The 72,089-nt window shown below is 36.8% G+C and overlaps 3 protein-coding genes and 1 non-coding gene across 11 annotated transcripts; 3 read left to right on the forward strand and 1 right to left on the reverse strand.

Moving 5' to 3' along the window:
- Positions 1–27,220: 27,220 nt before the first annotated feature.
- On the forward strand, positions 27,221–30,297 carry LOC109000319. Its single transcript, XM_018977152.1, has 2 exons — positions 27,221–27,756; positions 29,931–30,297. Exons 1-2 carry the CDS (start codon positions 27,221–27,223, stop codon positions 30,295–30,297), a joined length of 903 nt encoding a protein of 300 aa, XP_018832697.1.
- Positions 30,298–33,663: 3,366 nt separating this feature from the next.
- On the forward strand, positions 33,664–41,481 carry LOC109000362 (myosin-binding protein 1-like). Of its 3 annotated transcripts, none has more exons than XM_018977199.2 (4): positions 33,664–33,966; positions 34,515–35,784; positions 36,169–37,959; positions 41,003–41,481. In XM_018977199.2, the coding sequence occupies exons 2-3, from the start codon at positions 34,623–34,625 to the stop codon at positions 37,932–37,934; spliced, it is 2,928 nt and encodes a 975-aa protein (XP_018832744.1). In that variant the 5' UTR covers positions 33,664–33,966; positions 34,515–34,622; the 3' UTR covers positions 37,935–37,959; positions 41,003–41,481. The 3 variants fall into 3 exon arrangements, with proteins under 3 accessions (XP_018832744.1, XP_018832745.1, XP_018832746.1); XM_018977200.2 differs by having other exon boundaries at positions 33,664–33,962; XM_018977201.2 differs by having other exon boundaries at positions 33,664–33,945.
- A 2,632-nt stretch (positions 41,482–44,113) lies between these two features.
- LOC109000363 (putative pentatricopeptide repeat-containing protein At1g12700, mitochondrial) lies at positions 44,114–49,493 on the forward strand. 6 transcript variants are annotated; one of them, XM_018977204.2, is made up of 3 exons: positions 44,114–47,703; positions 47,843–48,723; positions 49,050–49,493. In XM_018977204.2, exon 1 carries the CDS (start codon positions 44,209–44,211, stop codon positions 46,099–46,101), a length of 1,893 nt encoding a protein of 630 aa, XP_018832749.1. In that variant the 5' UTR covers positions 44,114–44,208; the 3' UTR covers positions 46,102–47,703; positions 47,843–48,723; positions 49,050–49,493. The 6 variants fall into 6 exon arrangements, with proteins under 6 accessions (XP_018832749.1, XP_035538928.1, XP_018832750.1 ...); XM_035683035.1 differs by having other exon boundaries at positions 44,114–47,566; positions 47,662–48,723; XM_018977205.2 differs by having other exon boundaries at positions 44,114–47,411.
- A 19,890-nt stretch (positions 49,494–69,383) lies between these two features.
- Positions 69,384–69,455, reverse strand: TRNAP-UGG. Its single transcript has one exon. It is a non-coding gene; the product is annotated as a tRNA-Pro (tRNA).
- Between the last annotated feature and the right edge of the window lie 2,634 nt (positions 69,456–72,089).

Genomic DNA, 72,089 nt, shown 5'->3' on the forward strand with positions numbered 1-72,089 from the left:
GGGAGATTTCACAACATTATCTATCTTGAAGTAATTTGAAAAAATGAAATCTTTTGGGATAATTAGTTTTTGGTACCATGATATTCTACAAATTGCTCTAAATCTTACTTGTTTTACATGAATTTTCGCTGCAATTTATTGCATACTGCTAGAATATCATAGGTGCATTGCATCTTAATGTGGAGTTTGATGGGAGATGCAACTGACAAGGACTATGGCAGTAATCGGTCTGCATTGTTGTTCCAACTCATGGAATGGGTTACAATTGAGGCTGTAAAAATCACTCAATAGATCAGAAGGAGAGAAAGAGTCATTCCCGTCCCATTTGGGTGATTTAGGCCTTGATCGGTTTTGTTAGGAGCCCCAATTGGGTGCCAGTGCGGCTGTACGGTATCGGTGCGTACATCTATAGTAATAAATAGAAAATATAAGTGCAGAGAAGATAAAGAGAGGAACACAAGGATTTACGTGGTTCTGCATAATGCCTACGTCCACGGGTGTTTGGGGAGGATAAATCCACTATAATATTCTCGTTTACTATCTCTTGTAGTTTCTCATATCTCACTGTACAAGTGTAATTCTGAATGTAAACCCATAGGAGTGAAAACCTTTGCTGGAGTTCCATGTTCCGAGGTTGAGGGAGGAAGAAGAAAGAACGAAAAAGCCTCTCTTGAAGAAGAAGAATTCTCTCCCTTTTATGGAGAGACCGGACCCCATTTTCTACATAGAATCTGCTACACATGCCCTCGCCCTCTTTTTCCCATGTTTCCTGGCAGTTGTCCCAGACTTTGGCCCCTTGCTCCTACTTTGGCCCCTTACCTGGGCCCACATGCTTCTTTGTTCCTAGCTTTTTACCCCTAACAGAACCCTACAATTCTTAAGGGCGATTTGCTTTTTAAAATAAGACCTTGAGAATCTTAAAAGATAAAAATGCAACCGAACTAATATGTCCAAATTTATTCGTCCCACTGGTGCGAGTAGTGAATATTTCTGTACTTAGGATTGACTGCATAGAGATGTGCAAATACATGCGAGTCTAGGGCGAGAGATGGACTCGACCGCATATGGGGTGAGTGCGGAGCTCGGATAAGGCGGGAGATAGACTCGACCACGTATGGTGCGAGCGTAGAGCTCAGATAAGGCGGGAGATGGACTCAACCCCATATGGCACGAGTACAAAGCTTGGATAAGGTAGGAGATGGACTCGACCGCGTAGAGTGTTACCGTGATGCTCACCTAAGGTGGGAAATGGACTCAACCGCATAAAGTGGGAGCGCGAAGCTTCTCTAAGACTGGAGATGGACTCGACCGCATAGAGTGCGAGCACGATGCTCGCCTAAGGTAGGAGATGGATTCGACCGCATAGAGTGCGAGGGCGATGCTCACCTAAGGCGGGAGATGGACTCGACTACGTAGAGTGCGAGCGCAAAGCTCGTCTAAGACGAGAGATGGACTCAACTGCGTATGGTGCGAGGGCAAATCTTGGATAAGGTGGGAGATGGACTCAATCACGTATGATGCGAGCGCAGAGCTCGAATAAGGTAGGGGATGGACTCGATTGCGTATGGTGGGAGCGCATAGCTCGTTTAAGATAGGAGATGGACTCGACCGCATAGAGTGCGAGCACAAAGCTAGTCTAAGGGGGGAGATGGACTCAACCACGTAAAGTGCGGCACGGAGCTTGGATGAGGTGGGAGGTTGGCTCAACTGCGTATAGAGTGAGCGTAAAGCCCATCTAAGGTAGTAGATGGACTCGACCGCATAGAGTGCGAGTGTGAGTTGGAAGCTCATCTAAGGTGGGAGATGGACTCGACCGCATAGAGTTCGAGCGCAGAGCTCAGATGAGGCGGGAGGGTTTCTCGACTGTGTATGGTGGGAGTCCGAAACTCGGATGTTTGTTTTTATTTGTAATGTGTATGTTTATTTGATGCCTTTGTTTTGTTGTTGGTGTTGGAGTTTGTGTGAAGTAACCCACGCAAAGGGTCGGGGAGCCCGTCGACATCCTGGGTCCACCTTAAGCAGTTGCTGAGCTCGTCGACTCTTTCTCGAAGGTAACCCACGCATGGCAATTATGGAGCTAGGAGGCCCGTTAACTCCGTAGGCTCGTTCCTGAAGGTAACCCACCGGCAGTGGTTTGTGGAGCATGAAGGCTCGTTAACTCCGAAGGCTCATTTCGAAAGATTGCACCGCGAGTGTGTGACTCGCCCATGGTGTCTAACTTGGAGACGTCGGGCGGTCCTTGACCTTTCCCACCTGTTGAATGCACCGTGAGTGTGTAACTCTCCCATGGTGGCTAACTTGGAGAGGCCAGGCAGTCCTTGACCTTTCCTACCTTTTGGATTGCACCGCGAGTGTGTGACTCGCCCATGGTGGCTAACTTGGAGAGGTCGGGCGGTCCTTGACCTTTCTCGCTTGTTGATTTGCACTGCACTGTACTCTGTGGAGGGAGATAGAGCTCTCCTTGTACCAAAATAAAAACCAAACATGTTAGATTAAATCACAAGTCGGAGGCTTGCAAACCTTGGTTATCTCGCTTGAGTGTGGCAGAGGCTAGTGACACACGGGTGATGCCCTCGGGTAGCCATGCTCCGGCATTGATCAAGGTGTGAGATGCTTGTGATACCAAAGGATCTAAGTAATTTGGCTGTGGCATCCAACTATTCCTTGATTAAAGTTGTTCACTGTTGAGTGGTTGATTTATTTTTATTATTATTATTAGGCGGAAAATACTGCATATGGCGAGAGCTCACCTTGTGTATGCGCCAGCTTGGCGATGAAGGCTCTGGCTCAATGAATACATGGCGAGGAGTATCCCGTGAGTGGGCAATTGGCGAGCAGCATTTTGTGGCGAGGAATCACATATGGATCATCTCTTAGTGGCGAGAACTAATGGCAAGAAGTTTCCATGGTGGGCACTGACAAACTTTGTGGCGAGGAAACTTAGTGGGCGACTACTTTGTTCTGCGCCTCCTTGATTACTGTAACTTGCAAGTTGCCTGAGTGGTTAGGCAACTAATTCTTCGTCCTCTTGTCTTCTCTTCTTGTACTTTGGCCAGAGTGAGCAGCTCCCGTGGGGAAGGAACTACCCTGTTGGCAGTAGGGGAAAAAAACCCTCCGGGGAACAATCCTTAGGTGCTTCCCGAGCCGTTGGATTCCAAGAAGAAGCAGAGGAACCCTAGACAAAGGAGGTGGTGAGTAGATCATGAGGTACTAAGCCGGTAACTTTTGAGCAAAGTGAGGTGCTATCCTAAGCTAATGGGGGATCTCCGAGCAGGTGACTCCTGGGCAAGTGGCTCCTAATTAGATGTTTTCAAGTTGATGACTCCTAAGCGGAAGGCTCTCGATCAAGCGTTTCTCGAGTTGAAGACTCTCAAGAGGGAGGCTCCCGATCAGATGTTTCCCGAGTTGAGGGAGGCTATGATGGAGATTCCCGAGCTGGTGATGATTGGTCCCAAGTGAGCTGGTCCCGAAGGGGCTGATCACAAGTATTTTGCATGCACGGTGGTAGTGCAACAACGTGCATAACACTATGCACTTAAGTGCACAGTGCCAACATGTGCACTACACCCTGCCCCATGGCCACTGTACACTTTTAATTATTTGTCCAACTCGGAAGTGTAAGTGCCCGAGTAGTGTGCTTTTATGCAATAGTGACTCAGGTGCAGTGGCTAAGAGTTCAGTTAGTCCCTTGCCTGGGCGAGAAAGATTCTATCTTTCCTCGCCCACTCTCCGCCCATTTTTCATAAATGTAAAAGTCAATAAAATTGATAATACTCATCTGGAAGGGGTGTTATCCGTTCATCCAATGATTTATCCAATTTGCCGATAAATCATCTTTGTCCCACATCTGGCTTAGAAAGTGATCATGTCCCACAAACGGCACCAACTGTTGAGGCCGTAAAAATTGCTCAACAGATCGAAATGGGAGAAAGAGTCATTCCCGACCCACTTGGGTGATTAGGACTTGATTGGTTTTGTTACGAGCCCCCGACTAGGTGCCGGTGTAGCTATACGGTATCGGTGCGTACATCCATGATGATAAATAGAAAATATAAGTGCAGAGAAGATAAAGAAAGGAACACAAGGATTTAAGTGGTTCGGCATAATATTTATGTCCACGGGTGTTTGAGGAGGATAAATCCACTATAATGTTCTCGTTTACAGTTTCTCGTAGTTTCTAATGTCTCATTGTGCAAGTGTAATTCTAAATGTAAATCCACTGGAGAGAAAATCTTTGCTAGAGTTCCCTGTTCCGAGGTTGAGGGAGGAAGAAGAAAGAAGGAAAAAGCCTTTCTCGAAGAAGAAGAACTCTCTCCCTTTTATGGAGCGCCCAGACCCCCTTTTCTCTATAGAATCTGCTGCACATGCCCTCTTTTTCCCATGTTTCCTGGCAGTTGTCCCTGACTTTGGCCATCATTTTCTGAAATCACGGCCTCACCTACTTTGGCCCCTAGCTCCTGCTTTGGCCCCTTACCTGGGCCCACATGCTTCTCTGTGCCCTGCTTTTTACCCCTTAACAGTTATCGTGGTTGGAGAGGGCGTACCTCTATACGGTGAGTGGCGATTTACATGACTATTGGGTTGTTGTTGGAGGAGAAATTATGCATGGCGGCAACCCTAAGGTGGGGAGAAGAAGACTACATGCATGAGATCAAGCAATGCGAGTCTAAGGTATTTTTATACTGCTGGGGGGTGGGTCTTAAAACCAGAGTTGGTCCATTTAATGAACTTAACCAAAACCTAAGATTTTTCTATTAAGTTCATGAGCCATATATTTAAAAAGTGGTACGTCCTCAATTCAACTCAACTTATCTAACTCATAATTATAACTTTTTCAAATTCTAAAACAAAATATAATAAAAAATTTTGCCTTTTCAAATTCTAAAATAACAATAATATTAAAAAATAATATTCTAACAATATTTTATCATCTCAACTCAACCCTGTTCAACATTCAAACGCAACCTATTGGGCCAGGTTTGAGTTCAAAGTAAGCTCAAGTTGCTAAATAAATACTTTTGGTTTTAAAATACTTTAACTCCATAGATATTAAATAGATTTTAAGCTGGTTATTAGGCCTAATAAGACCATTAATCCAACATAATAAATTATAGGGTTCATGTCCTATTAAAAATGATACAATAAATTTCAATTGGAATTTTCAGAATATGGGCCCATTAATACCACCCAAACAAAACTCAAGGGCCTATGGACCTAATTAAAAATTGCTAGTCAGCCTTAATAAATAATAGTTCATATGCTTATCCAATACGGTCCATTAAACCTAATTTAGATACAATAAAATAATTATGGTTCTCACTTTAAAAATATTGGACGAAGTTGTCACACAGAAAGCATAAATTGAGAATTGTTTAGTAAAGGAAGAAAATTAATGATAAAAAGGTGGAGTTTGAATCTGCAATATATACAAAAGTCGGTATATACAATAAGTTATTTTGTTTTCTCAGCATCTTACACAAAATTAGCACTTTTTTCTCCTTAATTTTCTCGGCATGTTGTCTGATTTAGCTAATTGAACTTCAAGTGTTGGTTATTGTATAATCAATCTACAAAATATATTTAACATTATTAATATCTCAATACATTGTATAATCAATTGAGCAGCCCCGCCTGGTATTATGAATTTTATCAGCTGGAACTGCCGAGGAAGGCCTTCCTCGAGCTCTTCTTTTTCAACTACTTTTCTTTCCTTCCCAATGACTTTTTTGATGAATCTAAGATTTCTTTATAATCACCTCTAAGCTATCACCTCCCATAGATGGATTAAGTTCATACTCATTAACCACCTCCACTGGTATCAATTGAATTTCCCTTTTGGTCCTTTGGATCTGAGACTGAAATTAAGTTGATCCACACCAACCTCAATTGTAACTGGTTCAACTAAAAGTTCCATCCCCTCCTCTATCTTTGCTACCACTCCTCCCTTCCCCCCTTCCACACTGCTCTCCTCTACCACCTTCTCCCTTTCCCCACCATCAGATGCTTCATCTCTATCCTTTGATCTTGTGAATGAAGCTTGTGAATCCTCATTCCCAGTTTCAGTGCTCTTCTACTCTCCCATTTTCTCAAACCATCTATGATTCATTGGAGCAAATCTTAGCCAAGAACCATACTGGAATTCCCCACCATTTATCCTCTATTTCTCAGTCTCCCCTTCCCTACATCCCTCATTGAAATAAACAATTTTGCCACATCAAAAACACAACTTTGCTAGTTTCTCGTGTTGAAATGGAACCCACATTCTCTTCCCTTCCACCTAAATGGTTCTCCCCCTAGTCAATGGTTTCTTCAAGTCACATTATATCCTCACCCTTAGACATCAACTCCAAGCCAGCCCATTCTCCTGAACATCAACCCCCTTAACTCTCCCAATAGAACCTCCAATCTGTTCACCTATCTCTTGTGCCATACAACTTAGTGGTAGATTTAGCATCTGGACCCAAAAGTTGTCATGATCAAAGTCCATCAAATGCGGTTGTATTTCACCATCGTACTCCTTCAACACAAACAGATAATTGTCAAATAGCCATGGACAACCTCTCATTACTTTCTCCTTATCGCGCTCTGTTGCAAATGTGATGGTAAAACAGTTAGCTCTGATTTCCTGAAACTCCATTGGCCACCCCACCTTCCAGATATTCTTCATTGTTGATCTAACTACTTACTTCCCCATCTTCCTCTCTAAACAGACTTTCCCCACTACACTCTTCTTCCTTTTTCTTTTTAACTTCTCTGATTGACTACAATTAACTTCAATTGGTATATTTTCTTCCTCACTTAATTACAAAAAAATGTTTATTTGTTACCACTTATTTTATGTCAAAATGACTATTTCTTATTAAAATGAGTCTATTCTCCTTACAAATAGTTATTTTCATTGCAAATAACTAGTCACAAATACTACATTTATTTTGTAATGTAGAGTCTCTATGCATGTGCACAAGATATATATCATAAAGGAAAATACTAAACACACTGAAACTTTGTCCGATCAGTGGGTCTCGATAGGTGTGCTTTTTTTTATTTTATGATTAAGAAAATATTTTTTAATAATGTTGTCAATTTTTTTAAAATATTTAACAACATAAAAAAATATATGAAAAACAAAAAACCAAATGGCCTTCTCAGAAGAATTTCTAGGGCTACAACTTCGATGAGTGTAGCAAGATCCATATCATAAATACTATACGATGAACTACTATTATTGCTAAGCACTTTCTATGACCAAATTTCAACTGCAGGATGTTTCATTTTAATCTAAGCCCTCTTTGACCAAATTTTTACTTGTGTTGTTGCATTTAGGTTTGGATACAAAAATCGTTTCGTTTCATCTCGTCTCGTCTCATCTTATCTAATTATTACAATCTTCTCAAATTCCTACATAAAATACAATAAATAATTCAATTTTTTCAAATCCAAAAATAATATTATTATTGAAAAATAATATTTTATTCAACTTTCATCTCAACTCACTATCCAAACCTCTTTAATAACCCATTTAGATTTATCTTTATTTATTTATTGACAAGTTGATATTCACAGCTTTAATAGTCGGTTTTGTTCTCCTTTTTTTTATAAGAAATGATAGTTGCAGTCACGAGTTTACAATTTCTGCGCAATCACTTTGAAAAAAGTGAATAAATAGAGACCCACATGAAAAAATTAATTAATTTTTTAATCATGGATCCAACTTTTTTTCAAAGCGACTACACGGCTTTTGTGTACTCTACAACTGTATGTAGCATTACTTTAAATCTCGATAAATTATGGCATTAAAGGGACAAAGGAGGGTAACATATATAATAAAGTGGAAAGTTAATTTATGAATCAAATACAAGTGATTAATGCCAAAGTTTGTAAAGTATTTAATGGAATTAGAGAAATTAGATTTGGTTTGGTTACATAGATGAGATAAGATAAGATGAAAAATCTGTAAATAATAGTAAGATAATTTGTGAATAGTAGTGAAATTGTTTGAGTTAAAATTTTATAAGATTTTGGGAAATGAGAGAAAAAATTGAATAAAAGATTATAAAATTGAAAAAATGTTAGAATATAATTTTTGTTTGAAATTTGAAAACATTAAATTATTTTTTGTATTTTGCTTGGAATGTTGTAATGATTAAATGAAAAAGTTGAAAATTTAAAATTATTGAAAAATATTTATAGTTAAATGGTGTTTGAATATTGAGATGAAATTAGATGAGATGATTTTAGAAGGGTTTATAAAATCAAACCAAGCCTAAGAGCACTCACAATAGATTCTTCATTCCATCATTTAAAATATATCACCAAAACTCACTTTTTCTATTTTACATACTGACTTTTACAATATATCATACATCAGTTTATCTATTTTTTCTTTATATCATTTAAATATTATACTTTTTAAACTTTTTTATTCATTTCAAATATTTTCTCTAACTATCAATGATTTCTTCATATCTTTTTATATTTGCAATATTGTTCCATATATAATATCATATAATTATATTCTATTTTAAATTAATCTAAATTTATAAATTAAATAAAAATAAATAATTCAAAAAGTTTTAAAAAAAAAGATTATATAATAAAAATATTCTCAAATCATTTTTAGGTCCCTTCCGCAACAAAACATTTATGAGAATGATCCATAAGCAAAACCCTTATATATAAATATAAATAAAATCACTATAAAATATTAAATATAAATAAAAAATAAAATCATTATAATATTTATCTCTATTATATATAAATAAAAATAAAATCACTAAAATATATAAATAAAAAATAAAATACTATAATATTTATCACTATTATATATAAATTAAAAATAAAATTACTATAATATATAAATAAAAAATAACATTACTATAATATTTATCACTATTATATATATATATATAAATAAAATCATTATAATATTTATCACTATTATATATAAATTAAAAATAAAATCATTATAATATTTATCATTATTATATATAAAGTAAAATAAAATCACTACAATATTTATTAATATTAAAAAATCACTATAATAAAATCATTATAATATTTATTACTAAAAATAAAATCACTATAATATTTATGGGACCCACATATTTTTCAACTACCTACTCAAAAGTCAACAACTCAACGTACTTCACACATCCAAACAACTCAAAATACTCTCAGTGGGACCTACAAACTCACTCCAATCTCTACTCATAACTATTCACAAACATTTTCAACACTTCTCACTATCCAAACGTACCCTTAGGCACACATTGCGGTATGAGAAGGAAGTGGGAACAAACATTTGGAATGGTAGTTTGGTTTATTTGCATAAGGAAGCGTGTAGTGGACCTGCGTGCGGATAGTGGGTACGCATTTGAAGTTGGTCTTACTTCTCCATCAAGGAGGCTCTGGTTCGGTCTTTGGCACCAAGCAAAGAAGAGAGCGTATAAATGTGAGAGAGAGGATCTGAATTGAGAATAAAGAGAAATGGAGAAAATTAGCACGAGGAATGAAAGAGAAATGAATTAAAAACATTTACAATGATGATCTGCAGGTTCCTTTACATGTAGCGTGTTCTCTGTAACTAAATGTAAAATGACTTTAAAATAAAAATAAAAAAAATTTTAAAAAAAAAAATCCAATGGAATGTACTTTTAAGAACATTTATTTATATTTTTAAAAAGATGTATTGCAGAGGATTCAATGGGAGTGCTCTAAGTACGTACAGACCATATGGAGATAAAAATCATGTTTTTAAACTAGTAATAAATTGGGTGAATTCTACAAGCTAGTACTGTTAAGAAAGAAAAAAAAAAAAAAAAACTTTTTCCGTTAAAAAAAATATATATGAAAAAAAAAACCAAATGGCCTTCTTAGAAGAATTCCTAGGGCTACAACTTCGATGAGTGTAGCAAGATCCATATCATAAACACTATACGATGAGCTACTATTATTGCTAAGCACTTTCTCTGACCAAATTTGAACTGCAGGATGTTTCATTTTAATCTAAGCCCTCTTTGACCAAATTTTTACTTGTGTTGTTGCATTTAGGTTTGGATACAAAAATCGTTTCGTTTCATCTCGTTTCGTCTCATCTTATTTAATTATTACAATCTTTTTAAATTCTTACATAAAATACAATAAATAATTCAATTTTCTCAAATCTAAAAATAATATTATTATTGAAAAATAATATTTTATTCAACTTTCATCTCAACTCACTATCCAAATCTCTTTAATAACCCATCTAGATTTGTCTTTATTTATTTATTGACAAGTTGATATTCACAGCTTTAATAGTCGGTTTTGTTCTCCTTTTTTTTTATGAAAAATGATAGTTGCAGTCGTGAGTTTGCAATTTATGCGCAATCACTTTGAAAAAAGTGAATAAATAGGATTCATATGAAAAAAAAAAAAATTAATTTTTTAATCGTGGACCCTACTCTTTTTCAAAGCGACTGCACGAATTTTGTGCACTCCACAACTGTATGTAGCATTACTCTAAATCTCGATAAATTATGGCATTACAGGGACAAAGGAGGGTAACATATATAATAAAGTGGAAAGTTAATTTATGAATCAAATACAAGTGATTAATGCCAAAGTTTGTAAAGTATTTAATGGAATTAGAGAAATTAGATTTGGTTTGGTTATACAGATGAGATAAGATAAAATGAAAAATCTGTAAATAGTAGTAAGATAATTTGTAAATAGTAGTGAAATTGTTTGAGTTAAAATTTTTATAAGATTTTGGGAAATGAGAGAAAAAAATGAATAAAAGATTATAAAATTGAAAAAATGTTAGAATATAATTTTTGTTTGAAATTTGAAAACGTTGAATTATTTTTTGTATTTTGCTTAGAATGTTGTAATGATTAAATGAAAAAGTTGAAAATTTAAAATTTTGAAATTGAAATATATTTATATTTAAATGGTGTTTGAATATTGAGATGAAATTAGATGAGATGATTTTAGAAGGATTTATAAAATCAAACCAAGCCTAAGAGCACTCCCAATAGATTCTTCATTCCATCATTTAAAATATATCACCAAAACTTACTTTTTCTATTTTACATACTGACTTTTACAATATATCATACATCAGCTTATCTATTTTTTCTTTATATCATTTAAATATTATACTTTTTAAACTTTTTTATTCATTTCAAATATTTTCTCTAACTATCAATGATATCCTCATATCTTTTGATATTTGCAATATTGTTCCATATATAATATCATATAATTATGTTCTATTTTAAATTAATTCAAATTTATAAATTAAATAAAAATAAATAATTCAAAAAGTTAAAAAAAAAAAAAAGATTATATAGCAAAAATATTCTCAAATCATTTTTGGGTCCCTTCCGCAACAAAACATTTATGAGAAGGATCCATAAGCAAAACCCTTCCGCAACAAAACATTGAGGAAAGGTCCACATCTCCTTTCCTATCAAACCCACAAAAAGTTCAAAAATTGAACCCCTCCGAAATTCTGGGTTTTCAACTTTAGGTCCCTCTCCTTCTTCTAACTTCCAAACCCTTCAACTTCTTGTCTTGTGCTGCTATCTGGTTGCAGAGTGGAGGACAGAGAAAAGCAGAAGCTGAAGAAGACAATCAAATGAGAAATGTAACGCTCTGGAAGAAGGTGTAGACATATCTTTCCTCGACTGTTTGTTCAACTTTTTGTCTTTTTTTTTTTGAACTGTTCGGATAAAAAACTAAAGATTTAGGCACACATTGCGGTATGAAAAGGAAGTGGGAACAAACATTTGGAATGGTAGTTTGGTTTATTTGCATAAGGAAGCGTGTAGTGGACCTGCGTGCGGATAGTGGGTACGCACTTGAAGTTGGTCTTGCTTCTCCATCAAGAAATGCTCTGGTTCGGTCTTTGGCGCCAAGTAAAGAAGAAAGCTTAGAAATGAGAGCGAGAGAGAGTCTGAATTGAGAATAAAGAGAAATGGAGAAAATTAGCACGAGAAATGAAAGAGAAATGAATTAAAAATGTTTACAATGATAATCTGCAGGTTCCTTTACATGTAGCGGGTTCTCTGTAGCTAAATGTAAAATGACTTTAAAATAAAAATTAAAAAAAAAATCCAATGGAATGTACTTTTAAGAACATTTATCCGAAATTGGCTTGGTCAGCTGGTTGCTACTCTTAGGTCTCGTAGAGATCTTTTTCCTGATCCAGTGATGGCTGAAGCAGTGGGTGCACTTGCTGCAGTTATTCTGTGTCAACAGTTTTGCTTGACTAGGATTATACTTGAAGGAGATGCCAAGATCGTAGTTGATGAGATTAATAGTGACACTGGAAAGTGGACTTCCTTTGGAATGATTACTCAAGACATTAGAAACAAACTTGACTTGATGTTGCAGTGGTCGGTTAAGCATGTTCCTAGGAATCTCAATAATTTGGCTCATTTATTAGCTAAGGATGCACTAAAACTCTCTGAGGAGAGCATTGTAATGGAAGGTATTCCTCCTTGTATCCAAGCTGCCTTTATTCAAGATGAATAAGAATTGTTATTTCTTCAAAAAAAAAAAAAGAACATTTATTTATATTTAAAAATATATATATATTATAGAGCATTCAATGAGAGTGCTCTAAGTATGTACAGAGCATATGGAGATAGAAATCATGTTTTTAAACTAATAATAAATTGGGTGAATTCCACAAGCTAGTACTATTAAGAAAAAAAAAAAAACTTTTTCCGTTAAAATCGAAAGCTAATTTGATATTAGGGAGTATTTTTTGTGTAAGGAAATTCAGTCCAATGATTGATAAATATGAACTTAATTATGGCTATTACCTAAAATAGTCATTCAGTTTATTAAAATCACACTTGTTTCTAATTAACAGATCCGAACCAAAACCTAAAATTTAGTAACAAATTCGTGGATTTCTGGGCATATCAAATGAGTTATTATCACACGTCCCGACAATGCTACTCAACCTATCGTTTGACCACTTTACTTCTCAAATTTCTTATGAATAAAAATTTCATGAACAACTTTAAAAAGTAATTTATATATAAATATAGAAAAAATTTATTCATCATCCTAACTTCTATCACCCTCTCATCATCCCATGATGTGACATTAAATGATTGATTTATAAGTAAAATATAATAAAGAATCTCCAATCATCTAATGACACATCATAAGATGATGGGAGGATGATAGAAGTTGGGATGATGAGTAGCATTGCTCTATATAATATATATAAATATATATATATATATATATATTTGAAAGAATTGCAGCCCACATGAAAAGTAGGGGTGTAAATTTAAACCGGAAAACCGGTCCGGACCGGACCGAACCGGACCGGTTGGTCCGGTTTTGAATCGGTCCGGTCCGGAACCGGTTCCTATTTTATGAAAACCGGCCGGTTCCGGTCCGGTTCCGGTTCCGTAGTTTTTGGGACCGGACCGGACCGGTTGGAAAAAAAATATATAAAAATTAATTTATATATTATACAAAATATTTATATATATAATATATAATTATATGTTAAATTTTTATATATAATATATATAATTATATATCATATATGAAAAAATTTTATATTATAATTTATAAATAATAACATAAAATGTTAATCTTAAATATGAACATTTGTAATTTATTTGATCATATGTTATTAATATAATTATATATAAGATAATGTTGTTATAATTTATAAAATAAAAGTTTAATCTTAAAGATAAAAATTTAATTGATCATATGCTTTAAGCATAATATATATATTAAATTTTTAATAATATTTTATAATAAGAATTAACACTTTATTATATGTTTTTTACATTTAAAAAAAACCAAAAAACCGGACCGGACCGGACCGGAAACCGGTAAAACCGGAAGTACCGGTTTAGGAGGGTAATCGGGACGTAATCGGTTTTGAAAAATACAAAACCGGTACATACCGGTTCGGTCCTAGATTTTGTCCAAAACCAGACCGGACCGAACCGGTTACACCCCTAATGAAAAGTACAGAAGATATTAACTTTCTTAAACAAGGCAAAATCCTGATATAAATAAATATATCAATCAAGTCCTTACATATTTACTATCTTGTAGGGGAAAAAAAAAAAAAAACTTGCGAAAAATAACTCTTTCCCAATTCATAATATATAAAGGACCTTAATAACATGACTTTTGAGATGTCATCGGGGAGATTTTCGTCAATAAAGTTGCTGTAGTTTTCGTTGCTAATTTGCTTTTGGTTTTCTTTTCTCTCATTTATTTATTCACAAATGCTAAATGATTTTTAAAAAATTAAAAAAAAAAAAAAAAAAAAAAAAACAGAAATTGCGTTGTCGGTTTTTTTATTTTTTATTTTTTTCATTCATTTTTACACTTCAAAATATTATTTTTAAAAAAATTTACTACATCACAAAAAAAATATATACTTAATTATTAAGTAAAAAAAATAAAAAAATTCGGAACCCAATCAGGATCCATTTTTCGACGACAATAGCATTTCTGATTTATTTATGATCAGCTTTCTTCCTTTTCTTTTTCTTTTTCTCCCAATTGAAAAAGTAGAAAGTAGTTGGTTCCAAAGTTATACAAGGACGTCACTAAAATCTTCAACATGTTTTGTTTATCCATCCAATAATAAATTTAATGTGAATACATCTTTCAAAATTTATTAATAATGTTGTTTGGAATATGAGTTTTGTTTTAAATCAACAACTATTCACATCACATATCCTACACTTATAGTTTTTTCATAAAGTGGGAATGATAAATAATGGTTGATGAGAAAATTTTTCTTGAAATATTTATATGCCAAATTATATTAGTATTCACTTCATACTAGGGGAAGTATAAACTTTGTTGGCAATAACTTTGACTCTGATATCATGAAAAGATTTAGACGAATAACCACTATTACTTACATGTGGTGTAAGAGTCTTTATATATGTAGAATTCTTTACAAGTATAGAGTAGGTGCAATAACTAGCTATGATTGTACAATCTATATTTAGAACAAATCCTACATCGTAATACTAGCAGGACAACGCCTATCATGATTGATGTTTCCATATATCACTCATTCGTGATTGTCTCCAAGAATTGAGTTTTTTTTTTATTTGAAAGGAGAATTACATTCATAGAGAATCAACAAACGTCATGAATACATTGGGGAATAATTCCCATATCAAAAGAGGAGTTCGAGTGTAAAAGTGCATCCCTCGCAAGCTTATGTGCAGCTTGATTTCCTTCCCTACTAACATGCAAAACTGACCACTTTTCATAGCTTTTTAGTTGATTTTTGACATCTTCTATGAACATACCCGTAGCTGACATTTCCTCCTTGCTGTTGTTGATTGCTGTGATGACTATCTTAGAGTCACCCTCTAGTATGATCCTCTTAATTCCCAATTGTAGACCAAAGCACGTTGCTTCCATGGCTCCAATAGCCTCTGCCAATAGAGGGTCAGGGAAGAGAGGTCTGTATTTTCTTGAAGTTGCCACAACCCTGCCATTCCAATCCCTGATGATTAGACCTATCCCAATTTTGCACTGAATTTTGTCAACCGCAGCATCCCAGTTGAGTTTAAATGTGTTTATAGGGGGTGGACTCCAATTAGGACTGTTCTGTGCTGTGAGTTGGCCAACTGGATCATTTAGAGTGATTGATTTGAATTCATGCAGAGTTTCCTTGGCCAGCTTTGCTACTGAGTTAGGGCCTCTAAACTCTTGTTGGAATATGAATTGGTTTCTCCTCATCCATATTCTTCTAGCTACCACTGCAAACTCCTCAATCACTTCCTTGCCTCCTGAATCCTCTAGCTCTTTGATGAGGTTCTTGATTGAATGCTTTGGGGAGTTGCATTTTTGGAGTTTAGTTGAGCATTGGTGCCATACGTCTTGAGCAGCAGGGCAGTTCCAAATGGCATGGATAATATTTTCCTCCTCCCTTAGGCATAAAGGGCAAGAAGGCTTGTCAATAACCTTCTTCTTGAATAGATTCTGGTTGGTTGGTAGTCCTTCATGACTGGCTCTCCAAATGAATTGTTTGTCAGCTGGAGTGATCTGAAGTTTCCACAGGTTCAACCAAAACCTCTTGTCATTTGAACTACTAGATGCGTGGCCCTTCATAGATTCCATCAAGTCCATTTGCAAGTGATAGGCACTCCTTACAGAAAAAGACCCCTTTGATGTGCCTGTCCAGATCAGTTTGTCAGGGCTGTTGTTGTAGCTAATGGGAATTTGCTTGATCAAAGTAGCTTCATCTTGAGAAAACACCTCATCCACCAGCCTGTCCTTCCATTGGTTAGTACCAGGTTCAATTAGATCACTAACCACAGCCGTCAGGTTTAGTAGCCTAACAGGACTCATGATTTTAGCATATGGAAGGTTTGGAACCCTTGCGACTTGCGTGAGGTGTAGGAGTCTTTATTATATAGAATTCTTTACAAGTACAAAGTAGGTGCAATAACTAGTTATTAATGTGATTTTATGGAATCCGTTAGATCTACTTTATAATAAAATTAACTTTACGATCTGACGTTTTATATCAAGTCACATCAGTTTGTAGGTTTATTTTTGTGTAATCACTTTGTGGCTAAAATATTTTTCATTTATATTTAGAACAAATCATACACAGTAATACTAGCTGTACAACGTCTCTCATGATTGGTGTTTCCATATATCACTCCTTTGTGATTGTCTCCAAGAATTGAGCCACAGGAAAGCAAGAGCACTGAAAACAGGAAAGCAAGAGCTTGCGCACACAGACGTGTGGGGACCTTCTTCAATGTCATCTTTTGGAGGTTCTCGGTACTATGTCACGTTCATTGTCGACCACAGTAGGAATGTATGAGTTTATTTTTTGAAGCATAAATCTGATATATTTGATATGTTCAAAAAGTGGAAAGCCTTGGTTGAGACAAAGACAGACTTAAAACTGAAATGCTTGAACTCTGACAATGGTGGCGAATATATTGATGGAAGGTTCAAGAAGTACTGTACAGCTCACGGTATCAGAATGTAGAAGACCATTCCTGGGACACCACAGTAAAATGGTGTTGTTAAACGAATGCACAGAACCATTAATAAGTGTGCTAGAAGCATGGCGCTACATGCTGGACTACCACATACATTCTAGGCAGACGCAGTCAACACTACTGTCTACCTGTTAAATCAAGGACCATTAGTTCCGTTAGATTGTGTACTGCCTGAGAAGGTTTGGAGTGGAAAAGAGGTCAAATTTTCTCATTTTAAAACTTTTGATTGTCTTTCTAATCTTCATATTGATTATGATGCTCGTAGTAAACTTGAGGCAAAATCAAAAAAATATTATTTCATTAGCTATGAAGACGAGACATTTGGCTATCGTTTCTGGGATGAACAGGGTCAGAAGATCATAAGAAGGAGAAATGTGATATTCAATGAGAAAGCTATATACAGGGACAAGTCCTGTACAGTTGCTGATATAGTTCCTCATGAGTCCGAGTTTGTGAGCTTGGAGGACTTACCACAGGTCACAGTGCAATGCAGGGACGTGAGTGAATGAGATAGTGGGCTCAGTGCACCCATTCCTATTATTCTGTAGTCAGATCTAGAGTTGTCCACACCTGTAGTTGCAGTTCGCAGGTCTGTCAGGACCATTTGACCCCCATATCGTTTCTCACCCACTTTGAATTATATTATGTTGATAGATGGTGGAAAACTGCAGAGCTATAAGGAAACTTTGGAAGATGAAAATTCAAGTAAATGGGAGTTGGCTATGAAGGATGAGATGGATTCCTTGTTAGGGAATCAGATATGGGAGTTTACAGAGTTTCCATCAGAGAAGAAGGTATTGTACAACAAGTGGATGTATCGGGTGAAGATTGATCACGATGGCAGTAAAAGGTACAAGGCTAGACTTATTGTAAAAGGCTTTCAGCAAAAAAAGGGTATTGACTACTCTGAAATCTTTTCTCATGTGGTGAAGATCACAACTATCAGGTTAGTACTGACAATGGTTGCTACTGAAAATTTGTATCTTGAGTAGTTAGATGTGAAATCTAATTGAAAACTTCTATAGATACAAAGAGATTATACAAAGAAAACCAACAAACTGATGTTGCTTTATGAAATCCGTTAGATCTACTTTATAATAAAAGTAACTTTATGATCTAACATTCTATATCAAGCCACATCAGTTTTTAAGTTTATTTTTGTATAATTACTTTACGGCTAAAATATTTTTCATCATTATTTAGAACAAATCTTAAACCGTAATACTAGCTGTACAACATCTATCATGATTGGTGTTTCCATATATCACTCATTCGTGATTGTCTCCAAGAATTGAGATGAGGAAGGGCGTAGTAAGCGACGAAATGCTTCGGGGAGTAGAAAATAAGCGTAGATCCAGAGATTCCCAAATAGGTCAACCTAGTTATCGCCAACACCCCCCCCGCAAGTCGAGCGTGGTAGGACGCACGCGAAGCTTGGACCTGAAAAGTTGAAACGAGGGACGAGATAGACTTTTTGTGAAGATGTCCACAATTTGGAAATCTGAGGGCACATGCTTAATCTGCAAAACACCACTACATACCAATTCTCAAAGAAAGTGGATATCTATATCAATATGTCGAGACCGCCGTTGACTAACTCGATTGCGAGTCATGAAAATAGCATTGGTGTTATCACAAAATAAAGTTGGCTGATTAGGTATCTGAAGTTGCAAATCACGAAGAATATTCAAGAGCCATTTGACCTCAGCTGCAGTGAGGGCGCTAAAGCTTGGTACTCAGATTTAGCAAAGGATCAAGACACAGTAGATTGCTTTTTAGATGTCCAAGAAATCAAGTTGTCACTAAGAAAAATAGCATAGCCAGAAGTAGATTGATTCCGCGATGGAACAATGCCCGAGGTGCCTGCTTCAAACCATAAATTGCCTTTTTCAGGGGATAAACATGATGCGAATGAGAAGCATCAATATAGCCCGGTGGTTGTTCCATATAAACCTTTTCCTGTAAAAAACCATGTAAGAAAGCATTTTTCACTTCGAGTTGAAGGAGAGACCAGCCACGAGATTCTGCAATAGATAGAACAATGCGAACTGTAGAGGCCCCGAATAACCGGACTAAATGTATCATTAAAATCCAGACCATAAAGGTGTTTATAGCCCTTGGCAACAAGTCGTTTAATATAAGACTTTAGCATGATAAATATAAGACTTCGTTTGGACATGTAGAGTATCTCATAGTTCTGTTAATAGTAGTGAAATGATTTGAATTAAGATCTTTTATTAGATTTTAAAAAATGAGAAAAAAATATTTTGTATTTGAGAGATGTTTGGGAATAAAAGTATGATAAGTTTTGAGAATTTCATGTCTCATCTCTATGTCCAAACGTCCCTGAGTCTATTAACCATAATTAACATGGCTATTTACCCATGTTCTTTTTAATATAGTTGTAAGGTTTGTAATTTATTAGAATGTGTTTGTCTGTTTTTATTGTTATTTGAAAAAAAGAATATAATTACCCAATAAAGGTCTTAACTACCAGTTTAAAAAGGAAAAAAATAAAATAGGCTCTTATTCTTAAAATTAATTTACAGAAGAGGAACCAGGATATTGACTTTGGAGGAGGGGCAAATCTATAAGAGTAATTTTGTGGGGGGTACAAGTTAGTTTTTACAATTACTTTATAAAAAAGCCTTGTACATATTAAAAGTTAAGGGAGTTGATAGATATCGTTTTGATGATTGGGGTCCTTCTCTTCTCTAAAGAGTAAGGTGTAAAGTTTCTTTGCTGCAAAGAACATTAGTCTCTCCGAATTTCTTTGGAGTATATAGACATGAATGAAGATGATCTATCTCAATGGTGGGAGGGTCTCACACTCACAGAGGAGGAAGAACAGGTGATAAAATTATCAGAAGATATGATCTTAGACTCAACTGCTCGTGGAAAACATTGTTTTCTGGCTATGATCATTTTGGATAGAGGGGTCAACAAATAGGCTTTCAGGTCAAGAATGTCACTAGTCTGGAAACTAGACGGTTGGGTAAAATTCAAAGAGAGAGGGGAGAATCGATTCCTTATTGAATTCCAAATGGTGTTAGACAAAGAGAAGATTATGCAAGGCAGACATTGGCCAGTGGATTTTGTTTCACTCATGAACCTTTTTGGGTTCAATTTCATAACTTACCATTAGCCTGCATGTCTAAAGAAATTGGTGAAAAAATCGGCTATGCTCTTGGCCAGGTTATCCAAGTAGATGTGGATAGTAATGGATGGGGATGGGGCAAGTTCCTCAGAGTCATGATTTTAATCAATTTAACCAAGCCTCTTACTCGTGAGACATGGTTAACGATGGGTGGAAAACAAGTATGGATCGTCTGTAAGTATGAAAGACTACAAAGCTTATGCTTCCAATGTGGTGCTCTGAAACACAAAGGCAGTGGATGTTATGTGAAGATGCAGTATAAACAGTCTGACACCGAAATGAAGAAGCAATATGGCCCTTGGCTCCATGCGCAACCTATCAAACAAAATCCTTTTGGATCAAGGAAATATGGAGGAAGAGTGGCAGACTCTCAGGCACAACACCACCGGCGGCAACCATCGGAGACAACTGATAGCAATGAACCCATAATAGGAAAGGAGACATAGGTGCCATTGTTTGAGGCACAATCAACAAAAATCGATGAAGTTATGGAAACAGTTGTAGAAGTTAGCTTGGCCCACCAACCAGAACTTTCAAATCAAAATGTCAAACTGTAGATAGGAGAGCTTAAATCACGATGATTTCCATAGTGGAGACAAGCATTCATAAGATGGTAACCTTGCCCGCCAGCCAAAAGTCACTGTTGGAAAGAAGAGCTTAATTCACATTGGTTTCCATACTGAAGACAAGCATTTAGAAGGTAACAGTATGCATAAGGAATGTACTGATTTATCTCTACACCTGCCCACGTAGATATCTCTGTAGATAATTTTCAGTACGTCAATAAGGGATATGTATTCACTCCTTTACAGTGACCTCCTCCTATAACCACAAGAGATCATGCATCTATTATTAATTTAGTTAGCACTAATGATTCCACTCTAATCACCACTAGGGGTGATGAGGTGGTGTTAAAGAAGAATACCTGGAAAAGGCATGCTAGAGAGGCTTCTTTGACCAAACATAACCTTTTTGGTGAGAAAACAATTTAAGAGAGAAAAAAGATAGTTTGAGGATGAGATGGTTGCTACTCAGACTGGCCCTTTAAAGAAAAATTTGAAAAACATGCTCATGCCTGAAAGGAGCCAAATTGAGGAACCAGTAGTGGTGCTTGCCATGCAGCCCCACCAACAACAATGAATTGCTTTAGTTGGAACTGTCGCGGGCTTGGAAACCCTCTCACAGTTTGTGAGCTTCACTTCCTAGTGAGCACTAAGCATCCCCATTTTGTTTTCTTTATGGAAACAAATGTAAATGTAGTAAAGTGAAAGCTGAAATAGTCAGGAATAAGTTAGGCTTTAATAGAAGCTACTACCAGACCCTACAAACAAATGAAAGAATTTAAAGAAGCACTGGAGAAGTGTGGACTCAATGATCTGGGGTATCTTGGGCCTTGTTTTACCTAGTGCAATAATAGAGGGGGGAAGTCATTCACTAAAGAAAGATTAGATCGATTAAATGGTTCAATTTTTATATTGATACAAGGGTCAATACACTTGCTGCTCAAACCTCAGACCATTGTCCTCTTTTTATTGAAATGGGGAATCTACTGGAAGAAGGAAGTTACAGAAGGAAACCTTTCAGATTTGAAGCAAACTGGTCAAACAAGGAAGATTGCAATGATATTATAATGAATGAATGGCTTGGAGGCCCAACTTTTTGCTCTAATTTTTCTGATATCTCTGCAGGGTTAGAAAGGTGCAAGGAGTCCCTGTCAAGGTGGAGCAAGTTAGCCTTCAGAAACCATCATAAGACCATTAATTCTAAGCTTGATCAAATCAAAGTTCTACAAGAGAACAATAAGGGAGAACATATAACTTATATTAACATCCTAAAAAGAGGTGGATGGTCTGCTTGAGGAGGAAAACATTAAATGGAAATAAAGGGAAAAACAAAGATGGCTCATGAAGGGGACGAAAACACCAAGTTTTTTCACTCGTATGTAAATCAGAGGACGAAATCCTATTACATTGCTAGTATCTCAAATGATAAAAGGCAAACTACCAAGAATAAAGAAGAAATTTGTTTTGTATTCCAGGAGTACTTCCATAACTTATTTTCTTATTCTCAGCCTGTAGGGATTAATCAATGCCTCCAGTCTTTAGTCCCATCAGTTTCACAAGAGATGGATGACCATTTACTCCATAAAGTCACTGACAAAGAAGTTAAAGAAACCGTCTTCAAAATGAACCCCCCTGGATCTATTGGACCTGACGGTTTTCTAGTTGTCTTCTTCTAGCAACACCTAAACACAATTAGAAAAGGAGAGTTTGTTGCAGTCAAAGAAGCTTTCAGGTCTGACTCTTGGGTAACTTATCTTAATGACACTTTTATTTTATTAATTTCCAAGGTTGATAAACCTACCAAAGTCACTGAATTTAGGTCTATTAGCTTATGTAATGTACAGTATAAGATCATGGCCAAAGTATTAGATAATAGGCTGAGATCCATCTTACCTGATCTTATCTCCCTCATACAAAGTGCTTTTGTTCCTAGTAGGTTAGTCAGTGATAATGTTTTTGTTGCTTATAAGATGCACACCACGAAGAGTCAATTGCAAGGAAAAGATGGGTATATGGCCTTAAAGCTTGATATGAGCAAGGTATACGACAAAATTGAATGACCTTTCTTGGAAGCAGTCATGGAGAGGATTGGCTTATTATGAGATGTGTCTCCATCGTATCTTATTCACTCCTCATAAATGGGACCCCCCATAAGAAGTTTAGACCTTCTCGAGGCATTAGACATGGTGATCCTCTCTCACCCTATCTCTTCATCATGTGTGTTGAAACCCTCAACAAGATGTTAAACCAGGCTGAAGCTTCCGGACATCATTCTAGAGTTCCATTGGCACAAGGGCAGCTTCACATTAACCACATTTTCTTTGCAGATGAGAGCTTGCTTTTCTAAAAAAACAAATTCAATTGAATGGAGCATACTATTGAAGTTGTTGGAGTCTTATGAGCAGGCATCAGGGCAGAGGCTTAACAAGGAGAAAACTTCCATTTTTTTAGCAAAAATACCAAGGAAGAGACAAAAGACATTATCACACAAACTGTTGGGATTAGACCTACACAATCCTATGAAAAATACTTAGGATTACCAACTCTAGTTGGAAAATCTTGAGTAAATTCCCTCAGCAACATCCTGGATAAAGTTAGACACAAAATAAGCAATTGGAAGATGAAGCTCTAATCACAAGCTAGCAAGGAAATATTGCTTAAATCAGTAATCCAAGTGATTCCAACTTACTGCATCGGTGTTCTTAATATCGCAAAAACTATACTGGTGAACATTAATAGATTGATGCAGGGGTATTTGTTGGGCCAAAAAGACAAAGAAAACAGAATTCATTGGATCCCATCGTAGCTTATGGGAAGAGGCAAAATCAGTTTTTTTTTTTTTGGGGGGGGGGGGGACTTGGTTTTAGGGACCTGGAGCATTTCAATCTAGTCATGCTTGCTAAACAATGTTGGAGATTGATTCAAAATCCTCACACTCTTGCTGCTCAAGTTCTGACCAAAAAGTACTATCCTAAGGGTAATTTTTTACAAGCAACTTTGGGTAGAAAACCTTCCTTTATTTGGAGAAGTTTCATGGCAACTAAACCATTATTAGAAGAGAGACTTTTTTTGGAGGGTTGGGAATGTAAAAACTATAAAAATCTGGTCAAATGGATGAATTCCTCATCCCACTTCATACAGAGTTCAAAGCTGCCAAAATTTTATTCTTGAGGGAGATAGAGTTGCTGAGCCTATTGATCAAGTTACTAAACAATGGAATATACAGCTTGTCAATGCAGTATTTCATAATGAAGAAGCAAACATTATAAGTTGAATCCCTATTAGTCCTTGTGGAAGTGCTAATAAGTTGATATGGCGAGGTAAAAGAAATGGAGAAGCTATGAAAAGTGTTGAAAAACTAGGAAAGAAGTTGGAAACCAAGCAAGGGACTGATTGCGATGCATAAAACATAAAAATAGATATTGATTGCACCATGTTGCGGTAGCACGTGTTGGCCATGCACATGTGATATGGAGGCCATAGATGCTGAGCTCGCGGAGGAGGTTCCATTGGCGGTGATCATGTATGAAGGTAATGGGTGAAGAGTGGTAGTTATGGCCTCTAAACTATGACTGAAAATGAGAGGAGAATTTTGCAAAAATGAGAAAAAAAAAATGGAGGAAGAGGAAGAGGGAGGTTAGGTATAATAGGAGAAGATGTGAGTGAAGAAAAAGAGAGAGGGAGGAGAGGAGAGGAAAGAGAGTAAGGGGTGGTTTTCATGTACATTTAGAATGTTACTCGTATACTATTGAACCTTTATATTCAACTCAATATTTTCTAAAGATTTTAGATTTTTTTTATCTTCTTACAAGACATTTATTTAGTTTTTTTTTTTTACCTATCCAGCTCATTTAAAAGGATTAAGAGAATACGTTTTATTGCTCTTTTACCAAACATTTTCCTTAATTTTCTGCAATAATTATCTTTTCCCTTTTTTGGGGGGAGAATTCCCTTTCCTACTCCATGAAAGAGAGTGATCACTACTTTCAATAAGGCACTTGTTTTTTTCCTAAATCAATATACATCTTTTTACATTAAGGTTTATCATTGTAATGCACATTCACACCAAATTATGCTTAAAGAAAAGAGTAACTGTGATTTGAGTCTTTTCTCGATTGTGTAAGGCAATAGAGTAAAAGGTTGTGTCTTTCTACTTGTTGAGTAGAAAGAAGGAGTCCCAAGTTACGTGGTGTGTTCTTACGTGAATATGGAAGACTTAAGTGAAGTTTGCAAACAATTACGCCTCAATGATGAAGAAAGGGTGGAAATAGACGTTTAGACTAGTGTTGGTGATGAATTGCGGGAATGCGAAAGTAGGAGTTTGATGGGTAGAATTTGCTCTCATAGATTTATTGGGAAAGAAGTAATCCAGTCAACCATCATGAAAATTTGGAAGGTATATAAAGCAATTACCTTTAGAGAGATTAGATCAAACACACTTTTTCCATCATCTTTGCAAATAGTAAAGATAGAGACAAAGCGCTGGAGGGGAGCTTGTGGTTCTTTGATGATAATTTGTTCGGTTTGAAGCCCTGGATGCTACACTATAGCCTCATCAAATAAGAGTCTTCCATAACGTTCTTAGGTTCAGTTGCATAATTTACCCATGGCCTGTATGGATCATGATATTGTCGAGCATATTGGGAGTTCAATAGGTAGAGTGGAGGATGTTGATATCCCTGATGATGGGGTAGGATGAGGTAGTTGTCTCAGAGTCAAAGTGGAAGTTGATTTGAGGAAGGTTGTTGCACGTGGAAGAACACTAAATCTTAACTCAAAGAGAATGTGGATGCCATTTAAATACAAGAAACTGCCAAAGATTTGTTTCAAATGTGGCAAGATTGTTCATGGTGAAGAAGGGTGTGAGGCTGGGATTAGGGCTGGAAAACAAACTACAGGGGGTTAGAAGCAATTTGGAATGCAGCTGAGGGCTAATGATGGAGTAAGGAGACGAGAAATGGGGCAACAAACAAGCAAAGATAGATCTACTTCCAGTTTTTCAAGCAGCCAGTTAAATCAAAAAACTAAATTCCGGTCGTCATACTCCAATGATGGTCCGATGGAGGATAATGATGGACATGCATGACCTAAAGGGTAACTCAGATGCTGATAGCGAAAATCATGCGGATTCTGGTAGGGGTGTTAGTTTGGCAAAAAATAAGGAAGAGGTTAGACCAAAATTGGATTTAAATATGTTGTGCAACCACCACGAATTAAGGAAGAAGATAAACATCACTAACAGTCAGCTTATCCTTACCACGGGTTCTATGGCTGAAGAAAGAGATACAGACTTGAGCCGAAAGTCTGATAATTATGGGTCTATCGACCAATTGAGCTCTAGGCCTATAATGATGCAAAACATGAGAGAACAAGTTAATATGTTAAGGCCTACAGAGAATGGTTATTAATTTCCCATCTTTAGTAAATCAGCAGTTGGAGGAGGTGGTGGACATTAGAAGGCGTGAAGGAAGGAGGTGGGCACGATAGGGAACTAGAAGAGGAGGGATCGAAAAAAAGAAAGCTCATGTCAGTATGATCAATTGTCTTTACCTAAAAAATGGAAGAGTTTGTCCTTGGTTGATGAATGCATAGAAGAGGAACTGCCGAGGACTTAGGAACCCTCAGACTGTTCAAGACCTTTACCAAATGATAAAGGAAAAGCATCCCAAAGTAGTGTTTCTTATGGAAAGTTTGCAAAACAACAGCTAGAGTAGAGATTTTGAGAAGGAAGTTGGGCTTTGAAGGTTATTTTGTAGTTGATCCAGCGGGGAGAAGTGGTGGTTTGGCATTAATGTCGATGTCTGACATTAAGATAAATATTCATAATTTTTCTTTGAATCACATTAGTGGTTGGATCACACGAGGAGGAGATCATAAAACTATATGGTTATTTTCTACATTTTATGGTTACCTTGAGGCTAGTAAAAGAACTCAGTCGTGGAACTTATAAGCAAGACTTAGTCCAAGGGAGTCCCCTTGGTGCATCATGGGGGATTTTAGTGAAATATTAGTGCATTCTGAGAAGAAGGGGCGAAAAGAGAAATAAACTTGAATATTTGATTAAAGCTTTCATATCTGCTATGGAGAACACCCATTACCTTAGTATCTCATTCAAACAGAACCTCATTGAGAAACCCATTACCAAGATTGTTGGAAGATAATTGGGGATGATATCACTACAGCTATTCTCAAGTTTCTCAATGAGGTTCTGTTTGAAGAGAAGATTAATTCCACACACATTGCTCTAAATCCCAAGCTCAAGAATCCTAAATCTGTAAGCGACTTTAGATCGATAAGCTTATGTTTTGTATAAAATTATTGCTAAAGTGCTTGCAAATATATTGAAGAAGGTGTTACATGAAATTATTTCCTATAATCAAATTGCATTCATACCTAGTAGACTCATTTCATATAATATCATCATAGCATATAAAGCTTTACATACTATGAAAACTCAACAGAAAGGGATAGAAGGGAGCATGGCTTTGAAATCGGATATGTCCAAAGCATATGATAGAGTTGAGTGGACTTATTTGATAGCTATTATGGAAAAGCTTGGGTTTGGAAAGAGATGTATTGATCTGATCATGCAATGTGTTTCAACTGTAAAGTACTTAGTGCTTGTTAATGGACATCCTGGGACTGAGTTCAAGCCATCTAGGGGTCTCAGGCATGGTGACCCTTTGTCTCCTTATCTTTTCTTGCTATGTGCAGAGGGGTTAAGCTCATTGGTTTACCATGCAGAAGAAATTGGGGCTAGAAGAGGAGTTTCAATGAGTAAGAGAGGAACAAGTATCAACTATCAACTATTTGCAGATGATTTTATAATATTTTGTAAGGCTAGTATGCAGCAGTGGAGAATTATGAAACAACGCTTAGAGAAGTATGAAAAGGCATCTAGGCAAAAGTTGAATATGCAAAAAACTTCAATCTTTTTCAACACTAATACAAAGGTAGAGGTAAAAGAGGAGTTAGCACAAGACATAGTTTCAAGGATATGTGGGGATGCTGAAAAGTATCTAGGGCTACCGACAATGGCTGGCAAGTCTAAATATACAACTTTTAGAGGGATTAAGGAAAGGGTTTGGAAGAGAATTAATAGTTGGAAGAATCAATTTTTATCTCAAGCAGGTAAAGAAGTTCTTATAAAAACTGTGTTACAAGCCATACCTACATATGGTATGAGTGTTTTTCAATTACTTAAAAAATTGTGTAAAGAGACATCAAACATGATGGCTCATTTTTTGTGGGGACATATTGTAATGACCCGATCCAATAATTCTAATATCGAAATATTGATAATCTTTATTGGGACTAAATTATATTTAATGGGCCATATTGTATATGCCCACGAGCAATAAATTATTGAGGTTAATTAGAAGTTTTAATTAGGCTCAATAAATAGGTTAAATCTCATTTATTATTTATTGAATGAGTTAGACTCCTTTTAGAATTTAAAAACCAGCTATTAGAAATTTATTTCAATTTGAAATCATCACTAATTGAAGTTCCTTATGTAGTCTTAATCATTGTTAATCCTACATTAAATGAACTACTAGATCATGCTTTTAAATTCAAACTCTCTTCTTGAATAATCGTGACCTTGGTCAAACTCGTCGGCATTCTATTCCAACAGGAATACAACTCTACAAGTCGTCTTCACTTTAAAACTCTTAATCAACTGCCTTCTCAAACTGTAAGCCATGCACGTCTCCACCTTCCACTAGGATTCATGCCCCAATAGAACTCTCTTACAATTCTACAAATCATCTTCACATTAAAACTCATAAACCGACTCCTTATATATACGCTCAGCCCATGCACTTTATGTGTATCTCATTCCTCTTCAAGGCCCAATGTAGTTTCTACTCACCCAAAATCACGCAGAGCACATCTAGTCTACCAGCATCCCCCACATTTTCTCTCTCCTTCTAGTTCACGTGATCGATTTCATGCTGGAAATATTGGATTAACGCTGCAAGGTAAGTAGTATAATCATACATTTACACATATGTACGGTATGTCTTTTATAAAAGTATTATGCATGTATGCCCTCCATTGGAAGCCCATTTTTATGTACTCAAGTCATGGTAAAATTATGAAAATCTATGATTTTACGTAAAAAATTATGCATCAAGATATTTATGAAAAGTCATGATTTTATGTGAGAGTTTTGCATTAAATATTTTGTGAAAAGCCATGATTTATGTGAAGATTATGCATTAAAATATTTATGAAAATTCATGATTGTATTAAAAGAGTTATGCATCGAAATATTTATGAAAAATCATAATTTTATGTGAGAAAATATGTATCACGACATTTTATGAAAGAATGCGACTTCATTTGAAATCTATGATATGATAAGTATGCAAGTATGATTATGATGAAGTATGAATGATAAGATACATAACGGCCTATGTTATGATATGACGATGGTACCATATGTTATGGGCATATTGCATTCCCAAGTTGTACATGCTAGTAGTGCACCCAGTATTTCTTCCTTATGTATGGATTCCACAATTTGCGGCCACAGACAGAATTGAAATCTACTTGGATTCGCTAATCCTAACTCACGAGGGTCAACAGTGGGTATTGGCCTATGACAAGTGAAAAATAAGTTTATGTTCATGTTATTTACGTATATATTTATGAGTATGCATATTTTTCAAGAAACCTAATTTTTACTATGTTTACTGTATTATGTGTTGCATATTGAGTATTCGACTCATTTTTGTGTGTTTTTATGTGATAACAACCCCAGGTGATGATCCTTATGAGGATGAGATTGCTGGACATCACTTAGTCCAGGAAGGCGAGGCAAAGGCCTTGACTATTTTTGTCATGCTCAGTTTTATTTTTTCTAGTATAATAAGTTATTTATGGAATCTTTCGTATCTAGCACTTTGTTAGAAGAAAAGTTTTAAGTTCAAGTTTAGTAGCACACCGATTTCCTGAAAATTCTAAAAATGACTTTATTGGGGAGCGGGGTGTTACACATATGGATTAGACAAGGAAGATCCAATGGAAGAAATGGAGTAATATAGGGACTTCAAAGAGCCATGGAAGGTTGGGTTTTGAAGATGTAGAGAGTTTTAACCAAGCTATACTGGCAAATAAGTTTTGGAGACTATTACTAAACTCTGATTCTCTAGTAGTTAAGATCCTAAAAGAAAAATATTTCAGACAAAGGGATGTATTGGGTGCCAAAGCTAGTAGCGGTTCCTCACAGGTGTGGATAAGTATGGGTTATGGGTACCTAATTGAAGAAGGTATGCGATGGAGAGTGGGGAATGGAGAGAATATTAAAATATGGGGTGATAAGTGGCTACCAACTCCTACAACACATATGGTTCAATCACAGGTGGAAACTCTCTTAAGTGAAGCCAAGATAAAAGGGCTAATTGATGAAAAGGGAGGTTGGAATTCTGCTCTTATTGATGAAGTGATGTGTGCGGAAGAGGTTGTTGTAATCAAGCACCTACCAATCAACAGAAGAGGATCAGAAGACAGAACATTGGGGGTCAAAGCAAGTCTAGAACGTTTTGTGTAAAAACAGCATATCACTTGGCACTTCAATTGAAAAAAGAAAGAAAAGCTGAGCAATCAAGCACTGTTTCAGCTAGATGGAAGAAAACTTGGGAGTTGAATGTTCGAAATTCATTTAAAGTGTTTATGTGGAAAGCAATTAGTGAAGTGCTTCCTACTAAAAGCAATCTTTTCAAAAGAAAAATTACAAATAATGACCCTTGTCCAATTTGTGAGCTCGTGGAGGAGACAAGCTGTCATGATGTGTGGAGTTATGCTGCTGCTTAAGATGTATGGGTAGACTCATTGAGAAGTTTACAAAAGTGGCAGTGTGCAAATATTGGCCTTTACAAGCTATGGGAGAACATGGTCATAAGATTGCACAAAAAAGAGCTAGAGGCAGTTGCATGTGTGTTGAGCAAAATATGGCTTAGAAGGTACATATTTGTTTTTGACAGAAAATTTGATTGTCCAAGATCTGTTTTACAAGGAGCAAAGGAAGAATTGGAGAGCTTTCAACAAGTACAAGAGAAAAGTGATTAATAACAACACATTCTCTCATTACATCCACAAGGTAGAGAAAATCAAATTATAATTTTTATAAGGTTAATTGTAATGTTGCACTAGAGGTGAGTAGTTTCAAGATGGGAGTTGGAGTGGTGATAAGAAATTGGGAAGGGGACTTGATAGCCTCATTATGTATGCCAAAAATCTTTGTAAATGACCTTGTTGTGGCTGAAGTTCTAGCTTTAGAGAGAGCTGTCAAATTTTGTTTGAAAATAGGGATTGGAAATGCAGTTTTTGAAGGAGATGCACTTACAATCATTAAAGAAGTCTAGAAAGTGAAGTCAATTTCTCCTAGCATGTACATATAATAGAGGATGTTAAACCTACATTTCAAGGAAGAGGAAATTGGAGGATTCATCATGTCTCAAGAGAAGGCAACCGAGTTGCACATCAAATGGCAAAGTTAGCACATCAAATGTAATGATTGATTATTTTAATGAAAAGGAAGGTTTTGGTTTTTTTAATAAAAAAGACTAACTTTCAAAAAAACTTTTTTTAAGAAGCTTGCTATTATTGAATTTGGAGATTTTAATTTTAATTTTTTTTAAATCAAAACTTGATTTGTAAGAAATTTAAATTTTAAATTTATCTTGCAAATCAAGTCTTACCATGTCAACGACATAGAGAGTATTCTTTACATATCAATTTATTAAAAGAATTTCTCTTGATTTTAAAGATAATAATTATATGAGTTGTGCTAGAGAAGCCCCTTTTTTTTGCGCACCTTGCCACACCCAGTGACATGGCACTATTTTATTTAAAAACAAATAAAAGACGCATGACGTACAGACCAAAGGAAGGAAGGATCACAAACATTTCTTCTTCAAACAAAACAATATGCACGGCTTATTCACAATTTCTTAGTGATTTCCCATGACTTCCTAACCCAATTTCTTTGTGATTCCATTGTGGTAGCTTTGTCTAACTCTATTTTCTTTTGACTCCCAGCGAATTCCATGGTGGCATTTTCATAGGATTGTAATTCGACTGTCATTGCTCATTCCAAATATAAAGTTCGATTTGATTTTAACTAAGATCCTCGATTGTAGCTTTCCAAAGAATCCAAACACATTGATTACGATCTCGACTAAGTATTTTTGGAATCCATTTGAGTCTTGCATTATTTACCTAGCCATCATTTTTCTTCATTGGATTGTTCACGATTCTGTGCACAACCCTTGCGGCTAAAGCAACAAAAAATTGCAGCTTTCCAAAGAATCCAAACACAGTGATTACGATCTCGACTAAGAATTTTTGAAATCCATTTGAGTCTTGCATTATTTACCTAGCCATCATTTTTCTTCATTGGATTGTTCACAATTCTGTGCACAACCCTTGCGGCTAAAGCAACAAAAAATTGCAGCTTTCCAAAGAATCCAAACACATTGATTACGATCTCGACTAAGAATTTTTTGAATCCATTTGAGTCTTGCATTATTTACCTAGCCATCATTTTTCTTCATTGGATTGTTCACGATTCTGTGCACAACCCTTGCGGCTAAAGCAACAAAACATTGCAGAAGAAAGGGACTTGTGACCGAGCAATGCTACGTACGTACAGTCCCCATTTTGGTGACTGCAATGCAAGTTTAGGTAACTTTATCTTTAAAATTTTTTAAAATTACAAAAAATATCCCTCCTAAAATGACGTTTTTTCTCATTTAATAAAATATCTGCACATATAGTTTCCAAGTGGGGACTGCAAATAGAATTGACCAACATTAAATACCAAGACTCAAAGACCAAGGGACTTTAAGGGGGGTGGAAGAAGAGGAAGATTCTATACACCATATTACCATCACACTTTTATCCCACTAAGGGCAGGTTTGGGAGGTGAGATGAGAATTTTGTATTTTATTTTAGTGTTTAAAATATTATGTTTTAGTATTATTATTGTATTGAGATTTGAAAAAGTTGAATTGAAATTTGAAAAAGTTGAATTGTTTATTATATTTTGTATGAGGATTTGAAAAATGTGTAATGATGAGATGAGATGAGATGAGAATTTTGTGTCTCATCCCACCCCCCAAACCTGACCTAAGTATGATGTGACACATTTATCACCATTAAATTATCATTTATTGTATGTTTCTTTATCATCTAATGATGATGAATGTGGCATATATCACTTAGTATGATCAAAATAAAATAAGAATGTGGTGTATAGCATTACTCGGAAGAAGAATGGGAGAAAGAAATATGAAATGTAAAGTATGAGGGCAAAAAAATAAAATTATATATTTTTAAGTGGTGTGCAAGAGTGTAGGAATTATGTCTAGAATTTTTCTAATTATATTTGAAGGCATTTAAAAATGATGACACCATGACCCAATGAACGAGTCCAACATGTACGTCATAATGCGATGATAGATTTCATTTACCTCCTATGATATGTATAATGTAATCACTTAAATGGATATTGTTCCATAAATTTATTTTCCAACAAATTAATTAAGCTGCTGGTGAGAAGGAAAAATTGAATAATTGCTGTTACAAAAACGATTTATTAGAAAGATTAGCTAAAAGTTATGAAATATTTTTGTGATAAAAAATAATTGAAAATGATAACATCAGCCTAGAGAAAAATAGACCTCTCATTTACTTTCTTGCCAACGGATGCTAAATTGAGCAGTGCTGTACTAAAATTAAAAAAAAAGAAAAAAAAATATTTTACCAACTCTTATTTCTATAATTTGCTTCGCAAAAAATCAATATTTCAGTTGATAACTTGTCAAAACAAAAAAAATAGAGTATGCGAAAAGTGGATGAACGGGTTAGAATTGCATTATCGTGGAAAGAAGAATAGCCAAACTACTTTATTTTTGGGGCCCTTTCGGTAATGCGATCCTTTTCTCTTATCAGCAGCCGACTTTCAGGCCCTGGTCGGCTTGTTTTTTTATTAAGAAAAATGTGACAACTACGTGCGGATCCGTTGGAAAGCTTCAACCTCTCGTTGGACTTTGTTTTGCCTTTGAATCTTCTCGCATTGCAAGAACTTCTAAATGGGATCTTTTGTCTTGTTGTCATGAGCTTGAAAATGGGTCACTCTGATTTGTCATTCTGCCTCTGAATATTCATTGCTTTCTTGGGTTTCTCGCGCGAACAAGTCAGGGTTCTCTAATTGTTGGTACTCCTGTTCTTTTTATACCCTGTTTGATTAATTTGAGTTTTTGTCTTATTTATTTTCTGTCTATCAGATTTCGTGCTTTTGTTCTGATCTATAGAATTTGTTTGATTGACTTTAGAGTTTTAGAGAATGAGCAATTTGGACGTATTGGCTACATTTAAGTCTTATGTTTTTTTTTTTGGGGGGGATACTGATCTCTTACAACAAATGGGTCTGTGTCTTTTTCAATGAATTTCTGTTCCTTTGGTTTCATGGTTGGTATTATTTTTCTTGGAATTCGGTTGTCTTTTTCAATGGATTTGTCTTCTTTTCATGGAATTCGGCTATATTGGCTTTTCTGTTGCAATTGTTTCTGGGTAGTGATCCTGTATGAGAATTGTTCGTTTTTCTAAGCTGTATGAGTATAGTTCATTATTGAGAAACAAGTTCCTTAATTTTTTTTCTTGGAGTCCTATTTGTTTGCGTTCATGATTTTGATGTGGTGTTTTATTTGGGTTTTTGGCTCTAACTTAACGCTAATTTGCCTGTTTTTCCATCAATGACTGCAGTGTCGAGATTCATCTTGGATTCTTGATGTCATATTGGAGGATTCAAACCTTTACCGTGTTTTGAGCAATCAATTTGTTCTTCTCTGAAATTAGTTTTTTTTCTGGGGCATGGCTACCTCGATGACTTCGTCTGCCAAACCACACACAACTCACTGGAGTTTTACCACGGCTCTGGCTTCTGCTGTTCTTGAATGGCTGCTTATTATCTTTTTGTTTGTTAATGCCTTGTTCTCATTCTTACTTACAAAGTTTTCTCGTTACTGCAAATTGCAAATGCCTTGTTTACTGTGCTCAAGACTTGATCACGTTTTTGGCGGTGAGAAATCGGGATACCTTTGGGATTTGATCTGCGGCCATCATAAGTTGGAGATTTCTAACTTAGTTCTTTGCCATGCTCACAATAAGCTTGTAGACGTTCGTGGATTATGTGAAACTTGTCTCTTCTCGTTTGCCACGATCAATAAATCCAATGCTGAAACATACAGGTTATTGGTGGGCAAATTGGGGGAGGATACTCTCTGTGGCTTTGATCAGGACCCCTTAATTGAGGGACATAAAATATGTTCTTCAAGCATTAGGCATTGTTCTTGTTGCAATGAACCATGGGTTTTAAGAAGCCATCCTCCAAAGTTGATTCAGACCAAATCAGTTGGCTTTGAAGCTGCTGAGTTTGATGCACCTTTATCAGGTGTGGTTGGACTTGATCAGGATGACCTGAAGAAGAGAAGAGAAAAACCATCTGTGCCAGTTAGAGCCTCTAATCCGAGAAATAGTGAGCGAGATTCTTTGTCTCATGTAGGATACACAGAGCTTAAGGTTAATTCAGATACTGAATCTGAAGTCCTGTACTCTGACGACGATGGTGATGGTGATGGTAGTGCCTTGCTTCGTGAAACTGATGCTTCCAAAGATGATCATGCTGTTCGAAGTTCACATTTGGAGCCACTTATAATTACTCTGGCTGATGTTTCGGCCACTGAGAACCTGATAATTGCAGATTCTGCACCTGAGGCTTCCTCATCAACTTCGCTGGTGCAGTTAGATTCTATTGATGTCCATGGCAGTACATCAGGCTCTACAATTGTTGTTATTAAGAATGGTCTAGAGGAACTCAATTGGCAACAACCAAATAGCAAAGCCAGTTCCCCTGCTCCAACCGAAGCTGATAGCAAGGCCAATTCCAATGCTCCAAATGATCTTATTTCCCTTGATGATGTCACTCCATCATCAAATGCTCTGGAAACCACAATTGAAGTATCAAAAGAATGCTGTAAGTTGAGAATTTTTCAGTTTTTCGTGTTCTCTATCATTCTGTGGTACTGTTTGGTCTTGGGAACTACATGTTAATATTCTTTCATAGAAGTTGATATGTCTGTATTTGGCTTTTGCGTTTATGAGCATCTACACCGCCCTCATCTCCTTCACCAACCCCTCTTCCATCCTAAAGTGTTTGTCATACTTCAATTTACAAAAAATATCTTAGTTTGAATTTCATTTTGTTTTGTGCTTTCTCATATTATTTTTAATTACTTCAAATTTTTGTGCATAACGATAGGATTGCATCATAAATTATTTACTTGCAATGCCCATTCTTTGTATCTTTACCCATTTTGATTAACCTTTTATCTATCTTAAATTGAATTGTTTCTTTCAGTAGATCTTAGAAGAAACAATGAAGTTGCGAGAACACCTGCGGTGGAGTTTGAGTCCTTTGGGGAAATCAATGATGAAAGAACTGCACCAACTACATCATCCAAATTTGATCTAGAAACAAAGCCCATTTCAGGTGACTCTGCTCAGCAAGCATCTGACTTATTGGATCTTGGTGATGCTTATAAGATAGCTGTTGGCAATAGAGGAAGACAATTGTCTGGTGTTCTTGTAGAACAATGGGTTGGGAAGGATTCTTCCAGACTTAGTGAAGATTTGAAGCTCTTATTCTCACAGTTATCTGGCACTCGAGGGATTGAGCAATCAATGAATGAAAAGAGTCCTAAATTTTCTGTAAATACTGGCGAATTGAAGACTGCTGATGTTTCTTACTCTACTGGAATGAAGATACTTCAAAAGTGTGTCTCACTTGAAAAAAATGAGTCTGGTTTATCTCTGGATGGAAGCACATTTCAGAAGAGAATCGCACTTGAGCGAAACGTGTCTGGTTTGTCTCTGGATGCAAGTGCACTTCAGACATCTAGTTTATCTTTGGATGGAAGCACACTTCAGAACAGAACCTCACTTGAACGAAATGAGTCCGGTTTCTCTCTGGACGGAAGCACATTTCAAAAAAGGATCTCACTTGAGAGAAACGAGTCTGGCTTGTCTCTTGATGGAAGCATTGTCAGCGAACTTGAAGGTGAAAGTTTGATTGATAGATTAAAACGACAGATAGAACATGATAGGAAGCATATGAGTGCATTATATAAGGAGTTGGAAGAAGAAAGAAATGCTTCTGCTGTTGCAGTCAATCAGGCCATGGCCATGATTACTAAATTGCAGGAGGAGAAGGCAACCGTCCATATGGAAGCCTTGCAATGCCTACGACTGATGGAAGAGCAATCCGAATACGATATGGAAGGACTGCAAAAAGCAAATGACCTTCTTGCAGAGAAGGAAAAAGAGATGCAAGATCTAGAAGCCGAGCTTGAATTTTATAGGAATAAATATCCAAATGAATCAATTCTGGAGAATGTGGCGGAGGAAACTTGTGATATGAAGGCAATAGATATTGGAATTGATCATTCAGAATCTCTTTTTGTTGAGAATAGTGCAAGTGTTCTTAGAAACTCAGCTACTGCCAAACTTGATATCTGTGATAAAGTTGAAGAAAAGCAGACCCAACTGGGGAATAACAATACAGGTGCCATGAAGAATGAATTATTTGAGTTAGAAGATGAAAGGTCATATGTTTTGCAATGTTTGAAGAATTTAGAGGAGAAGCTTTATCTGTTATCTAGTAATGGTGTATTCTTGGAAAATGGTGAATATCCTAAAATTGGAGGAGATGGAAAAAGTGAGTTGAAAGAGTCCAATTTTGAAGGGGAAACTCAAGAAAACGGAGCAGTAGAAGAGGATGATTTGTCAATACAACATGATGGATCTGTATCCAGTGCTAATCTGAATACCCAAGCATCACTCAAGCAAGTTCAGCTCATTTGCAAGGAAAATGTTGAATTTGATAGTGCTGCGCAAGGCTCTTATGTACTCCATAGGGAAACTGATTTAGCTTCTATTGAAGATGAGGTTTCAGATTTGAAAGGTAGATTGGAAGCACTTGAGGCAGACCGAAGTTTTCTTGAGCACACCATTAACTTAGTCAGAAACGGCGAGGAAGGGCTTCAATTAATTCGGGAGGTAGCTTCTCACTTGCAAGAATTACGAAGGATTGGTGGTATAAGAAGAAGAGAGCCAACCATTGCTTGAGGCTTCATGTGAAAGTATCACCCAGGTGAGGACTTTCATTAAAGTAGTACTCGGATCAAAATCCCCATATAGTTTCTATTCATGATGTCTGCAATCTTGCAGTTTTCTTTTTCTTGACCATGGGAAGGATTGCCTGGCTTTATATTCACACGTTTCATATATGTTTTTTTGGAAATATTAAAGTGCTAAAGTCCTTACATGTGATACCCCATATGATAAGGGTAGGTGGTGTATGGGATCTCACATTGCTTGGAAATGAGAAGTTCTTACTCTTTATAATGTTCCAATTGTATCATTGACTAATCCTTTTGGAGTATAGGTCATATGATTTGGATCTTCTATTAGGGCGTTACAAATGGTATAAGAGAATATCCTAACTAAAATTGTGGGACTTGAGCCGCGCCACCTATGATAGACGGGCCCGACGAGGATGTTGAGAATTTAAGGGGGAGAGATTGTAATACCCCATATGATAAGTAAGGGTAGGTGATGCCCAATTAGAACATTATAAAGTGCACTTCTCAAGCAATATGGGATCCTATAAAGCACCTACCTACTTATCATAAGGGGTGGTATCACAACCTCTCCCTCTTAAATTCCCGACATCCTTGTCAGGCCGTCCGTCGTAGGTGACATGGCTCAAGTCCTATATTTTTGGTTGAGATAGTCTCTGATACCATTAGTAACACCCCAATGGAATGACAAAACCACATGACCTATACTCCAAAAGGACTAGTCAAAAATATAATTGGAGGCCAATTAGAACATTATAAAGAGCAAGAACTTCTTATTCCCAAGCAATGTGAGATTCCATACACCACCTACTCTTACTTATCATATGGGTTATCATATGAAGTTATGACTTTCCAGTGGTAGTTGACTATGTTAGTTTCTTTTTCTCTACTTTTTCCTTTGGCTGAGGAAGCGTAGTTTCAAACAGTTAGTTACACAATGTTACATGTAGAGCATTGTAGCCCTCTTTTTTGTACAATGACGTTCTAAAATAAACAGATACTTTTAGATTAATCTATAGGTGCAAGTACACATAAAAAAAGTACTTGTGAGAAATTGCTTATAGTAAAAATCTATTTTAATGCACCATGGTTATAGTTTTCAAATGTGAAGCAGGAAAATTGAAGTGTAGTAGGGCTCCTAAAGTGTGGTGTGGATAATACTTATTCTGAAGGGGGAAGAGTTTACAAGATATCTGTTAGGATTGGTTTGCGCTAAAGGGAGGGTGTGAGCGTCAAATTTGGGTAGGTGGAGAAGTTCTCTTTGAGTTGTGTGGGCGCACTCAAGTGATTTTGCTGTGAGAAAATTCTACAAGATATCTGTGACAATATGTATGCTTTATGGTGCATTATGCTTTATGGATGAGTTCAAAGACCAAAGGGATAATTATATCTGTGAGAGGTGGCATCAATGTGGAAAAGATGGTAACTTTTTGTGGGAAATGGTGTCAGATCTTTCCACCAATAACTATTGACCTGGTTCATTTGAAGGTGCTCAAGGACAGGAGGAGGACTAAAGAACATGTGAGTTGAATTTTGGAGAATAGATGGATCCAGACTGAAGGTTTGGAAACCATAATTAGATTTAGCTGGCATGAAAATAATTTGCAATTAGATATTTGTTCTGGTTCTGGAAGTTCAGGCCAACAGTAGTACGGTCTGCACAACTGGCTGTGTTTTTACATTCTAAGAATATGCTGTAACATATTTGTGGGTGGAGAGACTTTCCATTTGCAACCTAGCATGATAGGAAGGGCTTGTAGAACGGAAAGCTTTAAGGTTTTTATATGCATAAATGTCTGCTCTTGAGAAAGGTCTGAGTTGCTATTTGGAGATCAATGTAGCTTCCTTGTTTTAAGATAAACAACAATGAGAGTTAGGTTTAATTGAATAAATTGTTAAAGCCTTTTGGTTTCACCAGGTGGCATGCCAAGAGATTGAAACAATAGTCCGCTAAGCCTAGTTAAACCTCAGGCTAAATTCTGGCCTACCACATGATCTGTATATCAGAAGAAAACACACAAGTTCGGCCACTCGCATGCAAACGCACACACAAATACCCACACTCACACACATACACACATTAGGACATGTCATTTGAAACTGAGACCACAGACCATTCATTAGAGGATAAAATGGAAATGGGAATCATAATACCCATGGCATAAGCCATAAGTTATTTTTTTTAATGATTTCATTAGATGATTATTTTTTCCCTTCAAATACTTTTAATTGTATTATTATTATTGGAGATACATTTTTCCCCTAAAAGTTTGGGTTTCTAAGTTACTTGAAACACTGATGAAAATTCTGATTTCCATGGACCTTCAATGATTGGATCTTTTAAGTGTTGGCATCCAGTACTAGGTAGATGATCAAGGAAGCAATGGTTTGGTAGCTTATCATCTGGGAAATTAATCTTGCTTGAGAGGTGAATTCTAGAGTTGATATAGTGAGTCATATTGGTTGTTTAAGGTATATTCTTGTGAAGATGTTGATTTATTATTGCTGGGCCCTTATGTTGTAATTTTATGGGATTGCTTGTCTTCTCTATTTAAGAAAACAAATTGCTTGAAGATGTTCCAGGCAATTTATGTAATTTTTCCTGAGATTCTTTGAAGTTGTCCAATTTATTTAGTCATTGTGGTGTATCAATTGAAGTGTATTATTTCCTTTCTTTGATGATAGAAACATCTTTTTAAGAACCACAAAACAATTTGAAGAAAAGATTTCTCAACATTTTAGCAGCGTAAATGAAATTTAATGATCAAAGATATCTTTTCTCAAAAGATACGTGATTGCTTTCTATCTATAAAAAGAAAGATACTTGATTGCTTTCTACAAGGGGTGTGATAATTTATGTTTCTTTGATTTCTTTTCATATAGTAGATTACACGTCTATATGATGCTAGTATGGACTGTTATTCAGTGCCTCAACACGACTGTTGGCTTTTCTCTGTAATTAGTTTGTTCCATTGAATTTCAATTTATATGTTATTCACTTATTCCTTCATTTAGCCCCTAACTTCCCACTTGCTTTATAAATGAATTATTCAGGTTCATCTGGGGAAAGCCATGTTGGTGCTTCCTAGAATGCAAGTCAGATATACTTCTGAAAACCTGTTAAGAAAGAGGACTGGCTCTCAAGTGTACAGTATCGAGGCGTTTTTTTAAAGGGGAAAAACACGGTAGGATTCAACGGTATGCACCAAGTCTCTCTACTTGATTCCCCACCTTTGTAGGGCATATTTATACACTTTTGGTTTTTGTTGCATTTAACATAAATCTTCCATAGAGTCGGAGAGGCTTTTTTCCCACATAGTCTATACTTCAGTTTGGAGTTTGTTTTCTGTTTTGTTTACCATTTAACTATATGGATGGATGAGTGATTGCATTGTAGAAAGGGATTTTTTTGTGTGTAAAATTTGATTGTTCGATTGTTTGAATTCTGAAGATAATGGTTGATATCAGTAAGTCAACACCAATTTCTTTGTACAATTAAAGAAATGTGATAACACTAAATTCAACTTGCTTTGGTTATTGAACTCAGCTTCATGAGCTTTTAATTTCCACACTATCTTCAATCTTCGTGGCCATGAAAATCACATAAAATAATTTTGTGGGGGAGGACATCTTGCAGCATTCTCGCCCTGGATCTTGTCATTTTGAATCTTGGTCATGACTCTGCCTGCAGTATGTCTTCCGCCGCAGTATTAAATGAAAACTAAATCATACATGCCATCAACTTGAACTTATTGTATAAGAGATATATGTAATTAAACTACTAGTTTTCATTTAAAGTTAAGTGGCCTTTTAATTTCCATAACGCTTATGTTTTTGGTTTTTCAAGTTGAAAAAGAAAAGTGAATGAGAAAGATGTCTATCTTCTTGGTTGCCCTGTTTCTAGCTCTTCATGAAGAAGGTTGGTTTCCAAATTGTTTCTATCAGTCTAATGTTGGCTCAAAAGTACAATGTCTTTAAAAGAGATCCTACCCCTCACAGGTATCATTTTATTCAGTATGCCAAAGCTGGTGAAAGCTGGCTGTGAAGATTTTGTCATCTTAACATCTAAGAAGATACAATTTGGTGAGGTAAAATGACACCAACACTCATTTTCAACCCATCTTAATGCCTTGGACACTGTCAGGGCACTGACTTTACCATGAACATATGCTATCAGCAGAATTAAAAAGATAATAAAATAAAAAAATACAGTTGGGTAAAAAGGAGTTGATAATTCAGAACCAGGCTTTCTCATTGCCAGTTTATGATTGTTGGCGTTGAGCTAAAAATCGTAAAGGAATAGATGGATGTAGAATATATTATCTTTCTTACTATTTACCTAAAAAAATCAAAGAAACAATGGTCGGTAGGCCTTTATCTTTTTGGGAAAAAAAAAAAAAAAGATCGTGTACACGTGGCATTTTCCAAACATGAAAAAAAAACCCAATTTTTATTTTTTTTTAAATCTAAACAATAAAATTAACTTGGGGTAACTAATTACAAAAACGATCGGGCTACAGCAAGAGAAATTCTCCTGATTTTTTCCATACGTTTTTTTATATACTTAAATATATTTAATAAAAAATTCACAACATAATTTTAAAAAATTATATTTTTAATCATTAAATAAATTTTTAAAAAAAGGCCTTTCGGGACCGGAAAAAATCTCGGTGGGTTTAATGTTTTCCTTACAAAATTGAAAAAAGTGCGTAATATCGTAAAATTTGCATAGTATCAGTGTTCAACAACTTCCCTATCTTACTGCCGATTTGAAATAAAGGAATCAATATGAAACGTTGAAAAAAAATTACGAGGATATTACCTTTCATACTTTTGAAGATAATTAGATTTAATTCATTTTTTTTTTTAATTTTATAAAGCGCTGATTTTCTTAAATTTCACATAATTGATATCATTGATGATGAATGATAAGGGTGAATTTATGGGTCACGATATAAGCTAATGATCAGCTAAGCTAGAAGTACAAAGAAGATAATTAAAGAAGATAATATATTAATGTATTTTAATAAAATAATTATTAGAGGTGTAAATAAATTGAATAATTAAATCAGTTCTAATAATAACTACTTTCAGTGTCGAACCCGGAAATAAATTTGTGAATAATGCTTGGGCTACTCTCGATTTTTTATTTATTTAATAATTAAGAAAATATTTTTAAGTAAATTTGTAATATTTTTTTCTTTTTAAATATTGAAAGGATTTAGAAAAAGAAAAAGGATTGATATCAACCAAAACACGCTTCACGTGGCTAAGCAGGGTGACCAATTTCTCAATAAGCAAATTGACCAATTTCAACCCCTGCGGAGAAATTTGAAATACATAACAAAGGAAGGCAAACTACTGGAGCTATGTGAGCTATGATAGAGAGAGAGGACGGAGTTGCCGTGACTTGGGTTAGATGGTGGGGTTGTTGGGAGGTCGTGGGGCCCGTTGGTGGTGGTTGGACTGGCGTACGACGGCAGCATGGTGACTAAATTCATGTGAGACCCATTTCAAGAGAGGAGAGGAGAGGGACTGTGCATGGAGGCTGTCGTGGAGGCTCGAAGGTGGCTAGAGGGTCGTTGGTGTGAGAAAGAGCCGTTGAGGTGGTCGGTGGCGTTGTTAGGTGGCCAACAGTGACAGACAGAGGCCAAATGTGATATGGGTTGCTTGGCGAGGGAGGAGTACACGATGCGGCTAATTCCACTAGTACTGACGGTGGGATTGGAGGTTGACGATGGCTATAACAACGAGAGGGAGAAATCGTCTAGGAGAATCCATTTAGGGTTGAGAGAGGGGGCTATGCGTGGGGGTTGCTGTGGAGGCTTGAAGGTGGCCGTCATTAGGAGAGCCGATGGTGGTGGCTGGTGACTGCAGGTGGCGCACGACGTGGTTAGGTGAGCTAAGAGAGGGAATCAGATAGGAGGAGGGATAACTCATTTCTGAAATAATAAATCTTCACAACTTATTTACACTTCATATTTATTTTTTAAAATTTTTATTATTTTATTATTAAATATTTATTATATGAATAATGAATAAAAAATTTGAAATAAATTTAAAAAAATATTAAAAAATTTTAAAAATACGAAGTATGAAGTGTGACAGTGGTTCTAGCAAAACTCATCCGCGAGCTTCCTTAGGCTTTTACGTTACCCTCTCGTTTTCTTGCTTTCCTTCTATTTTTCGGCTCAACAAAACCCAGAAGAGGCGTATAGCCAAAACTAAACGTTATTAGGGAAGAGAAAACGGGTAGATTTATGATGTTGGTGCAGAGAATCGCTTTTGTCTCTACTGCTTCAAGATGTGCTTCTGCTTCTCCTTGTTCTTCTCTGCTTGAAGACGGTACCACTAACAGACCCACTAGCCTTTTTTCTTTCTTCACAAATTATCCAATTGCTTTTGCTTCGATTGCTTCCCTTCATTCTCAAACGTCTTGTTCTGCTACTAGCATCAGTGCTAGTAGAATATCCAAAAAAGCAAAAAGATATGCTCAGGCCCAGTTCTTGAAATCTGTGAGGGAACAATGTAAGTATGGTAGGCTGACTAATTTTAACGATGCCCTCAGCATATTCGATCAATTACTTCAAATGGGTTCCCGGCCGTCTATCGTGGATTTCAATCAGATTTTAGGTAAAATTGCGCACATGAAGCGTTTTTCGGCCGTGATATCTTTATATAAGCAAATGGGCTTGGGAGGAATTATGCCTGATGTTTGTACTTTGAACATTGTGACCAATTGTTTTTGCAACTTGAACCGCTCGGATTTTGCGTTTTCCTTACTGGGTAAGATTTTGAAACTTGGGTATGAGCCGGGTTGTAGGACTTTCACTACTCTGATTAATGGGTTTTGTATTGATGGAAAAATAGTGAAAGCGGTGGAGTTGTTCAATGCAATGGTGGAGATGGAGTATTGGCCAGATATGGTTACTTATGGGACGATAACAAATGGGTTGTGCAAAATGGGTGATACTAGTGCGGCTATTGGGATGCTTAGGAAGATGGAAGAAGGAGGTTGTAAGCCTGATAAAGTTGTATATAGCGCTATCATTGATCGTCTATGCAAGGATGGGAAAGTTATTCAGGGTTTGAATCTATTGTTAGAAATGATAGGTAAAGGTATTTCCATAGATGTTGTCAGCTGTAATTCCTTGATTCATGGGCTATGCAATTCGTATCAGTGGGAGGAAGTTTCAGGTTTTTTGAAGGAAATGGAGAGTAGGGACGTTGTACCAGATCTAAGAATTATATGTATGCTGACAGAGATGCTTTGTAAAGAAGGAATGACTGTTGAACCAAAATGTGTGATTGAAGTAATGATTCAGAGAGGTTTGGAGCCCGATATAGTCACTTATAGCACACTCATGGATGCATACTGTATGCGGGATCAGATTGATGAGGCCAGAAAAGTCTATGATGTGATGGTTGAGAGGGGTTGCCATCCCGATGCTTGTTGCTATAACATCTTGATCAAAGGATATTGCAGGAGTAGAAGAGTGGATGAGGCCATGATTCTTATTGAAGAAATGTCTGTTAGGAGGCTGGTTCCTGATTCTGTAACTTACAACACTCTTATTGGTGGCATGTGCCTTGTTGGGAGACTTAAAGCTGCACAAGAGCTTCTTAATGATATGGAAGCTCATGGTAAGATTCCAGATATCTTTAGTTACTCCACATTGCTGGATAAGCTATGCAAAAATCAAGATATTGATGAGGCTATGAAACTTTTCAAAGAAATTGAAAGTAATAGGATGGATTCTGACATTGTGATTTACAGTGTATTCATTGATGGTATGTGCAAAGCTGGGAAACTCAAACTTGCAAGGGGAATATTTTCTGGTCTCTCGAAAAAAGGTTTAAAACCCAATGTTAGGACCTATACTTCAATGATTGATGGACTTTGTATGGAAGGATTATTGGATGAAGCAAGGGAGTTACTCAAAAGAATGGATGAAAGTGACTGCCCACCAAATAGTTTCACCTATAATGCAATTATCCGAGGATGTCTAAGAAACAAAGAGACATCAAGGGCAATAGAACTTCTTCAAGTAATGGCTGAGAGGGGTTTCACAACAGATTCTTACACTAATAGCATGTTAGTAGATTTGCTGTCTACCGATGGTCTACAACCTTCCTCTCTTGAAAAGCCTTAGAGTTATGTATGAAGGCTATTCCTGGTATTGAACATGAAGTTGAAGCATCGTGCGAAAGTTGGCAGTGCAGTAATCTTAATGGATTACTTTTATGTGAAGCAGTAGCAGGTTGCTTTTTACTCCCTAGAAGTGTCATCTTCACAATCTGCTGCATGAAAAATACCTAGGGCTTTATCTCAAAGATTAGGGATACCTTAAAAAGTATGATTTTATGGAAAAGCCTTGGAAATCTTCTAGATAAAAAATGTTCAGGAACTTAGCTTGGAGTTTCAGCATCAATGATCAAACTAATTAGGGTAAAAGGAGCTTCAAGCACTCAGGTAAATATTAATTTAGCAACACTTTCAGAGACACATGATAAGTTGGTGAAAGCAGTACATCAAAGCTTCATGGGTCTTCTTGGACCATGGTTATGATCCAATGACCTTGCGGATATTCCATCCATAATAACAGAAGGAAACTATAATTTTGAATCTATTTTGGTATATAAATGTTCTTCACTCTGACATGTATATTTGTAACATATTTACATTATAGCTTTTGGTTTGTGATATAATCTATAGCTTTTAGCTTTTATTAAATAGCCTGATATGTAATCTACTGATTAAAAAAAAAAAAAAAAAACTGATGCAAACTCTACATTATTTATGCCTCCCTTCTGACCATCACTAATTCAGGCTCAATATATTTTCTTTCACTGTCACTGATAAAAAAAATATATATTTTCTTCCACTGTTGTCAAGTGAAGTGTATCACCCTTTCTAAAGCTGTAAAAACCGATTTTAGCCTTCATTCCCCTCTCTCATTATTCTGCTGTTAACCTATCCAAAAATAAAAAAAATAATGAAATAAAAATAAAAAATAAAAAACCTCGCTTGACCATTTTTTCTCTCAGTTTTCTATGCTAGCTTCTTTGTTAATAATTTAGATTTGGATTAAAGAACTTAATTGATGTCAACCAGACTGCAGTTGGAGAAAGCTTGATATTTCTTCAAAATTTCGCTTTGAAAACCACCATTCTCAGTTGATCTTTTATTTTATTTTTACTTATACTGTTTATGTGGTGTTCTGTGTTGTATAGTTTTTTTTTAATGTATTTCTTGTTGACTTAAGTTATTTTGGTATCTAATGATGTGGTCAGAATAGCCGCTTCCACTTGGGCTTTGGATAGCTGAATTCACTTTCAATGCTCGAACTCCAGAACTAAGCTCAAGCATTCTCACTTCTGATATCTCCTGGTCCTGTCACCAAAAACCTTCCCCCATTGACAGAACGTTCCACCATCAACACTTGGAAAAGCATCTTTCAAGGTGTAGTAAGCTTATATGAAGACTATTTTAAAAAACTTAGATTCATGCCATAAACTTATGCTATTTTTTGCAATTACGAGGAAATGGCCTTAATAACCTGAATTGAAGTGGTTCATCAATGGAGATATATCAAGTTCAGGCAGAAGTTACAGAAGGTCATTAGAAGTTTCATGAGGCTAGTGTCTTTTTTTCCTTTTTTCTTATGTAGTAGCAATTATATTAAAGTCAATAAATACAAATGGTGCGGTAGGAGAACCTGACAATCACTCCAAAGCAGCTAGCCCAAAGTGAGGTAATAATCAATCATAAATCAGGAAATGACTCCAAATAAATCAGGCCAATTCCATGTTTCTTGGTGTTACATAGAGGTCTTACTACTAGGGTGGATTTTGAAAGTTTACTAATGGACTGCTGTGGGGTGCAATCTGTAGAAGCCCGATTGAAGCAGTTATTGTTGAACTTTAGTCCAACATTGTCGGTAGGAGCTCAAAGCTCCTAGCAAAAACACACAAAAAGTAGAGATTCTGTGAACCATCCTCTATAAGGAACTGGATCTAGCACTGATGAGGATATGGTGGAGCCGGACACCAGAGGTTCTCAGCAAGACACATAGTCACGCAGAGTTTGGTGGATTGGCGCAAATATGAGCTCCGAATTCCTTGAAAATACAAGTGAAAAAAGAAAAACTAACAGTAAATTAAAGGAAAAGAGGTGTTTGAGAAGAGGGAAATTCTCTATGGGTGGCAGTAGGCTGCAAAATGTCCAGAAGGTGTGGCACATGGGGTTCACGTGGATGAGTGTTATTCTCACGTGTTCAGAAAATGGGAAAAGTGGTGGACAAAGAATCAGTTTGCTGACGCATTGGCCACACTAGCATCCATGATCAGTTGAAAGACACTTGTGTGTTGAAGGTGGTTGGATAAGTTGGTGCCTTTTCCATCTGGTGAAACTGATGATGATACTTTAGCCAGTGGAACACCAAGCTCATCAAGCAAGCTCTCAAGAGCACCTGTCTACTTGAGGGAAGGTGTGAATCCTTTCTTCTTTGAATAACAATCTGGAATGCGACGTGGCATACCCGAAAGCCGTAAGAATGGTTGGTCAGCCACAGAAGAACATGCTGATGGAGAGAGAGAGAGAGGAGAGCTGATAGATATAGAAGAAGAAGGGAGGGCTAGTTGGTTGAAACAGGGGGAGGGCTCTGCCCAAATGGACCTCATGGGTAGACTGGGTGCTGCTGGTTTTTGGTTGGGAAAGAATCCTTGAAGCCGTGTTCTTTTGAAGTTACAAGTCTAGCCTTTGCCTCACTGAGGTAACAGTTAAAATATTTTAGTAAATTTCCTTCAAAAATTCATATTTCTTGAAGTTCGTCCTAATGCCAACCCAAAACTGCTAAATATTTGATTTCTTGGGTTGCTCCATCTCTCCAAATCAATGGAAGCCTATTGAGAATAAATATGTTTGCTTCTTTTAACTGTGATTGCATTCGTATGGTACTAGATCTTTAAATTCAGAAGTTGAGATGATGAAACCATTTTATTGAGCAACTTCATATTGCATCTGATCACACTTCTGTGCTTTGGTTGTACGAGCATGACATTTTAATCTGGTTTTAACAATAGTTCATCTCATTTGCAGGTGAAAGAAACATAAACCTCATTTATCTACTGTAATGGCTCTCTCTTTTAGAAAAGTTATAGAAGAATTTTTTGTGGGTAAGTTTCTGAAGAAGCAGTAGGAAGCAGTAGAAGTATGAAGAAATTGTGGGCTTAACGGCTATTTGAAGATTAACGGTTATTTGAAGATTGAAATGGTGCGTTTAAGTTTTAAGAAGTGAAACGGCTACTTGAAGCGGTGCGTTGCGTTTAATGATACGGCGCGTTTTGGCAATTGTAAATAGTCGTTGTTTTTAGTTGATTAGTTGTATTAAACGGCTGCGTTTTAGTGTGTAGCCTTAGTATAAATAACAGGCTCTTGTAAATGGAAGGGAACTAGAAAATTTACGAATTGACTTTCATTGTTTGTAAGGAGTTTGGAGATTACTCGAAAATCTCTCTTAGGGAATCAAAAGTCGATTTCTTGGTTTTGATCTTGTGTTCTTTCTGGGTTCTTGAATTATTGCCTTATTGTTTGGTTCATGTACATTACTGGGTTCTTAATCCAGAAAGACCATTACAAGTGGTATCAGAGTTATTGAATACATATCCTAGGGTTTTTTCTGAACCTGTGGGCTTACCACCTAATAGGGCTTTTAAACATCCTATTAATCTTAAAGAAGGGGCAAATCCTGTTTCTGTTAGGCCATATAGGTATCCCTATTACCAGAAGACAGAAATTGAGAAGATTGTTCAAGATTTGTTGGCTTCTAGGGTGGTGAGACCCAGCCAAGTCCTTTCTCATCACCTGTTTTACTAGTTAAAAAAGCTGATGGCACTTGGAGGATGTGCATTGATTATCGTGCACGCAATCAAGTAACTATCAGAGATAAGTTTCCAATACCTGTCATTGATGAGTTGTTAGATGAACTCTTTGGTGCCCAAGTGTTTTCTAAGTTGGATTTGAGGGTTAGATATTATCAAATCAGAGTGAGAGAGCAAGACATTCCCAAAACAGCTTTTAAAACTCATGAAGGGCACCATAAGTTCTTGGTAATGCCCTTTGGGCTTACCAATGCACCAGCAACTTTCCAAGGACTGATGAATGACATATTCAAGCCCTTTTTGAGGAGGTTTGTACTAGTTTTCTTCGATGACATACTGGTTTATAGTAGAAATATAGAAGAACATGTTCATCATTTGAAATCTGTTTTGCAAGTATTGGAGCAACACACCTTGTATGCTAAGATGTCAAAGTGTAAATTTGGGACCTTTGAAATCGAATACTTGGGCCACATCATCTCTGGAAAGGGGGTTCAAAAATAGTTACTCCTTGTGTCCCAAAACTTATGAGATTTTATCTAAGTTACAACAAGGGCAAGAGGGTCCTAAATACTATTCTTTGCAGCAAGGGTTATTGTTAAGGAATGGAAGGTTGGTTGTGATACCATATTCACCCTTCTAGGCAAAAATTTTGCAATTTATTCATAATAACCCACAGGCAGGCCATGTAGGCTACCATAGAACTCTTAAAAAGGCTAGGTTGGATTTCTTTTGGAAAGACATGAGGCGAGATATTAAGAAACTGGTGCAAGAGTGTGAAATCTATCAAGTTAATAAACATGAAAATGTGCAATATCATGGCTTACTACAGCCATTACCTATTCCAGATCTTCCTTGGCATGATATCTCTATGGATTTTGTGGAAGGGTTGCTATCATCGAACTGCTATTATGTGGTATTTGTTGTTATTGACAGGTAAACAAAGTTTGCTCATTTCTTTCCTTTACCACATCCTTACACAGCCACTAAGGTTGCACAAGTTTTCTTTTCTGGAGTTTTTAAACTCCATGGATTGCCTAAATCATTAGTCTCGAATAGAGATCCAGTTTTTACCAGCTCCTTTTGGAGGCAATTGTTTCTTTTGCAGGGTACTTCATTGGATTTTAGCTCAGCCTACCATTCACAATCAAATGGATAAACTAAGGCATTGAATAAAAGTTTGGAAACTTATCTAAGATGCTATGCTAGACAGAAGCCTAAAGAATGATCTGCATGGTTATCTATGGCTGAGTGGTGTTATAACACTACAACTCACTCTACTACAACTATTATTACATTTGAAGCTCTTTATGGATATTCCCCACCTAAGTTGTTGTCATATTTGCCTGGTACTACTCGTAATCAAGTTGTGGATCTCCAATTGAAGTCAAGGGAGGAGATTTTATCCTTGTTAAAGGAAAACATTCATAAGGCTCAACACAAAATGAAGTACTATGACGACAAAAGGAGGTCTGAGAGGAGTTTTCAAGTTGGTGGCTGGGTGTTTTTGAGATTACAACCCTACAGAAAAAGTCAGTTTCTTTGAGGCATAATATGAAACTTGCTCCTCGCTTTTATGGACCTTTTAAGGTTTTGGAAAAGATAGGATCTGTTGCTTATAAGTTACAGTTGCCATCTTCTTCTTCCATACATCCTGTGTTCCATGTGTCATGTTTAAAAAAGAAACTAGGTCAAGACATTGCTCCACTGCCAACTCTTCCCCCAACAGATGCAGTTGGACAAATTCAACCAAAGCCTGAATTAATTTTAGAGAGTAGGATGAGGAAACAAGGTAATCAGTGTATTATTGAGGTCCTTGTCAAGTGGTTGGGAGCTCCTGTTGAGGACAGTTCTTGGGAATCCTTATGGAACATGAGGGGTCTTTATCAACACCTAGTGGGTAAGGTTCTCTAAAAGGAAAAGTTTTTTCTAATAATGTCTTGTGGACGAGTCTTAAGGGAGGGGGAATGTAATGGCTCTCTCTTTTAGAAAAGTTATAGAAGAATTTGTCGTGGGTAAGTTTCTGAAGAAGCAATAGGAAGTGGTAGAAGTATGAAGAAATTGTGGGCTTAACGGCTATTTGAAGATTGAAATGGTGCGTTGCATTTAAATTTGAAGAAGTGAAACGGCTACTTGAAGCGGTGCATTCAGTTTAATGATACGGCGCGTTTTGGCAATTGTAAATAGCCGTTGTTTTTAGTTGATTAGTTGTATTAAACGGCTGCGTTTTACTGTGTAGCCTTAGTATAAATAACAGACTCTTGTAAATGGAAGGGAACTGGAAAATTTATGAATTGACTTTCATTGTTTGTAAAGAGTTTGGAGATTACTCGAAAATCCCTCTTAGGGAATCAAAAGTCAATTTCTTGGTTTTGATCTTGTGTTCTTTCTGGGTTCTCAAATTGTTGCCTTATTGTTTGGTTCATGTACATTACTAGGTTCTTAATCCAGAAAGACCATTACGTCTAGGCTCGGACACAATGATGTGTGATAAAGAACAGGTCTGTCCCACTACCCTTTGGTAGACTATAGAAGAGAAGTTATTTTTCATAGGTAAACGGAAATTTTATTTATTATAATAATAGGCTTAGCCCTAGTAGAAAATAGCTTCTTATTAGTATGTGCGAGCCATGAGAAGATCTAATGGCAAGCAATTTCCATGGAAGACCATTTGTCTACTCAAGCTTTCCAAGGAAGGTTGATTCTTTGTTGTGAGGTAGTGGGGCATTTTGGTTGTCAAGATTGTTGCGGGTTTAAGGTTATAAGTTCACTAATTCAAGGAACTACTTCAATGTAAAGAACGAAACCTTTTATACAATGTTTTCAAATATGGTTAATGAAAATCACTAGAATTAGTGTGACTCATTTACAAAAGCTAGGGAAATTACTACCATTACGATAATGGTTTTGTTAACAAGAAACGACTGAAATTATGTATAATTGTGTTTCTTTTATGGGTTTGGACAGTGAATCTAATAGCAATTTCTCTTGTTTCATGACCTATGGTAGAACTTTTTATTTCCTTTTATGACCTTGAATCTTGAACCTCTCATGTGTCATCATTATATATTTTTAATAGCATTGGATCGGTGCTTGCCCCAGAACTCCACACCTCCTTAGGACTAGGATGTCGGCCAAGATAGAGATGGAAGCCAGCCTATACTTTCCTAGGACCTAACTAGCCCCAACATCTAATTAAAAGGCAAATGCCGAGAAAGAACCAGCCCAGCCTCTTCAAGAAAGCTTTCATTGGTAGGCGCTGCCTATTCACTTGGACAATGTTTTGTACACAAAAATGTGCAGTTCTGCCTCCTCCCATACCAAGCCACATGCAGGAGGACTTGCACATGTGGTTCTGGCTGGAGACCCCAGTAGACAGTACTAATGTGTTTGTCTCTGTAACTCAAGTGAGATTGTCATGGCGCAAAAGCATATATTGTATGATATGCTTGCTGTCGATGGACTTGTAATGTTCAAGCAACTGTTTCTTTTGTTTTTTTTTTCTTTTTTACTCGGGCATAAATATACATAAATTCACTGTTAGCTTACTGGTTTTCTTAAAGCCTCTTTCATTTCTCGTCAAATGTTCGATAATGTCTACCTAGCTGATCCCCATCTAATTAAAAACAAGCATTCAATTATGTCCTACATTCACCCGAGAAGGTACTTCTAATGGATTGAAAATTATATAAGTAGGTCTTCCATCTTACAAGCAAGGCTTGTCTTGTGCAAGCAAAACTTTTTAAATGCTACCTTATTTTCTATGTCTTCCAACCACTTTTTTCTTATTTTGATTTCACATTTCAGTATATACACAAATAATTTTTTGAGATTAACTATAGGTCCCTTTTTTCTAGATCCGCCTCACATCAATGACTCAACTTCTACCACCTATAGGTTGTTTTAGACAAGTGGATATCTAAACGCATGGCTGTATTAGTCTATTTTTCGTGGCATATGCCAATTCTTTCACCATCTGGGGCGTTAGTTTATCTATTAAGATATTGCTATTTTTGTCTAAATTGCGCGGTGGGTGGACTTTTTGATGTGGTTTTTTTGTTAATAATTTATTTAGAGCCGTGGCTTGTCATATGGGTTTGAACTTTGAATAGTATATTTTCTTATGAGAAAAGAGGTATAAATATACAATATACTAGATGCTCACTAATGAGTATTCCATCTTCAGAATTATAACCCTTCCGAGGCATATAGGCTACTAAAATCTTTTTTTTAAAGCAAGTTCATCACTAATTGTAGCAATATCGCCTTCTAAAATTTGTCTCTTTTTTATATATTTACTGCCAAACCACCTCACGCCAGTAAGCTACTCCGCCTCTTGGAGTTGTCGATGTTCTCCTCCCTCTCTCCATCCTAAACCCCAAAACTTTTGGCTCGAACTCTAGCCTCAACCGCCACCCCTACTCTAGTCCTCCCTGTCAAGCGCTGCTACAGTGGGCTCCTCCATCTCTCGGCCTCTTGTGCTCTTCGCCTCTCTCTCTCTCTCTCTCTCTCTCTCTCTCTCTCTCTCTCTCTCTCTCTCTCTCTCTCTCATACTGTCTATCCCTCTGTCTAGCAACACACACACAATGTTTCTCTCTCTAGCTGAGACACCACATCACCACCCTAAGGACTACGGATTTGTGTTACGTGTGCCATGTGAAGTGATGGAATTAATGTGCAATTTGTGATGTGGCTATGTGCAGTGTGAAGTGATGGGGCATTTGTGTAGTTGTAATGTGGGTGTGTGAGGTGTGAAGTGATAGGATTATTATGCAGTTTGTGATGTGGATGTGTGTCGTGTGAAGTAATGAGATTATTGTCTAGTTTTGTGATGTGGTTGTATACCGTATGAAGTGATGGGATTATTGTTCAGTTTGTGATGTAGTTGTGTGTTGTGTGAAGTGATGGGATATTGTGTAGATTTGTTGTGGCGCCCTCAACCCCACGTGTGATTTGGTAGGAGTCGCGAAATCGGGGTGATGGCAACTCGGGTCACACACCCCATCGCCAAGTGCAAGTGTGTGTGAACATACAATATGTGTGCAGTTTATAACGCAACGGAAAAATAATAAAGCAGTCTAAAACTAAGTGCTAGAAAAAAAAAAAACTGCAACCCAACAAAAAGTCCTCCATAAGATTAATACAGTCATCAAGCTTATTTAAAAGAAAATAAATAAAGCTCCACCAACAATAACAAAAATAAATCACAAGTCATCACTCCTCAAGTGGGGTCGATCCCTCAAGCTCAAACCCCTCCTCTGCATAAAAGTCTACAATTCCATGAAACAGAACCATAGGTGGGAACACCATAATGAGATATCGCAATCTTAGCAAATTAATCCACAGATCAACAACCAGGAATTTCAAACATGGAAGCATACAAACAAACATGCACAATATTCATGAGAGGCTTTCCCAAAATACCTATTTTTGTCACCTTACCAAAAAAAAAATCATTTAATTAAAGCCACTCACGCCAAAAATCTCATTTATACCCAATTTAGATTCATTTATTATGGTGTGCACCATGTACTCCCCTCAGAACCATCCGCACACTCTGGCTTCCTTCGTCACACCACGGTTAACGACCATGCATATGACTTTGCAACGAGTGATGCCCAACTCCACACCCTGCACGTACGTACCAGACATCCTCTAACCTGCTAGCAAAGGGGCCACGGGGTCTTGCCAAGAGCGTTACCTTCTTGACCAAGCCAACTGTTGCCTAGGGACAGCCCAGAGGACGTCACTCAGTTTTACACGCTCCTGATTGAATAGAAGAGCTCCACCAAGATAATTTTCCACTTCGGTTTGGGGTCATCATACGCACGCACCCACAAAATAAGATTTTAATGACATCAAAACACAATTTTTTCTGGATTTGACAGCATAGCATAGAGCAAAGCACAATTAATAAAATTATGATAGATAATGACAATTTAAAAATGCAAATGCATGACAGGTAGTTATTGGATGGCATGGCATAGCACAAACAAACATCATAGTTGTCACAATTCCAGCAAATTCACAATTCCCCAAACTACACATGATTTCCAACTCTCCACTCGGCCTAGGCCGACATTCATCACAACTGCAGATTTTATAACCCAACACTTCACAAGGCCCCCGGCCACTTCTCATTCACAGCCAGACTGCAACCACAACCAGATGACAAAATAATCCACGTTAGAAATTTGAGGGTCGATCTGGGAATTTACTTACAACAACAGAAGGGTAATTCTGGATGATCAAGCACGGTGACTTAGAGTACTTCTTGGATCGAGAGAAAGTTGTGAGTGTACATGTGCACGGGTCGTGTTTTGGCATCTAGAGGGGCGGAGCATGGCGGCAGCAGTGGCGATGCATGGTGGCAGAGATGAATTTGGGCAGAATGGCTAACGATAGGGATTATTTTAAGGGGTGGCATATTTGACGTGCGAATGGGTGGAGGAGGGGATTTTCACTATAGAGTGTGGCAGAGCACGGCCGAGCAGTGGCTAAAGTGAGTTTTAGCTCACGGGTTGGGTAGAACCAAGGGTGGAGGAAGGCGGGAATGGAAAGGGGAGGGCTAGGACATGGTTGAACGGCTACCAGATATCCTAAAAATTTTCTATGACTGGAGTCTTTCATCCTTGTCCTGTAATACTACAGGTTGACAGAGATAGGTGACCAAGGCATGATCCACACGCCCTACGGTTTGCCAACTCCTCAGTCTCCTTTAAACGAGGGTCCTCCACGTGGCGTTAGCCCATACTTCTGGGTCATGAGGACATGACTTGTTGAGTCTTCACCTTCAATTGTAGAGCCACTTTGTATGTGATATTTCAGATGGAGCGTGGGCTTCTGCTCTTGCTAGTGACACTTCTTCAAACTCTTACGTGTTATCCTGTAAATCTTCTATGACTGGTTATGTCAGTAGTTGTCGTTCCTCTTTAGCGAATAATCCTTTCTTAACTCAGGTAGTTAGTGCGTAACTCGCTCGAGCTCATCTGTCCCTCCAGCTCCTCATTCTCGTCTTCACGAAAGATGACTTTTGGAGCTCATCTATCGTGGCTAAGTTCCTCATCTCTACCTCACTCTGAGACATGTCAGCTAGATTCCCAGGTGGTGCCTACTTGCCCAGATGTTGGACTAGCTATAGGCGATGTCTCCTGCTGCTAGTTCCTAAGACCATTTGAATGCTTCTTGTCTTTGTCTTTCCTTTAATTCTACAAATGGTCTGTCCCCTTTCATGTTTGCTAGGACCCTCACATCCTGTGACGCCCCCAGCTCCCACTTGGAAACTAACAGCGACTAAAGTGTCGGGACATGTAACTCAAGCCTACATACCCTCGTACATGACAGTTAAGATACAATGCACCTATAGTACTCTAGCAGTATGTAATAAATCGCAGCAGAAATTCATGTAAATCTAAGTAAGATTTAGAGAAATTTGTAAAATATCATGGTACCATAAAACTAATTATCCCAAAAGATCTCATTGTTCAATTTCTTCAAAATAGATAATGTTTTACATTGCGACCCGTAAAAATCCAAGCGTCCCTTCACTTGAGATACATAAAAGGACTCCTCTCCTTTGAGGTGGTTCGGGTTGCTGCATTCCCAAACTCTAAGCAACCCTTTGGGCTTCTACGGTGTACTCCTATGCTTGTCTTAGATAGTCCGTTACAAAGTCCATAAGATCTCCTAAGGAGAGTGCGTCTCATGCTCGGACGACCTTGGTGAGTCATGGTCCTTATTCAAAGTATCTTGGATGTCCTTGAGGCATTGGGAAGTAGTCCTTAAGTAAACAATAACAAAATTGTAGCGGATCTCAAGAGTGTACTCGTCCTCAAATATGTTATTAATCTCATTCATCCTGCTTAAGGTTCTGAGTACCTACCACAACTTCTATTATTCTGGGTTGGAAATGGTTGTGAAAACTACCACAGTGAGATTTCAAAAAATCTCAGTAAGTAAACATACAACATACAAAATATAACATAGGCATATAAAGGCAAATCATGAAATGAATGCATGGACATGTACTTGACACAAAACTTGGCTTATGCAACTTAATTTTTAATTAAACATCTCTTTCATTTTTGCACATTGAACAATATACATATAACACATCCCTAACTTATTGCCTTATTCACTTCTTGTAACATGTAGTTGGATACCTCACGGCTCCCCTATGCACTATTGGTTTTCCACTAGTTACCGCATCATCCAACGGCCCACTTGACCATGGTGACTACGTCATAATCCTTAACTATGAAGCAGTTCGCAATTTCACCTTCGCTGCATATAACACATGTGGCACCCGCTAGCTTTAGTTGCTATCCCGCTTCGGTATCCTTTCCACAAGGATTGATTCGAGGTCCGCCGACATTACTTTGTTGAACCAAGGGCTACGACTCCAATTTAAATACTTTAAAGTGGACAGAGGAGTTCCATAGGACATTCCCCGTCCTAACATTTGGGGTTATTATAAAACATGTACAAACTCTTTTATTTAAAAATAGTATACAACCCAAATGCACGTGACATGAAAATTGTAGCGCTTTTATTTTCATAAAACATATGAACATGTACATGTCATGAGTCAAGTAATCATGAAATCAAAATTGAATATCTAAGGTTACGGTTTGAAAATATTAGAATATTCGAATACTCAGTTACAAACATAGGCAATAGCATTCAACACATACCAAAGTGGAAGAACAATATTTAAACTTGAACATATACATAGCTGAATCATTTGAGACTTATAAAAACATGTTATAACCAACAACTTGAACCAATATTTCTAAGCATATCTGAAAACATCATGATCGAGTAATCATAGCAAGATCATCATGCAAATCCAATTACATAGCAAGAACTTATCATTAATCAATGAATGTGTATGATAGCAAATACGAATGCAACGTTCATGTGGCTTATACAAACATTATCCAAAGTAGATTGAGAGTCTACTTACAAAAAATCCAAAGAGTCAACAATATAAGCAAGCTGAAAATATATTAAACAATATTAGACGAAGTGACACACAAAATCCGAATCCAAGTAGGTGCATGTGTGAGTGTGTCGTGCCTTGGGTTTACTCCCTCATGGCTTATGAAATCCATTCCAAGGCTAGAAGGGCTCTCCATGCATTTGGACTTCACTCTTAGGGCCAAAACTCTATAGAGAAAGGAACCCTAGTTCAAACTAAAAAGGGTGGTCATGGTCTTTCTTCCTTTCAAAGGTCTCATGCTCAAGTGTATATGCTAGTGGTGATTCAGTCTTCTCTTAAGGAGAAATCCTAGTCTTTCCTGAACGTGTTTGTGCAAGTGAATACACGGATCTGAACCCTTTCATCACCCTTTTCACTCTAAGTAGCCATGTGTGAGTGTGTGGATGAAAATGGTCGAGTGGTTCTTATCGTGCATGCTTCTTCATCTTGGGTGGATTCACGACTTCCTTCTTCACTCTTGGGGTTGGTTGGATGAAGGTAGATTATATGTACACAATGTTTGGTTGGTGAAAAATTGTGAGAAAGTGAAGCTGTGAATTTCTTCCCAAGGTGGGGAGAGAGAGAGAGAGAGAGAGAGAGAGAGAATCCGAAAATCAAATGGCAGAGTGTCCCCTTGGTGTGTGTCTCCTTTGGGCGCCAGCCCTTGGGCTACCCCTTATATAGAACCTCAAGCTCCCACACTCCCAAGACATAGGGAATCTCAAAGGGTTGGATGCATGTATGCCATGTGTCATATGGCTTTGGCTAAAACCCTTCCCCTTCCTCTCTTGGGAAGTCCAAGTGACTTCCATTGCTTGAATCACAAGTGGCTCACCTTCTAGTTTAAGAAAACCGAATCCCCTAAGTGCCCTTAGGCGTGTTGGTCATTTGACAAAACCTTAATCCTAACTTAGGGCTTCTTAGGCGTGTGCATGCTTGCCAAGTGACACGTGGCGTGTAGGGATGTGTGTGGTAGTGCTCTTCCCCACAAAGATTCTTCTAGAACCATGGAGAGAGAGAGAGAGAGAGTGTGTGTGTGTGTGTGTGTGTGTGTGTGTGTATGTGTGTGTTGTCACCCCTTGCTTTTTCCCACAAGACCTTTCCTCTCCTCTAGACACTTGGGTGGCATGTGGTGCATGTTTCCTAACCAACCTTTCCTCTTCCCCCATGAACCTTCTTCTAGGATTCCTAAGTGAGTGACAAGTGGTGTGTGTGACGCTGAGTGGTGTGGTGGTCGAAACCTAAGGACTAGGGTGTTACTTTAGCCCATGCATCTCTGGCCAATTTATAGAATGACTCTTCAAATAAGGATAACGATGGGGTTTGAGAGTAATTCAGATCAGAGTCTAAAATGAGTTAAGAGACAGAATGAACACACTTTAGTAGTTTAATCATAACTTTCCACTCAAATATCGAATTAATACGATTCTTAATGCGTGGGAAAGCTATCTTAAAGAGCTACAAAGTTGTCGATAATAAGAATTTCTAAATTCAAACTCCTGAAGCACGTACGTGGCTAACAAGTTGAGTTCTAAAATTTAAGCGATTTTGTGTGAGAGAATATGAAAACATTAGGGTTTCTTTCCTACCATATTTAAGCATATCATTAGCACGAAATTGGGAACTTTTAGAGAGCAGCGCCGCACATTTGAAGAACTCTTCCAGAGTCCAATTGTCGCTCCAGCCGCTTCCTCCATTGCCTACCACCTCCATCTCCATTTATTTGGCTTGCTCTTTTCATTCCCTACTTTTTATTTAATTTCAGTTTAAAATTTATGGAATATTTTTGAGATTTTTGGCTTAGACTTTTGGGCATTTTATTTACTGTTTATTTATTTTGTGTTATTTATTTTTCTCACTTCTTTAAGCTTTCATTGAACAGTGATTACAATTGCCTTGGATTAATTTTTTTAATTTATGATTTGAATACAAGGACGAATCCTAGAATCTTGATTTTGGGGCTTTCCAATTTTCAGTTCGTATTTTGTCAATTACTTTCTAATTTAGTTTAATTCTTAGCTTAGTTTTATTAATCTCTTAGTTCCATTGCATATTAGATTGATTAAAATTTAATTAGAACTTAAATAATTTCAGTTTTATTGTTTAATTTTTAGATTAATTAAGATTGTTCAGTTTAGTTGATTCTTTTATTGTTAATTTCAATTTGTTAGTCTTTTACATTTCATTTCGACACTCAAAAATCCAAAAATATGAATCTAGTCCATGACTAGTGTCCTTTTCATTCTTGTTGCACTCTTCCATCCATTGCACATACCATCATTTTTATATTCTTTTTGTGAATATTTTCACCATTTTAAACGAGTTTGATTTTAATTAACTTTCCCTGAGGAGACGATCTAGGAATTTATTCTTAATTATTACGCGACATCCTCCTGCACTTGGGATAGCCTTTGTGCTACTCATTTTTTAGTGAGTCAGGCTCAGCTTCCCTTTTGGCCCAAATCTATTAACACCTTTCATTGGGAATACCTTTAAGTACACCCAATTGCCTTCCTCAAAAACTAGTTCTCTCCTCCTAGTGTTGGCGTAACTCTTCTGTCTACTTTGAGCGGTAGCCATCTTTGCCAGTATGAGCTTGACTTGCTCTGTTAAGATGTGGTTAATCACCTCTTCAATTCCTCGAAGTTTCGCTCACACCACTCAGTCTAGACAAACTTAACATCCTTCATGGTCAACACTGTTAGAGGGCTTAGTAACTTAGAAAATCCCTCTACGAATCTACAATAATAACCAGCTAACCCTAAAAAACTTCTAATCTCCTGCACGATGGTAGGTCGTTTCCAGTCCAATACTACCTCCACCTTGTTGGGGTCCACCATGATTCCTTCCCCAATTACCACATGACAACGTCTCACAGCAATGGTCTTGGGAACTCCGTCACATCCCATGATTATTGACGCACGTTTCTCTCACACCAAGATATGATCTCTCACACTTAAATAAGAAACATAGAAATAACAACTCGGTGAAAACCATAAACACATTCAAAGGCTCAGAATACAGAGAGTAAATATAAGAATAAACATAGTGACGAAAATTAGATTTATTCATGATCAGGAAGGAGAAGTTATAGAACATGCATATGCATCTTACATACAACATTCATCCCACATTTTCTAATATTATCTTAGACGTTAACCTACCACACAATGTCAAGTTTGCTACTTTGTTGTGCCTCTCCTTCCTTACTTCCTCTGAAGAATCCGGCTCCACAAGATCTTAGGTGTTTAGGATCTCATAAGTGAGATTTCGTCCTATGTTCAAATCCCTTTCATAGGGTGGGATTGTCAGACGTCCTTCTAACACACTTTTGACTCCAGGTATTCTTGGATAAGAGTCCTCTAGGCTCGACTGCCATATGCAGGATGATAGAGACATACGTCCAAGGCATGTTCCGCACCTCTTTACGGCTTGTCAACTCCTCAGTCCTTCCTTGAATAAGGGTCTTCCACGTGGCATTAGGTCATACTACTAGATTTAGTAGTATGACCTATTGAGTCATAACCCTTTCTGTAGACCCATTCTAGATGTGACCCTTTAGATGGATTGTATGTCTCTACGTACAACACTGCCACTCTCTTGAGTATTTTCTGTGTTATCCCTGAAAGTTCACATAACTGCTCCAGTTAGTCCTAGATCTTCGCTGACCTGGGGCGAATAACCTCTGCTTGCCTCAGTAGGTGTTATCTCATCACACTATAAGAAAAACGGGTATTTGTGATTTTTTTTTTTTTTTTTGCAACAAAACTGACTCATTTTAACTTAAAATAATCATTTCACTGAAAATAACTTGTCACAAATAAACAGTTTTCTTATAGTGTCAAAGTCGCCAACCTTTTCAGCTTCTCCTTCTCGCCTTCACAATAGGTGGCTTTTCTAGCTTGCCTACCATAAGGCGAGACACTCATTTCCACCTTGCGTTGAGATGTGTCTGTCAAGCCTCCTACAAGGTGCTTGCTCGCCCACGTATTGGACTAATTGGCACTTTGCAACTCCCACAACTATTTTTTTCACGAAATCAATGGATTGTTCCTCATCTTTCTTTCCACTCAACTCCATTGATGGTCTGTCCCCTTGCACTTGGAGGGGCACTCACATAAATGGCTATGCATCCGACCACTTATCTTTTCCGGTACAAAATCTTGGAATTCAGGTTCATCTAGGTAGATCTTTTACTCGTCCCTACCTGATGCGGGTACTGGTATTAACCCAGTACCTATAATCGGGTTTGACATTTAAAAAAAAAAAAAGACTTATAAAATGAAACGACGTAGGTTTTATCTTTAAAAATGGTTTTAAATACATTAAAAAATTGTTTTTCGACAAATCTAGTTACAAACTGGGTAACCAGATACCCAACCTTCAAGCTTTTATAGCCGGTTAAGGTCGATCGGATACCTGTCCAAGAGAACTTCCAGAGAGATCTGCCTTCTTACCCAAAGTCAGTGCATGCCTGTAGTTGGTCGGCTTCTCAGTGAGAGGTTTAAAGTTAATTTTCCAGTTTATTCCACTGATCTCTCGAAGCTAGACTTGTTAATTGCATGTGGGTGGAGGCCGGTTCCAATTTCTTAACCTATATAAAATATATGTGTATATATATATATAATATATTTGTGTGTGTGCGCAATAAAAAATAATTCTTTGCTTTGTTTTTGCTGTGAATCTTGAAATGGTATAGTACTCAACATGATTGTTGACCATCCAATCCTAATTGCCATTTAGAAAGAAGTCAGCATGCATGAAGGTGAAAAGTCCAGTTTCGTTTCTTCTTTTTCTTGTATGTGTGTGTATGTGGGTATATACACCGCTGCTTAGCTTTTGAACACGAGCCAAAGGTGGCTTAAAACCAAGCTGTACGTAGTAATATTCTTTGTGGAAATTTGGGGCTGTAAAACACACGTGCTTAATCAGTAGAAAATTCGTTTGTCTGTTAAAGTAGAAAGGAAAAAGTCCCTCTAGCTAGAAAATCTCCTATAAGTTCATGTACTTAAACAAGCATTAATTAGAAGCTTCCAGCATATTATAAGACTAGCTAGCTGTACTGTGGAGTCATGTCTAAATGATGACCCGTGAATTTTGAACATTGAAATTAAAATATTGACCTAATTAAGCTGCCACATGATGCATGATTTTCTAATTGTCGCCTTTTGGTTAATTGTTCTTCCAACTTTAATTAGTTATCTCTGAACTTATGTCCTATGATCAGTAGTAGTACTAGTATCTCAGCCTCGATATCTGATGATGCGCAGTTATCTTGAGCCAGAGACTGCGTTACATGGTGTTGAACCAATTAATTTCCTGCTTCTCTTGACTCATGTTTATAAACCCGCGCGAAAGAAGAGGAATTAATTAAGCTCGGAGTCCCGGACTCAAGTAAGCCTCCGATGTTTCAGTTAGATTCATGAGTATATATATAGTGAGTAATGTTAGAGAGAAGCCATTATAGCAGTGTACACTTTGCACTCACTACGTGACTGCTTCTAGTTGATTGTTCTCAACACTCACTTGGAGAGATGTGTGGTCTAGATGATGCCACATCATATGTACAAAATAGATGCTTCTAATAGTGACTTCTATCTATATTTATTCATATAAAATTTGTAAAAAAATCAGAATGGAGAGAAAGTGACAATCTTACCTGTGGATCTATATGTATATGATTAGGACTCATGTATATGGCGTTGCTTTATTTCTGGAACTTCGCATAGTAATCCATTTGGGGCACTTGTTTTTACCGCTAACAGGGTATTAACCCGTCTAGAGGCTTATTTTAACAGCTAACTAGGTTGATTTGGCGCACACATCTCACTCGGATCTTCATTTGTGTCAGTTGTGCATGAGGAGACTGTTCAACAATAATTTTGGATGAAGTATTATTAATTAAGAGGTTCGAATCTTATAACGATCTAGTGCCTTTTGACTCGCCCGCCAGCTCTCAGTTGTTTCATCGCATGTTAACCGTCTCTCAGTCTTTAACCGCCTGCCATCCCAGAGGGCTTAGGCCTAACACATGGAGTTTGAATTTTTCAAATGTAAGCATGCACGTGAATTTGAGAAATGGGTAAAAGCGTAGACTTACCTAGAATATACTTAATTAACCACACAAACAGTACCATCACTGACGACACATGATTTAATTAATTAAAAACTTCACCTAATTTTATGAAACTTTCAGCAATGGTCAGAGTACAATATTTGATCTAAGCCTTGACCAGTCGATTTCATGCCCCATGGCATTTATATATAGTAGAGATGGGTTTTTTTTTTTTTTTTCTTTTTACCATTTTATTGAAGTGGATATTCATAAATATTTCAGATCCTGTTATTGATTATATATCTTTTAGTTAAGATTCTTTGGTTTTCTAGTAATTTGCAGTTAATGCGGTTGCTTCTGATCTCTTCTTATTATATATATTGGACGTTAATGATTGGAGACGGTAATATTATTTTTTGGTAGATCGAAGTCTCTGTCTGTTATATATAATTTAATGTATACATGAACAGTGATTTCTCATGTCAACATAGCCAGCCATTTTAGACATTTGAAGTTCACCCCCCAAAGGTAGTCAAGTCTTGCATGGTGATCTTGCGTCAAATTTCATCGGTCTTCTTCTTTGTTTTTCTCATTTTGTCTTTTCCCCTCTAGTCTTAATTCGTAAGTTTCTGATCATAAAGTCCCTAAATTATAATTCTCACTCACCATGCATGAATCTCTTACGTACCACAAAGCCTATAAAAAGGAAGCACGAAATGCACAAGCTGGAAAGGAAGCCTACGCCTCCTTCCCTCCTTTTCATATCTATCAATGGAAAAGACCGAGCTTGTGAGTCCTCATGAATATCATGTACAACAAGTTCCTAAAACACAAAATCCGCCCACCAAACTGAAGGGATCTGAACCTGTCAAGATTAAGTACATTTCCAGCCCTGTGCTGGTCAAAGCTAGCAATGCTACGGAGTTTCGAGCCATCGTTCAAGAACTCACCGGCAAGAACTCCGAGGATACATTAGGTTTCTTCAATTCCTACAGTACGAATTATGCGGTCATTGATCATCTTGGAAATCCGCAACAAAACAATGCTTGCTAGGTAAAGCGAGCGAATCCATGCAGGCCAGCTTTCCAGCACTAAGATTAATGCTATATATTGCGGAAATTTTGGCAGATCACCTCATAATGCTCCTCATGATGATGATGATCATGTCAGTAGTGTAAGATTTGAGAGGTGTTTACTTTTAGGTACTTTTATATAAACTTTATGATTTGCTTATGAGTTGTAAATTTCATTGTTTAAATTATATTCTATCATAAATTAAAAGGTGATTTTGTGATAAAAATTGATGCTTGAATCTGAAAATGGCTTCTGAATAAAATATATAACATGCAAACAAGTACCAAAATTCTATTTATCAGCAGATAGAATTTTCCTCCAAATTGGGTTGGAGGAAACTGCTTCCCGTCCATATCTATAAGACAAGCGTCGACCATTAAGCTAGCACATGACAAGCACATATAATTTTCTTATTTTAAAGTTCAACTTTAAAAAGTGATCTGTATCTCTAGCTATATCTATGCAGCTTGCGGCCACATGTTTAAAATATATAGATCAATTTTGAAAATGGGTTGGAAGAAGTTTGGAGGAAAACTCTGTCCTTATATATCAATGTTGTTAAAAGCAAAACCTTAAACTAACAAAGTATAAATTTGATCTCTTCATGGAATAAATGATTTCTCTTGTTATCTTCCATTCTATAAGCTCGTACATTTCTTCTCTCTAGCTCGAAATAGCCCTTCTCATGTCATTTGCATATATCCTTTTTATTGAGATTTCATTGAACCAGAGATGCTAGTACTGGCCCTTCGAAGTACAAATTCATGCATGTTTGGCTTCAATATTGTTGACTCAAACACATTCTCATATTTTTTATTGGCCAAAATATGCTATCTTGGGAAGAAATATTAATTTTTAGAATCCTAAATTTTTAATTTTGAAGATCAGCTAGCTCCTAATTCAACTCACTCCAATTTAGACACAACTAGTGTAAATTTCGAATACATGATTTCAGCTATAATATTAATTGTTATAAACCCGGATAATAAATCTCGTAACAATGATATTTAGTGATAATTAACTTAAGGGAAAGACTTCTAATTTAAAGGTAATCAAGCTTAAAATTAAAACTCAATTTTAATAATGCCAATGGCATGTACACCAGTAATTCTGGAGTGTGATTCAAAGATAGTGGTGGACTAATTGAATACTTGGCGCTATAATTTCAAGTATCTTTGGGATTATTGGGATGATCTTCTTCAGGAATTGGGGGGCATTCAATTTCAAGTGGTTCATCAATTTAGAGAATGTAACCAAGTAGCGGATTTTCTGGCAATAAGAGGCGAAGCAGGAGTCAATTGGACTTTCGGTTAGGTGCTTGCTTACCAAGATCACTGAGGGGTATTATTCGTTTAGATGCTTTGGGTTTTCTCTCTATTAGACAATCGCACGATGTTAGGAGGATTTTGAGTTTTTGCATTTTTTCGGATGTGTTGTTCCGGCGTTTTGGTTTTTTCATTTATTTGTTTATGTACCACGGGTTTCCCTCCCCGTGAGTGAGGCCATCTAACAAATGTAGAGGTTCCGCCCTCTTTAAAAAGAAAAAAAAAAAAAACTAGTTTTTGCAGACTAACATGTAGGGCTGTGCAAAATTTTAAAATTTTCAACTCCGCCCGACATCCGCTCCGACTCCGACTCCTACTCCGAAGTAGTCGAAAAATGGAGTCAGAGTTTGGAGTGACTCCAAATAGGGAGTCGGAGTCAGAGCCACTCCGAATAGGGAGTCAGACTCCGATTCCAATCAAAGTCAGAGTCGGAACAAAAATTTCACTCCGACTCCAAACTTGGAAACGGCTCCTCCTACTCAGCCCCACTAAAATGACTCCAAGCAAGTACAACAGATATGGCCATTTGCGTTTCTTTTTGCAACGATTCCTTTTCGTTGGAATAATTAATGAATTAAGCATTTGGTACTGAACAAGCTAGACAACCAAAAAAAAAAAAAAAAAGTTAGTTGCATTGGGATCTGCCCCATTCATTTAGCCAAGCATGTGGCTGATCATGTTTAGTGAGTCCACTCCCTCGGGGACTTCTTGGGAAGCAGTACTAGTCTTCTATGTATACATGCAGTAAAATATTAATCCTCGGGTCTGCTGCCTTAATTTTAGTTTTTTGCTATATATGAATAATATTGGATTAATAATGGTAGTCAACGTTCTTTTTGGATAATACTCATCAGCCATTGTTGACCATCCAATCCTGGTTGCCACTTATGATGAGAAAAGTCCATTTACGTTTCTTGATCTACTTTTATGCAAAAGCCAAATTATAAAGGTCGTCACGTGGCTCAAGACCAAGATGGATTCTCCGTGGAACTTAGTATTTGAGCCAAAACACGTGCTTTAAAAAAGTAGAAATTTTGTTAATCTATAATTAATTAATTAATTAAAATTAGGCCCTACAAAATATCTTATATATAATAATAATAACATGATCATCAAGTATTTAAGGAATTAATTAATATCCCTCTAATTTCAATATTCCGGCCTGGGACTGGCCATGAATTCAATCGTAGGGTTTGACCATTAATTATTACATGAATTCAACCGTAAGATTTCCTGTGAAAACGTACGGATGCATTTTAATGATTTTCTCGGACTTCTAAAATTAATTAGGAAGTTTAATTTTAGTTAATCCTAGTCCGTGATTGATCAATGACGTTGTTTATGTTGGAGGAGTTGTAATTAAAATTTCAATGGTAATTGGTAAGCGATTGTGACTAGATCTATTAGTCAATATTATTAATTTTTCCCATTTCGCAACCTCCCGTGCCTGCTAGCTAGATTTTAAAATTTCAAATCCATGTATTATGTTTCTTAATTTCTAGAACAGCCGCATCAAACATTACATACAGGCCAGGATATGCTGTTGCATAACCCCCGATCTTCAAACATTCAATCTTAATCTACATATATTCTCAAAGGTCTGTAGCCTGATTGACATAACTCTCAATCTTCAAAATAGAAGTTTCACTACAAAAAAAACAGGCATTTGTGACAGAAAATAATCATTTTCGCAGGAAATAACTAGCTACAAATAAACAGTTTTCTTATAGTGTTTGGAGTTCATAACCCCCTCCCCCAATATATATGCATGTCTTTGTATTTTATATATATATATATGAGTAATGCTATATACAGTCGTAGAATACGCAAGCGCCTTGCAGTCGTTTTAAAAAAGAGTGGGTCCACTCATAAAAAATTAATTTTTTTTCATATGGATCTCATATTTATTTACTTTTTTCAAAGTGACTGTACAACGCTTACACACTCACGACTGCAAATATTATTTCTCTATATATATATAATACAATATGTCTTACAAAAATAGCAGCTTCTATATATACAGCTGCCATCATTAATCATGTGGTTGGTTTGCTTCCTAATGTGAGGGGATCGAATAGTTTTTTCTTGGAATGAATTAAAAAGTAACGCATAGCTAGCTGGGGGGCATTCCGAGAATCGAACTCGGGACCTCTCGCACCCAAAGCGAGAATCATACCACTAGACCAAATGCCCTGGGACATACTAGTTCAAACTTAAGTTTTCAATTTAGTCAAATCACTCGGCGGCCAGGAATTCTTGGCATGCAATAGTACTCTCTTATATATATATATATACGTACATGCAGTAATTAAAGAAGCCCTGGCTGTGAATCTTGAAATATTGGTAGTTAACATTGATCGATCTTTTGGCTAAAATTCAGCCGTTCATGTTGACCATCCAATCCTAATTGCCATTTAAGAGTCAGCATATATATATATATATATATATACAATTCTGTGAGCAAACCGCTGCGTTTTGAACAGAAGGCAAAGGTGACTTATGACCAAACTCGTATTCTCGGTGGAATTACTTGGTATTTGAGGTAAATAAAACATACACGTGCTTAATTAATTATGTTCAAGTCAAGAAAAAGTAAAGGCCCTAGAAAATCTGCTATATACGTACATATAATCAGATAAAATATATATATATATATTTAAGGAATAAACAAAGCATTATAATTTATTAGAAGAAGCTTCGAGTTGTACTATATACACTACTCAAGCTACGTACCGTGTGCATTCCTAACACAAAGAAAATGATCCTATGAATTCTGTCGATCGTGAAAAGCTTATAATAATAAAGCATAATCCTCCTGAACCCAACTGTTAAATAAAAACACCTTAATTTTGAAAACTGAAATCGATCAATTTGTCCGCAGCCACCATATATATTATATATTTTCTTGTAGTCAATCAACCTTTTGGTTGCATGTTTCTCTTTGAACTATAGCTATCTTCAGCTCGATCGTCGTATATTGTGATCAACCTACGTGCAATGTCTGATGCATGTGCCTATTCTACAAAGAATGGTTACTTACGTCGTTGCATGCTGTAGAAACTGCGTTACATGAGGTTTCTTTTTCAATGTAGCATGCAGTAGGCCAGGTTGAAAAATGGGAAAAAGCATTGACTAATAAACGTCGGCATCGCCTACCATGAAGACTCTGCATAATACTCAACAACTCCAACAGTACTATCGACGTCGACGTTAATGACGCATGCAGTAACTAATATTAAACTTTCTAATTTTCAGTAGTTCTATCACTAAATGCATGATCTGTTTTCAAAATAAGAGAGCTTCCCTGATTGATCAGTAATATCTCCCTGTACGTACGTACTTTGTCTTTTCAAATCGAGATTGCACTGCTTCCACACAACAAGATCATAACAACAAAGTGAAAATTGATCATTTAGAGAAAACCCATTTTTGGCTTGCATGCCCAGTTACATAAAGCTTATCATTTCCAGCTTTTAGCTCAAGGTTTTTTTGTGGGATGGATGCCCTAATTTACCATGTTGTTGAAGTAGATCATATAAGCTGTTCAAACCCTTTTTCTTTTAAGATATCCCTCTTAGTTAATTAGAAAGTTCAAATATTCCATGTTCATCTTGCTCACATGCATGCATAGAGTGACCTTGAATAAACCTCAAACGGAATCTTTCAAGGCAGGAATATTAATGTTGTGGACCTAGGCAGCCATTTTAGACATTTGACGGCACCAAAGATCTTATATAGCATGGTCTTACACCAATTTTCTCCGGTCTTCATCTTTGTTTTTCTCATGTTGTCTTTTCCCCTGTCTAATCTTCGTACGTTTCTCATAAAGTCCCTAAATAATTCTCACTCACCTGCATGCATCTGTTACCACTGCAAAGACTATAAAAAGGAAGCACAAAATGCACAAGGAAATAAAGGAAGCCTAGGCCGCCTTCTTCCTTCTCATATCTATCAATGGAAAAGAGCGATCTTGGAAATCATCAATATCATGTATACCAGCCTAAAACACAAAACCCCTCCAAAGAGAAGGGATCAGAACCACCTATGAAGATTAAGTACATTTCCAGCCCCTTGTTGGTCAAAGCTAACAATGCTACGGAGTTTCGAGCAATCGTTCAAGAACTCACCGGCAAGAACTCGAGGATACATTAAGTTTCCGCGCGCAATGCCTAGCTACTGTACGAATATGGTAACTGATCACCACGGGAATCCACAACAAAAAATTGCTCTGTAAAGCACGAGGATTGCAGGCTTTCGAGGGCTTTTCTTTCTACATGAATTTGAAGAAGGAGATAATGTAGTGAGCGTATTGTTGCAGATCATCACCTTAATTACAAGAATATTCTCGTGATCCCTCGTGTCAGTACTTTAAGATTTGAAGAGCTATATATGTTTTTAGCTACATACCTACATATTTTCACTATCTAACTACTGTAATATTTTGGGTAGCATTAAATGAATAATAAATGTTGTAAGGTTCATTCCATGTGTTTTTAATTCACTTGAGGCCCTCAAGTTCGAACAATAACTTGAGGGACCATTGACCTATAGCAACGATCCCTTTAATAGTCCTTGTTCACCCTTTGGCAAATACCAAACATCTCATGTCATTTGCATTCTTTTTTCTTTTAGAAGAGTAGTTAATAACACCTTGCAACACAAGCTCTACGAATTAACAAGCTCACTTCATTGAAGTGGAGATATTGGCTCTTAGAAGCTCGAACCATGCTTGGCTTGATCAAAGACTCAAATTCATTATCAGATTTGTAATTGACCACTAGTACTACGCCAACCTAAAGAAATAGATACAAAATCCATAGTTATGAA

The sequence above is a fragment of the Juglans regia genome, chromosome 11 (assembly GCF_001411555.2).
Source record: "Juglans regia cultivar Chandler chromosome 11, Walnut 2.0, whole genome shotgun sequence".
Taxonomy (NCBI): domain Eukaryota; kingdom Viridiplantae; phylum Streptophyta; class Magnoliopsida; order Fagales; family Juglandaceae; genus Juglans; species Juglans regia.

Coding starts and splice junctions, on each gene's coding strand:
- LOC109000319 (XM_018977152.1), top strand. CDS start 27,221: ATGGCTTTGAAATCGGATATGTCCAAAGCATATGATAGAGTTGAGTGG. Junction 27,757..29,930: donor ATATGTGGGGATGCTGAAAA/GTATCTAGGGCT, acceptor AAAATATTTCAG/ACAAAGGGATGTATTGGGTG.
- LOC109000362 (XM_018977199.2), top strand. CDS start 34,623: ATGGCTACCTCGATGACTTCGTCTGCCAAACCACACACAACTCACTGG. Junction 35,785..36,168: donor TGAAGTATCAAAAGAATGCT/GTAAGTTGAGAA, acceptor TGTTTCTTTCAG/TAGATCTTAGAAGAAACAAT.
- LOC109000363 (XM_035683034.1), top strand. CDS start 44,209: ATGATGTTGGTGCAGAGAATCGCTTTTGTCTCTACTGCTTCAAGATGT.